The sequence below is a fragment of the Lolium rigidum genome, chromosome 6, assembly GCF_022539505.1.
Source record: "Lolium rigidum isolate FL_2022 chromosome 6, APGP_CSIRO_Lrig_0.1, whole genome shotgun sequence".
Lineage (NCBI taxonomy): Eukaryota > Viridiplantae > Streptophyta > Magnoliopsida > Poales > Poaceae > Lolium > Lolium rigidum.
In genome coordinates, this window is record NC_061513.1 from 300,377,058 (window position 1) to 300,448,564 (window position 71,507).

Consider the following 71,507-nt stretch of genomic DNA (forward strand, 5'->3'; position numbering starts at 1 on the left):
AGCGATAGCGCCCCACTCTAAGGAGGAGAAGAGGACCAAATCCGAGTGGAGGAGGAGGAGGAGCCGGGGCGTAGGTCCTCAGCGACAACGGCGGTGCAGCGGTCGAGAAGTCGGGCGCCGATGGTGCTGTCGTCTGGCGCCGAGCACGAAGGTCGGCTGAACCTCGGCGGCGGCGGGACGGGAGGCGCGCCATAGGGGGCAGGCGGACGCGGCATGCCCCATGGCATCGCCGCCTGCATCGGGGTCGATGCGACCCCCGGCGGGGGCTCCATCTCCCTGCTGGAGCCCGGTGCACCGGCCGCCATTGCGGCCGCCCTCGCCGTCGGAAACCCTAGTGGGGACGGGGCAAAAAACCCCGTCCCCGATGGATCCGCTGGTCGAATCCCGGCGGCTTGAAGAGCCAGGACGGCGGCCCTCCGGGTGGCGACGCCGGCGGGCCTCGTGCTCGCGAACGGCGATGGTCGATTCAACACCAGCACGCGCCCGGCATCGATCTGCGCCGCAGAGTCGCCGCCTCCGGCCTCGTACTCGCAGACGAGGCGCATGAGCGCGTCGCTGGACCTGGTGGCAATCAGCCGTACGGCTGGATCCGTCGGCGCTAGAGAGGATGGCGATGGAGGAGGCGGAGGAGGCAAGGAGGCCATGTCGGCGGTTGATAGGACAGGGTGATGCTCTTTGTGCCAGGAGTGAATGGGGAGAGATAAGGAACGAAGCGGTGAGTGGAAGTGGTGAGCGAGGACCAAGACAACCCGATGTCTCCCGTGCTTCTCCAGTACAAAATGGCACGACAACGGGCCTGGCCCCGGAGAAACTGCCGATTCGGGCGTTCCTCCAGGACCTGTCCCAGGGGTGCTTTGAGAACCGGTTGGGCCACAACGTGGACCACTTACAGGCAACCAAACGGGCCGTTTTTTCCTGGGCCGATGCGAGCCAAAGGGCTCACAGCCTACCAAACGCTCCCCTAGTTGATCCGGGCGCACGAAGTCGCGCTTGAGGGGTTAGGTCACGCGTGAGGCCAGGGCTGCGCCGCCGCCTCCCTCTCCACCTGACTCCTCCCTAGACCACCGTTCCTCCACCCTCCACCACCTTCTCCTCCCTTCCCACCCGATCTTTGTCTCGGGTCGTCTCGCGCGAGGCGACTTCGACGACGACCCAAACCCTAGAAAAAGGCAGCTGATCTTCCTCTTCCCTGCCACTGCCACCGTCGAGGTCGGCGGTGGCAGCCGCGCCCGGCTGCCAAAGGTAGGGGGCGGTGGTGGCGCGCCCATGGACTCCCCTTCGCACGAAGGCGGGGTCTTACAGGGGCGGCAACGGTGGACGGCAGTCTGGTGGTGGTGGCCTTCGGCTACATCACCTGGATCATGGCAGGGGACGTGGTGGTGTGGCGGAACTCGGCGGGGCAGAAGGGCGGCAGCGTGACCGGGTTGTGGTGGCAAGGTACATAGTCGTGAGGCAGCGGCAGTGAGGCTTGGCCAGGCTACCCTAGTGGGCAGCAGCCGACCGTCTCCGCGTCGTGGGCATGCGTAGCCGCTTTCCCGACGGCTGCTGGCCTCCACCGGCCGGGTTGGAGGAGGAATATGGACTGTGGTTCCCAGTCATGGAGCCAGTGTGGGGGGCGTCCATTCCAACTTTCATGGTGGTGGTCCTAGGGTTCTTCTTTCGCGAAGATGAAGACGTTCCAGATGCCGATCTTTCTTCATCTAGCTGGAGTGATGATTCCGGAAGGCTCCGATAGCGAATGGAATTAACAGTGCATCTTTTGCCTGGAGTTCACAGGTTCGGGTGGTATTCGGACGTGCGCACACATGCTTTTATTCCGACCGTTTGCTTCCGGAGGGAGCGGCGTGAAGCTTTGTTCTGTGTTGACATCAAGAGACTTTTGCCCCATGGTGAAGTCAGAAGCAGAGAATATCATGAAGGCGGGATTGGGGGATTAGCTAAAGAAGGTCCAAGTCTTTGCGATGTTGAGGAACTTGCTTGGTGTTCCGGGATTCGCAACAGTGGTATGAAAGTGGGGCGGCAACACAGGTGAAGTTCGGAGTCCTACCTTTCAGGGTGAAAATCCAAGGTCTGACCTTAAACTGGTTATCTGACAATGACCTTGTTGGAGGCATTGTTTTGAGAGTGGGGACTATCTTCAAGGTGAAAACCTAAGATCTTTGATCGGGCGACGACGGCGCTGGTCCACTATTCCCTTCTTGGAGGCATCGCTTTTGGAGTGTCTGTATTTCAGGTGTTGTCTTGGTGGTGGATGTATTGTTGTTGCTAGACCTGGGATAATGTGGCGGGACTTTTATTTCTTAGTTTTCTTTTCTCTTTTTTGGTTGTGTGCATCCATACTGCCATTAGGGTGTTGCGTTGTTGCAGAGGCTGGGTGTATTTGGTATTATTGATATTAATATATTCCCTTTATCGAAAAAGAAGACAATTTGTTTACAATTATAATTTTCAACAGTACTTAAAGGAGTTTTAAACGTAGGTATATAGTCAAAGTTTAATATGTGCTTAGAATATTTTATTAGACCCTTGAGAACCAAATATGTTTATTTATATCAACATGCTTTTGGTATAGTCAGAATTTTATTAGTTTACTGAACATTGTTATAATGAAAATACTTGATTGATATTGTGTTTTGAAGATAAAAAAAGGAGGTCAAACCTTCGCCTCTACATTAGTTAATGCACATCAAATTTGATGCACATAGACATTTTATTTCCCATGATAGCCATACATACAAAACATTGAAATGAGCACATTCAAGAGGGTAAACAACCTCAATACTAGGAATCACATACATGAATGATATATATCACTGACCACAAATCATATTCCTAGACGACTATCGTCCAATTAGGTTATGAATAGCCTAAGTTAGTGTCTCCAAGTGGTTGCACCAAAACAATTTATCTCTTTCAATTTGTTATAAAAATACATTCCAAGCTATTTTCAGTCGGCACTTAGCTCCGCAAGTTAACCAATGTATAATTTTATTGATTTATTGGTAAGCTCGATAACATATAGACTTTCCTTTTCCTTGCTATGGATTATACATAATGAAAGGAATAATCTACAATGGTTCTGATGATTAGATATTACATAACCTCTTACGCCCTACTATAATCCATGACGTGATATTATTTCCTAGGAAAGCCATGAAGAGAGAAACATGCATGAAATCATTGGGTTTGACTATTTTTTAGTCGGGTGATGTTATCAAATCTCAGTTGCAACTCACGTTCAACTCATGACTAGGATGAAGGACAAAGCAATCCAATGGTTTGGGCTTTTTTTCTTATCAGTTACAACCTTATGTGTAATTTCAAAAATCGCACTTGCAACTCATGCTAGCACAAACCATGATGCAATCTTATGATCGAAAACTGAAATTATATAGTAGTGTCTATGATATAGTTGATAACAAATACGTAGTATTACTAGTAATGAAATGAGTGATTGCAATTTTTGAAATTTCTGTGCACCTTAATTAGTCAACTTAGAAATAATTGTTTCTCGTGCATTATTCTCAGAGTACAAGTTAATGGTAATTCTGCACAAACCTACAGCCTTTCTTAAAGAGAGAAAAGTTGAAGTGTTTTGGCTCATAGGTCCACCTATTATGAAACATATATTTTATTGCATTTTAAATTTAAAAATAAAAAGTTCCCGGATGCACATCTGGACATTACATGTTCGCACACAAAGTTTTACAGAAAAAATGTTAATTTTGTGTCCTATGCAAAAAAAAAGACAAAAAAATCTTGTTTTAGGCTATTTGGGAGAAAATTGTCATTTTTGCACTGCCCACAAAAAATATTTTTTAGCAAAACTTTATATATGTACATAGAATCTATGGACACCCGGGTATTTGTTTCCAAAATATTTAAACATTTTGAAATATGTCCGTAGGACAAATGGTGCATCGCCGACCCCCTAATACGACCGATCTAGACAAAGAATCAGGCAGAACTATCTCCCGACCCCCTCCTCTCCCGACCCCTCCCCAACCCTAACCGCCGCCGCCGGTAGCGCCGCCGGGGCAAAGACCCTTGGGGCGTGGCGGCGGCGAGGGCTTCTCCTCGCCGACGAGGGGGACGGCGGACGGGCTCTCCCCTTCTCGACGCACGCGGCGGCGGCCGGCGCGGATGGTGATGGGCGGAGGAGGCTCTTGCGCTGCGGTCCTCCCCCTCCCCTCCTGTAGGCTTCCACCCACATCACACCGGCAGGGGCTGGTGGTGGGCGGCGACCAGGCCCTCGGTCTGCGCCCTGCCCCCCCCCCCCCCCCCCCGCCTCTCGTCGGTGCATGCAGGCGATCTCGGGCTTCTTCCGCGTCACGAGGGCACCCGGGGCAGCAGCCTTAGGTTCGACGGAGGTGGCTCTCTTCTACGCCGGAGAGGGTCGGCCTGCGGTTGGTGGTGGTGGATCTTTGACCTATCACCGCGATCCAGCGGCGAGATGGAGGGGCATGGAAGCCGGCGATGGTGTCGCCGGTGGAGGGTTGGTTTGGCCAGCCCGGGATGGTCGCCGACGTGGAGGTCCGACCTGTATAAAGGCGGCGGTGCTAGGGCCTCTCTTGCGTGAAGAGGAGGACCTAACGGAGGCCTGGACTCGTGATCTGGCCGGTGGGTTGAGTTCCGGAAGGCTCCACCGGCGAATGTAACAGTGCTTTGCCTGGAGTTTGCTGGATCGGAGGTATTCGGTCGTGCTTACCCATGCTTTTATTCCGACCAATTGGTTCTGGAGGGAGCGGCGCGAAGCTCTTTTTCTGTGTTGACATCAAGTGACTATGGATCCATGATGAAAGTCGGAAGAAGAGAATTTCATGAAGGCTGGAGGGGAGGACTAGCTAAGGGAGGTTCAAGTCTCCGCGGTGTTGAGAGACTTGCTTGGTGTTCCGTGCTTCACAGCAGCAGTATGAAAGTGGGGGCGACAACACAGGTGAAGTGCAGAGTCCTACCTTTCATGGTGAAAACCCAAGGTCTGGCCTTAACTGGTTGTGTCTCGCAATGGCCTTGGTGGAGGCATTGTTTTGAGAGCGGGGACTATCTTCAGGGTGAAAACCTAAGATCTTTGATCGGGCGACGATGGTGTTTGAGCACTGTTCCCTTCTTGGAGGCGTCGTTTTTTGGAGAGTCTCGTAATTCAGGTGTTGTCTCGGCGGTGGATGTATTGCTCGTTGTTAGGCCCGAGATACTGTAGCGGGACTTTTGTTTCTTAGTTTTCTTTTCCTTTTTTTGGCTGTGTGCATCCGTAGTGCCATTAAGGTGGTGCGTTGTTGCAGAGGCTGGGTGTAATTGGTATCTTATTGATATTAATATATTCCCTTTATCGAAAAAAAAATGGTGCATCGATCTACTCCTATGGGCAGAGAAAGGGCATAGTGCCATTGTCCAAACAAATATCATTGCACATAAAGCAGAAGTTGATTTTCGGGAAAAAAAAAACAATCTTTTGTTGGTACTGTTTCACACTTTCCGGCCAGTTTCGTTCACATTCTTAATTACAGCTTACCTCGCCCTCAAGGAAGTACTACTCTCCTTTTCCTCTCGATCTGCAAGTGCGATCTGAAGGTTTGTTTCCATGTGGTTGGATTGTTTCCCTTGTTAATCTTTGTGCCAAATGGGGGCGCGCGGCAGCTAAAGATCACAAAAAAAGACAGCGGATCAGAAGCTACGAGCTTAGGGTTTGCAGGGCTACACACAAGCTGCACGAGCACGACAAGCTATAGTTTACTCCATGTGTATGCAAGTGGCTGTGCATGGATGCGTGGATGCTTTGGCATAAACACCTAAACATTGCAAACTGCAAAGGTTTCCAGATCCTTTTCCTTTCAAAATATAAAGAGGAGTATGTACGTAGAAAGAACTAGATATAGAGAGAGAGGTTTACTTGGCGCAGGCAGCTGCTTTCAATTCAGAGGGCGTGCAGCATGCATCAGCAGCCTCACTGATTAAAGCTAGTGTGGGTGTGGTAGTAGGACTGGGAGCTAGCTCGAGCATTAGGATCAGGAGGCTGTGCAGGCAGGCATGCTTGGTTACTTTGACAACTCGAACGATATGATATGTACATGCATGTGTATATGTATGCATCGAGAAGCTCACACGCACCACCAGTCATTTGGTTGGCCTTGCTGCCTGGGTGTACATGCATGCAATGCATACAGGGTTTTGTGGGCTAGCTAGCCTAGCTATCCAGCAGCTGTAGCTCTTGAGCAATAGCCATATAGCTAGGTTATTAGGGGCAGATGTGCACGCCGTAGCCCAATCGATCCCTGGAGATAAACATAGAGCTGGAGAAGCTCATACATGAAAGAAGATAGTAATATTTTCATGTTTCAAATGATGATTTCAAACGATGATTCATGAAATTGTTATTTGTAATGAGGTTCTAAACTGATGTATTAGCACTTATATATGTCAACATATTCCTGTTTTCCATTATTATGTAGGATTCAGGAAGATATAATATCCTATGATTTTCATATTCACACAATTTAGAAAACATGCGCCCAAAGAGCGAGAGCCTTAACACTCTCGAGAGAAAAAGAGAGGGCCTTAAAACTTGTCATGGAGAAAGATGAGTGTATGACCGGTCGATGCATCTGTTACAACTATTGAGGTATATATAAAAGTGGATTCCCATATTTCAATCAGATTGAAATTTTGACTGAAATAGCTTCTGCATAAAAATTAATGTGTCCCTCCCTCCACTAGTCCTCCGTCGGGGATTATAAGGCCAGATAAACAATTCAGTTAATTTAAAATAAAATATTACATCCCACTCCAGTCCACCGTTAGACTTGAGATAACCACATGTAAAGGAGAATGTTGAACCATAAGTGCATTCCCCACGTTTCTCCATCAGTTAAGGTGCACACAACTCAATAACAAGGACTTGCTTTACTTGAGTTTAACAAAGTGTTCTATGTCCATACTTTAAGAGCAAGAACAATATGGTGATGTAAACACGCTATAAGAATTGACTCTACTATTAAACTTGTTGTAAGGCATTGCATCTTAGATATATTATGAAAAACAGTTTATATTACTTGTCAACTCCCGACATACAGGGCAGAAACTTGTATCTTTGACATTTAAATATTAAATTAAATAATTAATATAGGTACAAATAATATTCAAATTATTTAAGACTCTAGGAATACTAGATAGAATCAAATAATTGCCAATATTTAAATTTAAAACTATTTGGTACGCAAGTAAATTAAGATATTGAGATTGCTTAATTCTGGAACTAACATGGGAGACCAAAATTAAATTTAAAATTAGCTAACAAGCAAAAATCACATATGTCTTAAAGAAACTCAAACAAAATATAAACAGACTATCTAATAAATTTGTATGTAAATTACCACATAAAGAGATTTTTAGTATAATTTAACACAGCCTTTTCCAACTTACTAATTTAAACATCTTTTTAGAAGAAGAGGATATACTTTACTGAAAATAGTGACAATACTTTATGACCCAAAACATACTCAAAATATATTTTAGAATGTCTATATATTTTGCAGCCGGTTTTCTTGAACTGTAGTGACTAAAGAACTCATAAAAATACTCAAGGTAACCTGTAAATAAGTACACTCCACAATGTCCACAAGATAGCATGTAAGTGATAAATTTTCCCTTTGAAAGGTTGCATTAAATACACTACTTATGAATAAATTGATGAATCAAATTTACCCAGTGTCGCTATTTCGTATTATCCAAAGAATACTAAATTTGATTCATCAATTTATGCATAAATGGTGATGTTTATTTTTTATTAACAATGATGATCAAAGGTGGGCCTAAGATACATTCGTTTCTTTGTAAGATTATCCATTAAATTTTAGTTAATTATGTATATTTGTATTGGAGAAGTTGATGATAAGCTGGACAAAGACCCGGAAAATATTCATAAGGAGAACTTGAAAAGGCAGTGCATGTGTGCCAACTGTTGGCATATGGAAAGAAATGGGACAAAATGAAAGATGCTACAAGTAGTACCTGCATGGCAAGTCTTACCTTGTCTCCTTTTCTATCCTAGGCGCACCTCATAAAATTCATGTAAGAAAACAAATAAATCTAGTAGGGGGGCCAGTGGCATCCAAACACTTGTGTTCCATCAAAAGGAAACCCATGGTTTCGGTTAGAGAGACATGGCTCTGACCGTGGGTCCCGTGACATAGTCTGACAGATCGATGCAGTGACTCATTGGCTCTGTGGGAAGATACCTTCTGGTACATAGAGGGCCTTTGCGTGCTGTCAATCAGTCTATGGTGACAACGACCTATACATGCATGAAGAACCAGGAGACAAGAACTTGCCAATGCTACATAATCTACTCGACCAGCAGAGCTACCTTATTTTCTGAGACGTGGCATTTCAGTAACGGCACTATATTGTTTATTACTTTTCAAAATTGTACTCTCACCTAGAAATATTGTACTCCTAATCCAATCTTGTAGTACATGAATTAAATGTATCAGGCCAAGCAGTTTTTCTAATCAGGTCAAACGCGGGTTAGAGATTATCTGAATTATATATGTTGGTTTTGTTGTGCGTTCAAGTAGATAATGATTTTCGTTAATATGATTGATGCTGCAAATTTATTCGGAAAAAAAAATTCATCTGACCGTTTGTAGCTCGTGAAAAGTCAAACAAGCACGGGAGTTCACCTGATGGAGTGTTTGCCTCATTTTGTTCGAGCCTTTGACTCGAAGGAATTTCATAAAATTCTTGGAAGATATGATTCTAAGGATTTTAGGATTCTTGTAGGGTATGAATTCCAAGGATTAAACTCCTTAGGAATACTACTTTCCAAAGGAATCATATATACTTTGGAGGAAAATTTACATCCACACAAACATCTTTGTACAATCCGTTTATATTTTCATGTGGATTTGAACATTTTTTTAGACAAACTCATGAAGTTTTCCAAGCATGCGGAGTTGAATAGAACATACAACTATAATCTTTCTTTTTTCCACTTCCTCTGTTTTGCTAATGTTGCGAATCAAAAAGACCTTAGGTTTTGCAATTAATGTCAAAAGCAATTGTTGTTTAAGAAATAGTGCAGGTTGTTTTCCTAGCTATTGATCATATATTACTATCTCCGTTTCAAGAAATAAGGCGCACACGTATTTCAAGACGAACTTTAACCATAAAATTTGAGCAACAAAATCTTAATTATATTATATGTAATTAGTACCGTTGGATTCGTATTGAAAAACACTTTCTGGTGATGCTACTTTCATACAAATATATATTTGAACTAATTTTTGGTCAAACAAAAAACACGAAAAACGATGGCGCCTTATTCCTTGAAAGGAAGGTAGTATTAAAGCTAGGAGAACCCAGTGGCGGAGCCAGCACATCAACCATGTGTAGTCATTTTGAAGTTGTATAGTCAAATACATGTATTTATTTGAATTTTTGAATTATTTTTTCATATGTTTAGCTTGTAGTGCCAAACAATTATGTAGTCAAATGATAACTCACCTAAAGCGTGGCTCCCCTACTGGGAGAACCGTGGCGTAAGCTCTCGATAATGGTTTCTGGATTGAAGACATTAAGAAGCCATTATAAATTGAAAAAATAAACCGCTTCACTGCCTAGTATTTTCGTATCGCTCTCGCGAGCGACCGAGAGCCCTCACCGCCACCGCAACACCACAAGCCCGCCTCACCTCCTTCGCCGCCGCCGATGGGTGTCCCCAAGCATATTCTGGCCGATGCTGTTGGTGGCGAGGCCATCCTTTCCCCTTCACTCGGCGGGCGGCACGAGACACTTTCTCTAGCGAGGGCATGGTGCCCGGCAAGGGGTGTGGAGGCGGTGACCGGGATGGCGGTGCTCGAGGGCGTGGCCTTGCTGCGACGACGTGGAGGAGGCCTTGTTGGCTGTGTGCTCAGGGTCGTCTGGCGATGACCACAGGTGGTGCGTGTCGCCGGTTTCTTTGCTGGTCAGTGTCTCATGTCTTAGGTTTGGTAGGGGGTTGGAGTGGCAGGAATCCTCCAGTGGATTGGCGTCGTGGTGGCGACGGTGAGCCGCCAATGGTCGACATCTCCGATTGTGGGCCTCGGGGCTATTCGGAGTCTGCGGTTCTGCGAAGCTGTCTTCTGCTCTACGACCCACAGTCCGTCAGGGAGTGGACTAGCGGGGAGGAGGCTTGCCGGTGTTGCAAAAAAAGGCGGCTTGCCTAAGATCCCTCTCATGCTAGGATGATGAACTGTTTATCGCTTGTCCTCATTGATCTGGCTGGAGTGTCGAGTTTCGGAAGGCTCCTCCAACGGACTCCAATGGACGACATGTCGGAGTTTGCCGGATCGGATGGTATCTGGTCGTGCGCAACCAGGTTTCTTCTGACCATTTGGTTTTAGAGGGAGCGAGGCGAAGCTCTGCAGTTTGTTGCCATCGTAGGACATGTCTTTAATTCCATGGTAAAGTCACACACAGAGAATGGCGTCGAAGCTGAGTTTTGAGTACTGATAATGGTGGTTTAAGTCCTGGTGGAGATGAGGATTCGGCTTGGTGATTGTGACTTGGAGGAGCAGCATCGACAATTGGGATCGACGTCACTCAAAAAATTCATTGTCTAAATTTGTAGGGTAAAAACCCAAGATCTGGTCTTAATTGGTTGTGCTTCGCAATGGACTTATTGAAGGCATTGTTTTCTAAGCGCGGACTTTCTCCTGGGTTAAAACATATGATCTATGATCAGGTCGGTGACGGTTCTTGTGCACTATCCCCTCTTGGAGGCGTCACTTTTGGAAAATATGAATTTTCTGTGATGTCTTGGTCGTGTTTGGTTGATGCATGTAAAATGCATACATGAACTTTGTACTTTATTGTGTTTAAATCACTATTATTTTGCAATTTCATTATATTTATTGGTACTAACCTACTAATAGTTGCAAAAGTGCACAAGTTTTTGTTTTGCACTTTATTGTGTACGAAATACACAGGAAACGCTCATTATGGTGAAATTTAGAGCTTCCTGAAATCTATCCCTACAGAACAGTTTTCAAAGATTTCCAGGAAAACCCGCAAAGACGGCCTCCAATAAGTCAAAACACAAACTTCTTGGAAATTTTCTGCCAACCGTTCTAGACATAAAATTCGTCCCAAACGGACTCCGGAAGCCCGTTGTGCAGCCCAATTACTGCGGAGTTCAGAAGTAGTTTCGAGAATACAAAAGTTGGTGACGTGATTGACTGAAACTCTTTCCATACTAGAGGGATTCGTCAAAGCTACGACTTGACGACTCATAAAGGATAAAGGGGAGTCCTAGGATGGTTTACAGGTGCCCAATAGCCCTTAGATCAAAAGGGCATCCATCACATGGTCTAGATTGCATCTCCACCTCTATATATTGAGGGAAAACCCTATTTTTGGAGGCCCCCGTCCATTGTGACGAAAATACTCCCTCTTGGCGGTCGCTAAGGAGTGGTAGGAGCTCCTCCACACTAGTACCAAATTCAAGGAAGAATACGGGGCAAGGGGCCGCTGCCTCCAAGGGCAGTCGTCGCCCATACGGAGCCGCTGGCGCCTCCAAGCCGCCACCTAAGCCTTCTCCTCGTTGTGGCCGCCTCTTCCCCTTGGGGAGGCACATCTCCATCACCATCTGCAGACCCTCTCCATCATCCCCTGCTGTAATCTATTGTCAAACATGATGTATGATGCAATCTCTTATTTTTTCCATGATCTATTGTGTCATATGTCTATGTTTAAGTAGTGACTTGTTTATGGCAATTGTGAAATACTTTATTGATGGCTGCATAAAAGTATATGTTATCTTCTACGATGATCTTATATACTGGTATATGAGTGCACACATATGTTGGGGGGTGCATAAGGTTGTCACCGTTGCATGATAGGAGGAGGGATAACCAGAAATTGACATAAATTGTGTCCCAAGTCTTAAATACGCATGTTATTAATTCATGGTTAATTAACGGGGGATATAACTATAGGGATCATGAAACTTACAACGGTCGTTGAACTTGATGTCTTAATAACTCCCTAGTGTAGTTGGTAACTTGGAATCAATCACTAGGGGTGTACGTAATTGTTTATGTATATGGTTGCACCAATTTATGCCTCGTCTCTAAAATAGACCACAAAAAAACTATCCATGTGCTTCATGTATTGTGACAACTAAACAAATGAAATAACAATTTGCCTAAAAAAATTCTCCCTTGAGTTACTTGCTTTTACCTTTATAGTGTTTACTTTACTTGCAATAGTTTACTTTCTTTATTTACTGTTAGCAATTTACAGTTTTCTAGTTAGTAGTAAAAACAACCTTAAACACTCTAGCACATTGTTTTTAGCACATTGCACGAAGGCCATATAAGTGGGTTATAGGGTCTTAGAGAATACAGATTTTACCTTCAGCTCCTCATGGGTTCAACACTTAAATACTTATCGAATTATACTACGGTGGTTCTCTGCATTTGGGGATTATAATCGGTCCACTAATGCAAAGAACTGATCACTATAGCGGGATTTTTTTCCTTTCTATAATTGTTCTTTCTTTTTTGATTTTGCGCATATGTATTGCCATTAGTACATTGCGTTGTTGCAGCGATTCGGTGTAATTGACATCTTCATGATATTAATATATTCACTTTAACGAAAAAAATGGAACGTTTATGCAATCACTTTCAATTTGGGAAGAGTGCAACTCTATCCATCTTAACCCACAGGAAGAAGACAAGTGGCCGTGGCTGTTAACATTCTTTGGAGCTTGGTTCTGTGAGAGTATTGCCACCAGGTTACCCCTACCGCCGATATACCCCCTATAAGAATGGTGGCAACATGTGAATACTCTCACGGGCAAAAAGATGAAAAGACTAAACACACTAGTCATGTGAATAGCATGCTCGATTTGGAGAGAGAGAAATGACAGGGCTTTTGACAAGGAGTTCAAGCAGATAAACATTCTTATGGAAAATATGAAGTCGGAAGGGAAACGATGGGAAATGGCGGGTGCTGGTCGATTCACCCTCAAAGGAGCTGTAATACCTGTGATCACACGTGTTATTCCCTTCTCCTTTTACAGGCACCAGTGGTGTTGGTCCTTGCTTTCATTTTTTTCCTTCTTTCCACTTTCAGTTTTCATTTTCCTCAATTCAGGGGTCGAGGTAGCTTTTCTTTTCTTCCCTCTTGTTTTTGGCTTGGAGACAATTTGTCTCTAAGACTTGAGCCGTTCAGCGGCTTTCTTTCTCCTCAAATAAAACACATGCCGACAGGGTGTTGTTGTTGCCGACGCTGACGGCGATGGGCGCCCATCCTTTCAAAGCCGGAAGGTTGGTGAGGGCACGTACGACCGATCTCCTCGAACGGTGGGGTACAACATGGTGGGCCATGGGCATCTCGCGGAACAGAGGACAGAGAGGAGGGTGTGGTCAATGACGGGAGCACTGGCTGGCGGTGGTGCGGCATCCTTTGGTGGCGGCTGGGCGGGCCGATCTCGGCCCAGTGGTGTCTGCCCGGATACCTATGGTGTTGCGTGGTGTCTGCCGGCCATGCAACTCGTCGTTCCCTCTTTGGCTTTCTGAGTTCGTCTTCTCCGCCGTCGGCCAGTGGCGTGGAGCTGCTGGCGTGGCTTTGAATAAAGGTAACGTTTCTTGGATTCCTCTCTATGTGTGATGAAGAACTACATGTCACGAGTCGTCATTGATCTTGGGAGGACTACCGAGTTTCGGAAGACTCCACCGATGAATTCCAAATGGACGACATGCGTGAAGTTTGCCGGTGTGGATGGTGTTTCGGTCGCGTGCAACCGAGTTTAAGAGGGAGCGTTGTGAAGCTATGCGGTCTGTTGCCATCATGGGACATGCCTTAGTTCCATGGTGAAGTAAGACACATAGATTGGCATGGAAGCGAGGACTGACAATGGAAGTTTGAGTCCTAGGGTGTAGGGATTCTGGCTTGGTGATTTGTGACTTGAAGCAGCGGAACTGGCAAATGGGGGCGACAACACACGAGGAATTCAGTGTCTAAACCTGCAGGGTGAAAACCCAAAATCTGGCCTTAATTGGTTATGTCTAACAATGACCATGTTGAAGTAATTGTTTTGTGAGTGCAGGCTTTCTCCGAAGTGAAAACTATGATCTTTTATTAGCTGATGATGGCATTTGTGTATTTTTTTTCCTTCTTAGAGGCGTCGCTTTTGAAGTTGATTGATTTTTGGTGTTGTTTTGGTGCTGTTTGGTCCGCTGTTACAAGGTGCATTTGTATTGCCATTAGGTCACTACGTGCAATTACTATCTTCGTGATATTAATATATTTTTATTTATAAAAAAACATAACACGTGCAGTAGTCTTGCATGGTTCGAATTTTTTGTAGTATATACACCATTCAATACCGTTTTTAGGCCTCCACATGGTACTATAAAAGAAAAAAAAAGACCATTCTTCCAACAGAAAAGCAAAATACTCCAGTATGTATGAAAGACCAAACGGAAGTACACTACAAGTACGTTGACATTGGTGATCGATCTGGTGTTCTTGTTCTTGGAAATTGTACGTGGGGGGAGCGCCAACATTGACGACCCCTGAAACTCTCCCAAAGTCAACCCGAGTTAGCTGTAGGCATGACCGCACTCCCAGCTTTAGCTAGCTAGGCCGCCGTCCTGTGCAGCTGCACTGCACTGCACCGCATGACAGATATCTCGGTCGACCAATTGACTTTGCTGGGCGGGCGGGCGGCGCTGGCAGCCGGCAAGCAACCCAGTGACCGTACTACCCAGTGAGCTTGTTGGGAGGCGGCGTCGCATTTATCGCAGCGAGCAGATGCTTTCCAGTTCGGGCAGCCTATAGGCTTGGGCTCTCTCGTGACTGACTGTGCAGTCCAGGGAAACCGTGGCCTGAAAACATGGCGACCTTCAGGAGAAAGGATTGCACCGGAATGCACTGACATGCATGGCAACAAAGGCAAACACCGTGAAATGTAATTATGTGGACCGTGAGTCCATGAGAAATAAGGCTTTCGAATCTCTGAGTTTTCAATGATTTTCCCTGGAAATTCAGCTCTACATAGGACCATTTTGTGTCTTCCACAAAAGAAATGATTACATTTTCCGTTTACGTTGATATATCTGACTTGGATTTTCTTTCACCACTACTATCATAACGCATAGATTTCCACTCACTTTCAATCACAGCCACTGTTATGCAGTCGGAGAATTGTTGAGTTTCTCCTAGTATATATCACATACCACAAAAGTTTTGGAAAACGCACAGAGAACCGCGCAAGTTAAAATTGTGTTTTCCTCCGAAGTCACCCACCACCGATCCAATTCCAGCGGTTTCTGAAGATGGTTTTGGTGTAGTGGCAACGGGATGGTTAAAAAAATTCAAAGGTGTGTTCTGCTCTTCCCGTTCTTCCCTAAACGACTACATGGCGTGCTTCATTTCGACTCTAGTCATCACACACCACCGTTTTTTACCCTATTGGATCGAGCCGCTGACGTCTTCGCCCGCGCCACATCATGCCACTCCACCGCAAGGAGAAGCAACGTGGGGCGAGGGATGAGAGAGAAGGCTACGAGAGGGGTGGGATGTCTCAGTTATCCCTTTTTTTCGAGATTCGAAATTTCAAAACGAAATATCCTAAAAATCGTAAATCACAGAACCGTATTCGCTTTTGAGATCCTCGCGTCCAGATTCAAAAATAGATCCTATCTTGATAGGTTTCGTAAAGTGTACTTCCAAAACCGACGCAAATGTACTTTGGGTGTACGTGAGTATAGTTGTACTTTGGGTTTCTAGTGTGTGTTGTACTTTGGTTTTCACTATGGGCCTTCACAATGAAGCTGTTCAGCGGCCCAACTACTGGTCAAGGTTGCCAGAGGCCTAGAGCTATTAGACGGGCTGGTTCGGCCGGGCCCTCCTAAAACATTCATCGTGCAACCGACCCACATACTATCATAACAGGCTTGGCCCAACCGCCCCGACGACGCACTCGCTCGCACGCTACGTTACGTCCGGTGTTAATAGGAAAGCCCAGACCTGAAGCAACAGCAGAGAGCCCTCGCCGTCGTCCGCCGGAGCAGAGCAGAGCAGAGCAGAGAAGAAGGGAAAGAGCTAGGGAGCGTTGGAGATGGCGGCACCGCGCCCGCAGCAGCTGCTGCTGCTGCTCCTCGTCTCGCTCATCGCCGCCCGCCGCGCCGCTGCGTGGGGCAAGGAGGGCCACATCATGACCTGCAAGATCGCCGAGGTGAGCTCCGCCCGCCCACTCCAGATTTCGCCTGCGGGAATGCCGGTGCTGTATTGAAAGGATTCTGAACTGCGCGGTTGCTCGGCGTGCTCGCAGAGGTACCTGTCGGAGGACGCGGCGGCGGCGGTGCGGGAGCTGCTGCCGGCGTCGGCGGGCGGGGAGCTGTCGACCATGTGCCCGTGGGCGGACGAGGTGCGCTTCCGCTACCACTGGGCCAGCCCGCTCCACTACGCCAACACGCCCGGCCTCTGCAGCTTCAACTCCACCCGTCGGTTCCTCCTCCCTCCATGGCTCCCTCCTCCTTTCTTTCTACAGTAGCACATTGAACCATGGTTTTTTTTCTCGCCTAAACCGAACAGAGCTCAGTTACGCGGCATTAATAGTAGAACCATGCATGTGTCATTGGAGTATTATGGCAATTTTGCTTTTTGTCAACAATTGGCCAGAATTGGTCTGTTCTGGTACCTTTTTCTTTGCCAACCGAGTATCAGTAGTAGACGTTGCTTGTAGGGGAGGACTTGGAGGTTGGAAGTAAAGCTAAAACAACTCTCCGACTCTACTCTGATGAGTTTGGTTCCTTGCTTCACGCATCGCCCACACAATGACGCCATCCATTCCCATCGATATGATAATGGGCTATGTTTTTTTTCTCTTACACACGCCAAAATGCGTGTCCTTGTGTATTAGAAGAAAACCACAGAGAAAGCGGGTGGTACACTAGCGTAGCCAAGCTACAAACATTAAAGACAGAAAAGGTGAAAAACAAAAGGCTAAAAACCAAAGCAAAGCAAGAGAGAAGAAGAAGAAGCTAGAAAGAACTATACAAGGCTAATGTTTGTAAGCCTGGGAGGGACCTGACTGCGGCGCCATCAGGTGGCCTGGAGTGCAGAGGTAGGCGACGAAGTGCTTTTGCTCCAGCAAGCATTGTATGGTAATGGGCTATGTGTCCCCACGATATCACGTTTTCGTGTTAACAGTTCGATCATAAATGGGCATGCTATATTCGTGAATGAAACAAAACGATGGACATGATAATAATGTGTTATGATTTCTACCGTGCTAGATAGCTCATGGCTGGAGTTGCCTATTACATTTCAGGGGACTGCCATGACTCCAACGGCGTGCAAGGGATGTGTGTCATCGGAGCCATCAACAACTACACGGACCAGCTCCTCACCTACAAAGACTCCACAAAGAGTTCATGTAAGTTGCCATGCCATGAGCTAGCTTCATTAGGCAAAACAGTTCTCAACATTGATTGGTCCCCATTTACACCAATCCAGATAACCTGACCGAGAGCCTGATGTTCCTGGCGCACTTCGTCGGCGACGTGCACCAGCCGCTGCACGTGGCCTTCGAGGAAGATGAGGGTGGGAACACCATCAACGTCCACTGGTACAAGGCTAAGGCCAACCTGCACCATGTATGTGCTCTTCTGTTCCATAGGGCATTACCTGTCTAAAACTTCAGGCTTGTGTTCAGAATTGACATTTTGTAAATGTTATGCTTTGCTTTGCTAGGTGTGGGATGTGAGCATCATCGACACGGTGATGAAGAACCTATACAACAAGGACCTGGACACCATGGTGGAAGCCCTCCACACAAACATGACAGTAAGTAATACTAGTAGGCTTAGCTATTCCTCTACTTGTTTCTTCATCCAGTTCTAAGTATGCTAGCTTTTCCTGTTTCTGATGTTGTGAATTGCAGAATGGATGGTCTGACGATATAAGTCAATGGAAAAACTGCACGAACACGCAGACAACCTGCGCAAATGAGTAGGATTCATATCCAAACTGTCCAATTTTTTTACTTCATCTTCCTGTGCAACTGATTGATCGCAAAATTTTACATGATAATCTCTCATGCAGCTATGCAGTTGAGAGCGTAGGATTGGCATGCAAGTACGCCTACAAGGATGTAGAGGAGGACATTACTCTAGGAGGTAATTAATTAAGTTTTTATATTCACAGTAAAACTATGCATGAAAACTATGAATTTAGCCCTAGAATCCAGTACTGATGGTAGGCAATTCTGAATACACTCTGGAATGATGCAGATGAGTATTACTTCTCCCGGTACCCGGTTGTGGAGAAGAGATTAGCACAGGGCGGCATCAGACTGGCGCTGATACTCAACCGGATATTTGATAAGAAGAAAGTAGATGCTATACCGTTATATGCACAGTGAGGCTATAATTGCCACACATGAAAAACAATTGTTGTATATGTACGTATGACCTCTCTATTTGTTTGAACAATAACGTGCAGTTCAAAGCAATGCTTATTTTGTAATTATATCTTGTTCATTATTGACATCTGATTTAGAGTTAAATGTTTGTTAGAGATCATATTCATATATGAATTATTTTACGAGCATCTGTTCTAGCCTTCTTGGGATCCCTCATGATAAGTAAATTTTCTTACTCAAGCCACTCCAATGGAATGGCTAAATATACCAATCTGAATCAATCATTTACACAATGCTAACATGCAAAGTACATTTACAGTGTGGGAAATGCATCTCACGTAACAAAAAAATCGTCAAAACCTATCAACATGATTGAGTGAACAGTTCTATTTAAAAAAATTAATCTCGATAAAAAAAATACATGTGCCACAACTCACCCATCTTGGGAAGTTACACACTAGTCCTGCCAAATGGGAAAGACACACTTCCACATGGAAATTGCACGCATAGAGTCATAGCAACTTAGTAATCACACGTGCACTAAAACGCGAAGTACACGTGCACTAGCGGGTAGTACACCTCACATAAAAACACTTTGATCCATGGAATTTAGTTTTGAAGATCTTGACATGAATAGCGCAATGGTGAAAGTAATTTTTTATAAGTCGGACAAGCAGTTCTAAATATACTTTGTTTTAAATTTTGAATCCCGGAAAAAGAGATGTACAACATTCCACCCCCTCCCCCACCCACAAGAACTCTCTACTTATACACTTGTCAGATCATATCCAACAAAATGACTCCAAATCCTAATCTCAAACTCCCAAAAATCACTCCAAAGGGTGCTCCAACAGAAAGAAATAATATACATCATTCCCTAAAATATTCCTATTTTGTCGGCGCATTCGTGTATCACCTCTCCGCAGTAGTCGGTCCACACGAGTCTGGTCTGTAGTAGCTCTGGCAGAATTTGGGGTTTCAAATTGAAGTGTCGGATCATAATTGCCTCTAGATAGCCCCACTCGGTGCGATCATACAACTTCATCATGCCTAGCTTTAGAGCACAATAGTTGTTCCTTTTCGATATGTTTCTCTACATGAAGTGCCGATATGATGTTGTCAGTAATCAGTCTCCTGGAAACAAAGACATATTGCTCCTCAAAAATAATGTAGAATCAAGTTAAGCCGCTTAGCCATCACCTTTGAAGCAGTTTTATAGAACACAACGCAACAAACTTATAGGCAAGGTAACCCCTTATCACCGTTTCTGTTTCTCTTTGTTGCTGATGGTCTTTCTGCCTTGTTGCAATCAGAGATCAGTTCTGGTGGTATCTCTCCGATCAAGATATGTAGGAGGGCTCCGGGCATTTCCCACTTACTTTTCGCCGATGACACACTTCTGTTTTTCAAGGCAGAATGTGGCCAAGCGGAGAGGGTAAAACATGTTATTGACACATTTGCGGAGGCAACGGGCCAATTGATCAATGAGTCTAAATGTTCAATTTTATTTAGTCCTTTATGCAGCGAGGAGGTGAAGAGGAGTATAAACAATACCCTCAATGTTCAGAAGGAAAGCTTCGAAGACAAATACCTTGGGCTTCCTACGCCAGAAGGTAGGATGAATAAGGGCAAATTTGATAGTCTCCAAGCGGAATTATCCAAGAGAATCATGCAATGGAATGACCTGTCCCAGGGTGGCAAGGAGATTATGATCAAAGCTGTGGCTCAGGCGCTGCCGACATATATTATGGGTGTTTTCAAGCTTCCCATGTCTGTTTGTGATGACCTTTCTAAGCTCATCCGAAATTTCTGGTGGGGTGCGGAGAGGGGAAAAAGAAAGACACATTGGGTGAGTTGGGACATTCTGTGCCGATCCAAACCTCATGGTGGCATGGGGTTCAGAGACATGCGACTCTTCAATCTAGCTTTGCTAGCGAGACAAGCATGTAGACTAGTCAGCATCCCAAACAGCCTTTGCGCTAGGGTTCTCCGTGCTAAGTATTACCCACAGGGCAATTTAATTGATACAGTATTCTCTGGCAACCCTTCTCCGACTTGGAGCGCCATTGTGTATGGCCTTGAGTTGCTTAAACAGGGTCTAATTTGGAGAATTGGTGATGGGAGATCGGTGCGCATTTGGCGAGATAACTGGATACCAAGGGAAACGGTGCTAAAACCGTTTGGTCCTAAAGGGAGATCACGACTGATCTGAGTATCGAGCCTCCTTGATGAGAATAAACACTGGGATGAGGCGCTGGTTCGGAGAACATTTCCCCAAATAGACTCTGAGATTATTTTACGAATTAAAACATCAATGAAGAAGACCAGTGACTATATTGCATGGCAACACGAGAAGAGTGGTTGATTCTCTGTCCGCAGTGCATGCATACAGGTGGGGCCTCCGACTGTCGCTGAAGGACCATCCACCTGTAGCGGGAAGTAATGCACCGCTGGAGGACAAGATGATCTGGAAGAAGATATGGAAATGCAATATCCCAGAGAAAGTAAGGATTTTTGCTTGGAAGGCTCTCTCTAATGCTTTGGCTACAGAGTTGAACAAGAAGAGGAGACACTTTCCTGTCACGGGTGTATGCCAGGTCTGCGGCAATGGCCAGGAGGATTCTTACCATGCCCTGATTGGGTGCCCGCATGCAGCTACTTTGTGTTCGGCCATGGGCCAAGTGAAAGTGCATGGAGCCCCCATGTGTGGTTTTGGTAATTAATGACAATCCCTATGGATTAATGTGTGCATTGAGTTATATTTGTAGGTGTTGTCCATAGGCAATTCTTGAACCATATGTTGGCTTCAAGGTTGCAATAAGAAGAATTTGATGAAGGATATCAAGTGTCAAGTATGTCTTGAAGATGAAGATGAAGTGAGCCATCAAGTTGCTTCAAGACATCAACATGTTTGTATTAGGTTGCAATAAGAAGAAATTGATGAAGGATATCAAGTGTCAAGTATGTCTTGAAGATGAAGATGAAGTGAGACCTCAAGTTACTTCAAGACATCAACATGATGAAGAATGAAGAAATGAAGTAAATAGTAAACTAAAACAAGAATGGCAAGAAATGGCATAGCCAGCCAATCCTAGTTAACCAGTTTGTATTCAAACAAGTAAGCACCCATAGAACTTATTTATAATTAGTATTATGCCAATATGTTATCGCCATACTGACAAGAACTTTCGACATTTCAATCTTTAAGGAAAGAAGTGTAGAACGTGTGCCACACAGCCAGGTTGTACCAGTGTGCCATGTTGGGGTGTTCGTGGGACTAAATATGAACCAATTATTTGTAGAACGTGTGCCACGCAACCAAACAAATATTTGTATTGCTCTTCTTCTTTCTTAGCCCTTCCGAAACAAAAAAAAAACTAACTGATCCTCAAAATTTGACATGATATATCGTATCGAATCTCTTGTGCAGCTATGCAGTTGAGAGCGTAGGATTGGTGTGCAAGTACGCCTACAAGGAGGCAGCGAATGGCATTGTTCTAGGAGGTAATTCACAAGTGCCAATATTCGCAGTAACACTATGAAAAATGTGCAGTGCAATATGCATTTAGCATATAGAGTCCCCCTACTAACGGTTTGGCTATTCTGCACTCTGGAATACAGATGAATATTACAACCTATGAACCAATTCATTTGAACAGCATGGGGGGAAATATCAAATAACTACCTGAAAGGGCACGACCCAGCGCTCGAGGAACCACGCGAAGAGGCCGAGCGGGATCAGGAAGGGGAGCAAGGGCTGCTCCACCATGACCTGGTTGAAGAACTCAAGCGCGTCCTTGGCGTGCAGCTTCTTCATCCTCCTCCCGCCGCCGATCGCTTCCTCCACGAAGTGTACACCTGGGCATCAGGAATAGGTAAAGGAATGGAAGTACATCTTGTACCTTCTATAATCCATTCAACCAGCTTCGTCGAGGAAAGATCGATCTCGCGGACGACCCGTCTAGGGCGGCAGGGGCACCGATGCAGCAGGTGAGCCTCCTCTCCTCTCCTCGCCGACGCCAAAGTCCAAAGTCACAAGTCACGCGATAGCCGACGCGCGGCAAGGTGACCATGGACTTGTATAAATAGAGGTTGTTCAGAGGGACAACTGTAGGGCGGGAAGTTTTCGATCCTCGCAGCTAGTTTGGTTCCTCGTTCTGATGTGCTTGTTGGGGAGTTGATGGACGGTGGTGATGCTAAGTGCCACGGATCGCTGAGGCGGATCACCAATTTCCTTGCATGCAGAGTAATTGTCCGTTCAGAGCGAGGGGATTGAGGTCTCGTCAACAAGGTGGACAACCAACCATTTACTCCGCCTCTGAAACTTCCTCCTCGTTACTTTAACCAACCATTTACTCCAGCTCTGAAACTTCCTCCCTCGTTACTTTAACCAACCATTTACTCCATCCCCTAAACTTCCTCCCTGATTACTTTCCTTATATGTTATTGACTGTACAGAAGCAAATCTGATGCATGTTTGTTTTGGAGATCTGCTGGGTATTGTTGTTGAGCAGTGAATTTCCTATTATTTGATACCGAAATAATCTTGATGGATCCTTGCTGGTACTGTTAAGCTTCATGCACTAGCCAACGCAACCAAAAGTTCGAACATATGAACGCGGCGGACATAGGGGTGGGTAAATATTGCGAGAACCAGGACTCGAACTCGAGACCCTGGACTCTGATACCATATTAAATTTCATGCACTAACCAACGCAACCAAAAGTCCGAACTGATGAAAAGTGCTAGGCAATCCACATATATATCTCAACAGGTACCAAAATAATCTTGGTGGAACTCAACTGGGAAATCAATATTGGTTCCCCTTCCTCAAACTAGTTTTGTTCCAAGAGATGTAAAAAGAGTAGACACAATAAGGATGTCTTGTGTCTGTGAGCAAGAGGAGAAAGACAGGTCGATGGGGTCTAATCAACGCCATGTGGTAAAATGAGTTCGGGCATCGGTGTATGAACACCATCTACTAGTACCTTCGCACAAGATGTTTGCTCCAGATTGATTGCAAATTTCCCATCGCCTACAGCCCCAGCTGAATATAGTCTGTCTGCATACGTACCTAGAGGTGGCATCAGTTGTTGCTGCTGAAGCACAACTATCGTTCAGGTTTAGGCTAGATAGACTATCTATGTTGTTTTTCTTCTAGCAGCAGATTCCAAAGAAAAACCATGGAAAATTTTGAGAAATATCACTAGTCAACAGATACATTGTTAAGCTAAGGAGTAAAAAAGTTGAAATTCTGGCATGTACATTGCCATTTTCGGACATTTAGATCACGGCAAAATTATTGAGCAATACTGTTAAAACTAGAAGACAAGAGGCAATGAACAAATAGTCTGAATTGTGTTCTTTAATAATTGTAACCAAGCCTTATATAGAAGGGGAACGGTCGCCTTCAAAGGAGGCAACGGTTCAAAAGCATCGCTTCAGGAGCTACGGACTAAAGAAGCAGGGATTATCCCTTAATTAACTGCTAGAATCAATTATTTTACAAATACACATGCATAAAGTCTGAACTCAGACATTACAACGCCAAAAGCTAACAAGAGCGCTTGAATTGTATTTGCATCACAAGTATCAATCAGTCTGCATATCGAACCAACCAGAGCACTTGATATGCATCATGCAAATACGACCAGGTTCTCAACTTGCAGCCATAACGAAAACATCACCAGCAGAATAGAATCAATGACATTTCCTCTGTCCAAAACCAAAGTCACAGCAAGACACCGCCACCCGCCACCACCTCCTACAGCGGTAGGAGGCTGCGGCCAGCACATGTGGAGCCAGCAACAAGGTCCTTGAGGCCACATGACATCTTCTGGCTGAAACGCCAGTATGTCCTCTCCTCGCTCAGTGCCACCGCCTAGCCCTCCACCTGGCTGTGTATCTTCTGATGGTTGGCTCCTGGAATGCACACAGCATATATAAGCAAAAAAATTATCAATTTATTTACAAGGCAATACTAGTAGACTCAAGGCAACCAAAGCGAGTGTATTTATAACAGATCATATAGAGACAGAGGGGAATACAATGCATGCATAATAGATTCACTAACTCTAACTAGATATGCTGTAGAGATAGAAATGCACGCAATACATGTAGGAAAAATTCGATGTTGCTTGATACACAACAACAACCACTGGTTAATGAGCCAATTATACCTTGATACATTCACCATCTGAGAGAGGCCTCAAGTGGATGTCAGTGTTTAAAATCTGCCCAACAAAATCGATGACAGGGAGCCGCTCGAAAAAAATATGCCATTGACATGAAAATAATTAAAAATGAGTGCATATGCACAAGTGCACAATTATTTAAACACAAAACTGAGCATTTAGGAATATGTGTAGATAATGATTGATACACTACCCAAGAGCATGAATTTGAGCAAAGAAAAAGAAAAGTAGCAGGTTTGATACACTACTCAACATGCAGCCATAACAAAAACGTCACCAGCAGAACAAAATCAATGGCACTTCCTCTGTCCAAAAACAAAGTCACAGCAAGACACCACCACCCGCCACCACCACCTCCGACAGTGGAAGGAGGCTGCAGCCAGCACAGACGGACCCAGCGACAAGGTCAGTGAGGCTGCAGGCCATCTTTCGGCTGAAACGCCAGGCCCTCCACCTGGTTATATATCTTCCGATGGTTGGTTCCTGAAATGCACATAGCATATATAAGCAACATAAATATCAATTTATTTCCAAGGAAATACTAGTAGACTCAAGGCAACCAAAGCAAGTGTATTTATAACAAATCATATATATAGAGAGAGGGGAACACGTGCATTTATAATAGATACACTAACTCTAGCTAGATATCCTGTAGAGATAACGATGAATTGTAAAGTAAGTAGGGAAAACTCGCTGTAGCCTGATACACAACAACAGCCACTGGTTAATGAGCCAAGTATACCTTGATACATTCACCATCTGAGAGGGGCCTCGAGTGTGTGTCAGTGTTTAAAACCTGCCCAACAAAATCGATGACAGGGAGCCGCTCGAAAAAATGTCTTTGACATGAAAATAATTAAAATGAGTGCTATGCATGAGTGCACAATTATTTGAACACAAAACAGAGCATTTAGGCATATGTGTAGATAATGATTGATACACTACCCAACAGCATGAATTTGAGCAAAGACAAGTAGCAGGTCAGGTAATACTAGTACTAGTAGCAAATTCTAAACCTCAACAACAGCATAACGAGATACCCACACCCACAGATGCAATTAGTGCACTAAGATCAGGACATCATCTAGCAACTAAATGGAACACCTCCTAATCCTAAATATCAGGAACCAGAGCAATACTCATCAGCCAAAACCTAGATTGCCAAGTACCATATCAACATCTTAATCCCCGGAGCACAGAACAGGCACCTACAGGAGATAACCGGCGAAACCGAAGCTCACCCAAAACACGTAGACGTAGAGGAAGACCATTGCTCGCTGATGTCACACATCAGCGAGTGGTTAAGACACAGGTTAACTTCCAGCAAAAAAAAATATTGCAGACAAAATATATAAGCAACTAGAATCCTAATTTGCTTACAGGGATAGTATATATGTATGTGTTACTCTCCCATTGAAATTATATTAGGCCTGACGTACTACATGAAATGACACCCATAAATAAAAGATACATCTTGTACCAAACAGAGATTGGTTGCACACCAAAAAATTCACAGGCAACAAGTTAGTTGCACAGAAATGCATATACTGGTATTTAGAGCATTATTAATGGAGTAGAAATCAACTCATGGCACCACACATGCATGTTATATGTCGGATCAGGGACAACCAACAATAACGAAAGCATCAACAAAATTTCAGTCTCCGATTCTCAACTAATTCAAGCAAACAAAACAACTTCTTAACACATGACCTCGACCATCTCATCTATCACACAGGAGCAGCAAAAGAATAATTCATGAACCACCCAAGGCAATGCAAAACTCATGTATTGTGTGCTCATTTACATCTTTTCCTGTAAGTAGAGAATCATATGAAGATTAGACAATCACAAGTTACCTAGCAACAAGTACCTAACCACATTCCTGTCAGTAATAGCAGCTTTGACACAACAATGCATCCATCCGTTGTGAAATTGGAGGATCACAGTAATATTTCAAGTGCAAAAATACTGCCGCATCTCGAAGCTTTTCCAAGTAAAAAAAGTTGTTATTATGAAACTAATCTCAATAGGCGTTCCCTGTTACCCTCAAACATGCTAGCACCAGTTAAACTGCACGGTGAATAGAGCTGAAAGCATTAAACTCTTGCTTCTTACATTAAGGAAAATAAACAGGGTATATCGATGACACAAGATGGTACACATCAGGACTGAGCCCTGATACTACCTATGCAAACCATATCCCTAGAATGCCATGGCATGATGGACATATCTCAGAGCAGAGAAGAGGAGCTCACCTGAGACTGATTGTAGCCCTGATTGCACCAGGACACCATCCATGCCACTGCCAGTGTATGACCGTGCAAACAACAAGTGGTGGGCTACAATGGTGCATCATTGTCCTGCAAAACACACACACATGTGAGATATAGAGTGGAGTGTTCATCCACAAACACAAATGAGAAAATGAAAAAGTCTTTGGTTTCCATATCTCGGACTTGTATATCACCTCGTACTTGCACGCGATGTCAAGGCTAGAGCAGAGGAAGACATGAATGATGTTGTCATAGAAGACCACACTTCCATGTGATGGCCATCTGCAATAAGAAACAACAAATCAGAAAGGCGGGTAATGTAGAGAAAGGAAAAATAAGACTTATTAGAACAAACCAACCGATTGTTAAAAGAGCTAGTGCGTTTACAAACAGATCAGCAATCATGAAGGTTGTAAATCCAATAAGGCAAGCAATTGCTGCATTGATGCCAAGTGCAATACATAAACAAAAGATTGTAGGACCAAAAAGAGGTACACATTGGGAAAACATTATGCTTTTAATTCAAAAAGCTGGAGATCCCCAACTTAACATAAGGAGGCATAAACAAAAATCTTAGAAGACTCCCAGCAGCCCAAACACAAAAGAAAAAAATTAGACACCATAAGAATCAGCTCCCAGAGCAAATTTCTAATGCAAAAGAGCAAATGGTAGCAAAGATAGAGAAAGACTGGAGCTCTATTTTTGTCCATCACAAATGCACAAAACGGTCTGGCTGAAGAACCAACATTCAAAAGGCCTAAGCATTAGCACTTCAAGAAAATGGTAAATCTTTGCTAAATTCAACTTTATAAGCAAAGGTAATGATAACATATATCTATGCGACCAGGCGCCCGAAACCATGCGCCATCTGCTCATAGATTGCCCATTTGCAAAGCAAATCTGGCATGACACATTGGCCTGGCTACGCCTATCCTGTCGCATACCGCATGACTCCGACGATTCCATCTTCACCTGGCTGGCGGCTGCGAAACTGGCAACGCCCAAGACTCTACGCAAGGGCCTCGGGTCAACAGCACTACTGTTACCCTGGATGCTATGGAAGCACAGAAACGGCTGCGTGTTTGAGGGAACCCACCCCTCTATCACCAACCTGATGGCCAACATCAAGGAAGAAGCGTCCCTACGGGCTCAAGCCGGTGCCTTAGGCCTGCGTGCTGCCCTGCCAACGACTTGGGATGTCCATTAGTTTTCTATTTTAGACTCCCTGTAACCCACCTCCTAGGAGGCTTGTAAAATCCCTATCTTTTCAATGAAATGAGACGCAAAGGACCACCAAAACTGAAAAAAAATGGTAAGACCAAAACTGAAAAAGAGAAAAATGGAACACCAAAAGATCCAAGTATTATGATGAAGGAATTGCAAAGATACCAAGATAGGGCTATTTTCACCTTATTTGAATTAAAGTGTGATGTGGGGGTGTTAGTTTGGAAAAACAGAGAAAGAGGATATAGAAATACTTAACCAGTTGCTGTTTGTGAGTACTAGTAGGATGAAATCAACTACTAGCCAAGTAGCAGTTATCTACCATGTCATTGTTCAATGCTGAATTATCTTTGGATTATAAGCATAATGTTTCCAAAGTGTACTACATTATCAAAACCGTATGCTTTAAATCCAAAATGATGTTGATCCCCAACTTAACATCAGGAAGCATAAAAGAAAGTTTAAAGGACTCCCAGCAGATCAACAACAAAAGAAACTAACTAAAAACAATAAGAAACAGTTCATATAGCAAATCTCCACTGAAGAAGAGCAAAAGAAACAAGAATAGAAAGACTGAAGTTCTATTTTGTCCATCACAAATGCCAAAAAACAATCCAGCCACATTCTATAGTATTTGAAAATAGTTCAGCTCTACTAAATGCAACTCCAGAGGAAACATAAATAACTAAAACTAAACCTAAACCATCATCTTATTGCAGCCACATTCTATTGAATCAAAAAAAGAGCATAAAGCTCCAGATTTCGTTCAGCTATGTGGCTCCATGCGCGAATCCTCTTAGAGGCGACAATAGCCACGTAAAGTTCATCATAGTATAGTATGACTTACATCAGCTGTGTGGGTATATTTCATTCAGCAAATCCTCTTGCATGGGATCGGCATCGTTACTATCCAACAGTGTTGGATGTATATCTTCTTGCACCAACTCCGTCGATGAAGTTTTCGGTCCCTAAGACTTCATGTGTGGCTCCATCTGCAACAAACAATGAGCAATGATATGATTAGCATGTTTCAAATGCAGCTTACGAACCAGACAAGTGCACCTCTAACCTCAACACCTAAGATTTGCGTATGTGTAAGCAAATACTCCCTCCGTTCTAAAAATAATTGACTCAACTTTTTGTAGATACGGAGGTACATATAACTAAAATGCATCTAGTTTCATCTGTATCTAGACAAAATTGAGTCACTTATTTATGGACAGAGGGAGTAATAATATGCTTGGTTCACCTCTGGTATGACTTCTTCCACTAGCTCTTTATCCAGTTGTGTAGGATCTTCTCATCTAGCAACCCTCTCCCTCAATGGTCGTTGCCCAAGAACAAAAATCATCAGGGATGCACTGATGAGTGTTGCGAACCAATGTCATGGAAGGGTGAGGTGAGAGCAAAGGAGCAGCAAATAGAGTTGGACCATGGATTCATCATAGTCTGCATTTTCAACCCACGCGTGAGCTGTCGTGTAAATTCAATTGCATATGTTAGCACACAAGTGCCCAAATGAATTCCCCATCCTTGCGTTGCAATTCTAATAGGGAACTGAGTTGATTACACAGAGCTAAATAATCACGATTTTATGTTATGGTGAACTATGCTAGCAGTACTCGTCAGCCAAAGCCCAAATTACCAGGTATCATACCAACATCTCAATAAAAGAAGTGCTTGATTCACCTCTGGTATGACACCTTCCACTGGTGGTTTATGCAACTGTGTACGATCTTCTCCTCTGGCAACCCTCTCCTTCAGTTTGGAAATGCATCTCTGAGACAAGGAAGGGCAGTGTTAGTGAAGAATACATAGGTACTGGGAAAACAAATTCGATAGACATAACACAAGCAACAAATAAAAATACAATATACACAACTCGCTGTCAAGACATCCTAGACTGTAAAAATCAATTGAAACTTGTGAAATCAAACTAGGACATGGATCATTTCTGCACATACTACCCCAAAACATCCTCTTGTAGCATGCTTACATGAGTAATTCAAGATGGCATCTATTTTTCAGTCTTTTACGAATACTCTTGTTTCACTTCTGCAAACACAAGAGCTCACATATCAAGTTCGCTCTCCAGACCAAAATAGGTACCAAAATAGAACGGACCAATCAACTGATGCTAACATGTATAAGTGCATAAGCATCAGCATTTAACAAGGCAAACAGAGCGCACCCGCATGGCCTAAGCATTAGCATTTGAAGAAAAAGGTAATCTTAACTATCACCAACTCTACTAAATGCAACTCCAGGAGCAAATCTAATAGCAACATAAATACACTAAAACTGAACCAAAGAGCAATGGAACGTCAAAAGACGCAAGTATTATGAGGAAGGAGCTTGCTCGTGGCAAGATAGAGCTATTGTCACCTCTTCTGCATTTTTAGAAGTGTGTGGTGTGGGAGTGTTAGCTTTTAAAGACATAGAAAGAGGTCAAAGGAATACTTAACCAATTGCTCCTTGTGAGTAGGACGAAATCACAGGCAATAGAGCAAAAGTTGTTCAAAAAAAAAGTAGTACCAAATTTAGGAACATGAGTATAAGCTCTAACACCCTTTTTCATTTTAGACATTAGCGGCAAATACAAACAGGGAGCATATACACAATATCACCAACAGCACAATCCAATACCAGAAAAGCTCCACATATAATTAAATGTTCAGTGACTTGATGGATAGACACAGGACATCGACTCAGGGAATCACCTAAAAATGTAGTCGCAACCAAGATAGCACAAATTTCGGGCGGTTGCGGCGTAGTGGACTTGCCGTCGCGGCTTGTACAACTCCAATGCCTCTTGCATGCCAGTGTCCTTGTACAGCTCCAAATTACAGCCAAGCTTCCAATGTCCTTGTACAGCTCCAATGCATCTTGCTGTGTCACTTCCTGCATAAAGAGGGTACATTACAAATTACTTGTGTTTGTGAAATAATCAAAAGAAAAATGATCAGTACAGAAGAAAGGCATCAAACTAGCATATGAAGAACAAATTGCAGCAGTTTTCTTCACCGAATTTGTTTAAAAAGAGGAAAAGAATCTGACTGATCGATGTCCTAGTATATTAAGTGGAGGCACATACTGACAATTCATAGGATGATTATCCAGCTAAATGCATTTCTTTTAAAACTACAAGATAGTATTGAGCTAGGACTAGCTAACTGTGGACACCATGAGTTAATGTTTATAGGAGGCCTAAACTAAAACATATTTGGGTGTACATCTACCTCACATGGACATGGGTAGCTAAAAATCTGAACTTTTCACCTAAAGCTCTGTACTGAGCTGCTTGTTAGCAACACATCGGAATAAAATTGTAAATACAAATGCCATCTCTGGGCAGATACACATCGCGCCAAACAAGGAACCAGAGCATCAGGTTCAAGAGACAACCAATCAGGTTCAAGAGACAACCAATCTTGGTTCAACAATTATAGTGCAAGTGATAAAATAAAATCAATTATCATTAAAAAGAGGACTTCATATCCATGTAACTGAAATAGATGGTCTATCACTACCAGTGCGTAAGAACTAACATTACTTCTTTGCTAAGATACTTCATTTCTAAATTCTGGATGCACGGATAGATCTTTTTGTTGGCACTCTGCAAATAGATGGTTCATAAAACCTGATGCACAGAACCAGCCAACTCGATCCCTATGTTGCACATAGATGCAAATCACACAAACCTGATGCATGCAAAAACAAAATTATCATAAAAACTCAGAACCAACAATTTATATATATATGTACGCAGATTTAAGTTGAGACTTGAGAGCATCAGGTTTTGTAATGGACAAAAATTTCCAAAAGCTTATCTTCCATGTTTTGTGGCTGCAAATTCCCTAAACATTTATAGATCTTCAGTAAATAGATCGTCAGGTTTTCTAATACACCCAAACAAATCCCACGCACTTGTATCCTATTCTAGCATGTTCACCAAAGCAGAACAAATTCCCTAAGCATTTGTAGCAAACAAGTCAGTCAAGAAAATAAATAGCCATCAACGGAAATTGATCTCAGTTCTTGATTCATCACATACATGCAGTATTTCGAATTTGGTTTATCATTCTTCAGTGAAGAGAAAATGGGCAACATTAGCACCTTCACAGCTCATACTAGCTAATCTTGCACATCAAGAGCCCATGTTTAGATTAAAACAAAAACGTATCTGGAGTACCTAGCACACACGAAAATAGACACCTAAAATGGGCACTTTCCATGTAAAGATAGATCTCTACTGATCTGCTGCTTGTTAGCACGCACCATACTGCAAATTCTGAGTAGGAATACCAGCTTTTGGCAGATCCACATCCCGGTATTTGTGAAAATTCAGTTGCCAAAAGGGCTATTTTTAGGACCTTCGGTAAATTGACCAAGGAGCAGCACTATCTATAGCTAGCTACAACGACCAGAAAACATACTAGCTAGCTTGTACGAGGAGATGCACTTCAAACAGATCAAGGAGAAGAAGATTTATACCTCGCAATGGCCGAACCAAGTCGTCGAACACAGGTCGTCGGCGCTGGGATGAAAGCGTCGTTGTACGTTGGCACCGACCCGAGCATCTCCTCCCTCTCGATCTCTCCATCTCCCACCACAACCCGGCTGATGTGATGGCAGGAGAGGGTGAAGGTGGAGGCCGGCCTGGATAGGGAAGGACGACGAGGAGGGCCTGCCGGAGCCGCAGCAACCCGCGGCGCCCAGACGCGCTCTCCGGTGGTCATCCAGCCCCCGATCGAGGAAGCCGAAGACTGTGGGCCGCGGCCTGCTGGCCGGCCGCATCTGCTCCGCGCCGTGTAGTCGGTCGCCGTGCGGCCTCAGCCCCACTCGCCGATGCGCCGCCGCCACCTCCATGGACATCAAAGGCTGCGCTTTTCTCCTCCTGCTCCTCTGTAACGCCCGCTAGGGTTTGCGGTGGGGGCAGCGGATCCATGGTGCTAGGCCCTGGATTCGGCGGAGGAGGACGAGAGGGTGTTGTGTGGTGGTCTGCACCGCCGAAAGTGGTCGGAGCAGGCCGGGATCTGGAGGCAACGGAGGCGGAATGGGGAACGGCGGCGGCGCTGGGAGAGGATAGGGTTGCGAGGTGTGGGGTTCTGGTCCAAATCTAATTTTAGTTTGGGCCCAAATCTTCCCGCGCGGCCACAGCCAAATACGTATTGGCTCATAAATCGAATTTTCTTGGTGGGTTCCGAAATTTGGTTTCGCACTCAATTTACTCGCGTACAAGTACAGCCATATGTACGGACGTAGAGTACTGTACCAAGCAATTGATGCATTATAAAGCTATACAAGGTGTGTTTTATAAAAAAAAAGTATTTTGGCTTCAAGCTGAATTTCTTGCTCATGTATAACTGAGAATACATCTACATGACATATTCTAGTACGCCCATGCATGCACCCGTGTCAAAATATATGCACGCTCTCTTGCACATTCCGTCGAATAAATTTCGTCAAGGCGCGCGAGAATGACATGGATTCTAGCGTAGGTGGGATCACTCGAGTGAAGCCTCAGTGGGCCAATGGTGGCAATAGACACCATGACTCATGCATCATGGATGTTGCCCCCAATAGGCTATGCGGAGTCGGACCCATACTGAGACACGACACCTAGCTAGAGAAACCTCGAGCCGAAATGCTCGAGTCTAGCTAGGTGCATGATTCGTTGAAGGTGGGAAGAGCACGGGATGAACCGACACCAAACACAAGGACGTGAAGACATTGAGTATTTCCGGTGAAGCCGAAAGACATCACATGACCAAGACCATGCGGCAGTGAGGTGTAATCACCATGTTCGAGAACAAGCGACCCATGTAAGCTATATTATGCACACCATTGCATTTTTCATGTCGTTGGAGATATATATTTTTTTTTGGAGCAACCGGCAGGAGCTCTGCCTATTCATTAAGAAGAGGGAAATTTGACCAGTTTATAAGGGAAACTGGCCGAAAACCGATACAAACGCAACACCCGTGTCCAGTTTATAAGGAAAACTAGACAAGAAAAACCATACGGCACGGTTTTCGGGGAGAAACCGGCGAAAACCACACACTCGGCCACTCGACCTATAGCAACTAGGTCCGGAGCGCCGCCGAATGACACCAGGCACGACGGCAGCGGCGAGCGCCGCGACTTCCCGATCCACGTCCCTGGAAAGGAAGTCACAGCCGAAAGAGACGGCTAGGCCTTTCAAGCTTCGAGGGGTGAGGCAGGCCGCAAAAGCAAGCCAGCGGCACTCGCGCACCGACGGATACCCGAAAACGTCGACCCAAGAAGTAGTCAAGGCATTGACGTGATGGCTCCCAAACATTCCGAAAAAATGACGCCTCCAAGGAGGTCACGGCATCCAAATACGCCGCCTTCACCCTGGAATGGTGGGCGGAGGGGTGACGGGACTCCACAACAACGCCTCCAAGGAGGAAAAACGACGCCCTCGAGCGCCGCCGTTGCCGGCACCGACCAAGTCAGGCAGGACTTTCGTCCGGAGACCCGCACCACCTCCACTGTCCCAAGGACAGCCCAAAGCACCGGACGAGCATAGAATACCGACCAGACGGACGCCGTCCACGCCACGGAAGCTTGCCCTGCCACCCACGCAGCCAGAAGCAAACCATCAACACGACCACGATTCTGGAGCCGCCGCTCCGGCCTCCACGCACAGCAGGCCAACACCTCATGCCAACCTTGCCGCCGGTTTGTCAAACAAACTCCCTCGAGGCCCGAAGAGTGCCATGGGATGACACGGATTCTAGTGTAGATGTGAACACGTGGAGTGAACCGTTAATGTTAATGGGTCGTTGAAGACGGAGGGCAGCCTATGGAGTCGAGACCACGCTACCTACATTCATGTGTCTCCCGCCGAAAGAAGATGTTCAGTCAAATGCAAAACAAGAACATGGCTAGAGAAACCTCCGCCTCGGAGGCGGCCGCGATCTGCGCGATCACGGCCTCCTCCTCCTCCTGTCGTCGTGGACGTAGTCACCGGGGGAGAAGATAGGCGCCGGTGCCGCCTCCTCCGAGCTGTTGTTGTACACCGGCGGGAGAGGGGGCTAGAGGACGAGCCCTCGCCGCCGTTTGCATAGCGCGCGAGCTTCCCCGGGGCGTGAGCCTCCAGTTCGTCCATCTCCGGAAGTTGCGCTTGCGCGCGTCCTCAGACCGGTTCCATTTCCGGCACTCCGCCTCCGAGCGGAAAATGGGTGGCTGCGGTGGCGAGTCTCCGCCGCCTAACTGACCGCCCCCCTTGCGGAGCTTCTGTGGCTAGCCATGGCGGATGCGGTGGCGAGAATGCGGCGGAGGGGGTGGATGGATTTATCATCCGAAGAGGTGGCGAAAGACAACGGAGAAGAGTAGGGGTTGGAAACCGAACTCTCCTCGACGCGCGTCGCGTTTACCCCCCCCCGAATTGAGTTTACGGACCATCCTGCGAGTTCAAGCTCTCGTCTGGGTCACTTTCGGCCTCAATGGCCCGAACCCATAAAATCACCGGAAAAATTTAGTTCCGACAGAATTTTTGGTCTCCGTTAGAGATGCTCTAACAAGGAGGGAAAGTAAGGGGGGGCTCGCTAAGTTGAAGTGGCCGTGTACGTGTAAAACACCCAGATGAATGGATGGATGGATGTTTGAATTATTAATTCGGCCACGTGCACATGCACGAGTTTGAGCTTCAAAAATGACGAGGCGCTATGTCTCCGGTCAGAAGCACGCATGTTTGGCGAAATTGAACACCAATCGGTCGGTCGATGCCTTCGCCGGCACGCACGTAGAGTACCGCGTGTGTGTACACGGTACACGGGCACGACTCGTGCATGTGTCTGATCCAATCGACGTACGGCTCAAGTCCATGCATCTCGCGATTTACGACTAGCTCAAGTGATTGATCACCTCGGGCGTGGAAAAAGAAAGAGTAAAGTCTGAAATAAACCTTGAATTTGTAGAGAGCCTTGGAATCGAACCCCGTACTTTTAATCCCGTAAATCAGCACCCTAAACTCATAATTCCCGGTCTATTTGTGCCTTTCGGTAGTTTCCAAACAGGGATCCTATGATGTGGCCTGAGTTTTCATCTCTGTCCCATTGACATCAGGGGCCCACATGTGAAATGCATCGTCTCCATGAACTCTCTTTCTCTCTCGGTCGGTCCGCTCAGCGGGGTTCCCTCCCCTTCTCCTCCGACTCCCCTCCCTCCTCGGCGTTCTCTTCACCGCGTGCGTGCCTGCAGCTCGCCGGCGCAGCCTGAAGCGCGGCGCGCGACTGGGAGTTATAGTGCGTGGTCTGAAGCTTGTCGCAGGACCGGGATCACGATGGCGCGACCTTCAGCACGTCCCGCGACCGGGAGCTTGACGGTGTAGCCTGCAGCACGTCGCGGGACAGGGAGCTCGACGGCGCGGCTTGCAGCACCTCGCAAGATCGGGAGCTCGACGGTGCGGCCTGCAGCACCTCGCAAGACCGGGAGCTCGACGGCGCAGCCTGCAGCATGTCGTGGGACAGGGAGCTCGGCGCAGCCTGCAACACCTCGCAAGACCGGGAGCTCGACGGCGCGGGACCGGAATCTCACCGGCGCAGCCTAAAGCACACGGCGCCCGAGTGGGAGTTCTATGGCGCGGCATGCAGAACATCACGGGACCGGGAGCACGTTGTGCTCCCTGGAGATCGATTGTGTGGCCTGAAGCATGGCGCGCGCCCTGCAGCTCGCTCCGTTCTCCAACTCGCGTTGATTGGTTCGCTGCCTTCGGTGTGACTTCTGAACCGCGCGCTCGCCACCAGGGCAGGTTCACCTTGGGCTGAAACACCACACAGATCATGCCTGCATTGCCGCGGAGACCGCGAGCTAGATGCCGCGGAGACGGCGAGCTAGACGACGGCACCACGGTGCAGCAGATGTGCCCTGGGCCAATGTAAATCGACAACACGCTCGCGTCTATGGCGGAGGCAGATGCCATGGCCTAGCTTCCTTTGATGGCCTAGCTTACACCGGCAAGGGTGTGCCACAATGATGGGCTCGAGGGTGCATGCTTTGGGATTGTTGGAATGCTCGACTATGGCATACAAGGACGAGGGAGAGTAAAGGATGGACTCTCCGGTGGGTCTCAGATCAGCTGAGAGCGATCCCCGTGTTGACTTCTGCGACGTCAGCAAATCCTGAGTCGAAACCAGCTTCATGTAAATATAGACCGGGAATAGTAAGTTTAGGGTGCTAATTTCCGGGAATAGGAGTATAGGGTCTCATTCCAACATCCTCTACGAATACAGGGTTTATTTCAGACTTCACTCAAAAAGAAAACAAGGAACGAGAATGTGCTAGCAAAGCGCGATCGAGTGGTCCTTGCTTAGGTGGCACAAGTCGTTTAATTTGGGTGAGGGAGAGACACACAGTACTACGTACTACATGCATCCATCGCGAATTTGCTTTGTATGTAACCGTCCGATCGAGGGGTGATTGGTGGAGCTTGTGAGCTCAGATTTTGGTTGGTTAGTGTTGCGAGATTTCTGGTTGGTTCGACCACTTGGTATGGTTCTGATTGTGACTTGAGAGGCGCGATGTTTGCGCGTTTATCTTCAATCGGGTACATACGATTTGATGTGTGATGCGGATGCCCGAAAAAAGAGTAGAAGCTTCATAAAATTTGATAAACATGAGTTGATTATCTAGGCTAATTGACATCGTACATGCATAGCACGGGCGGGCCGGGTTTGAAGCAAAGAGAATCGATGTAGCTAGCTTAATTATGATGAAAATAGTAGTAGTACTAGTGAGGACCGATGGATGGAGCTACTAGCAGTATTTGTTGGATGATACACCAAATAAATACAGTACGTACGTACGTACTTGTAGGTGCAGGTGTTGGCAAGGAAGGCGACGCGACGCGGTGTGGCCTGCATGCAACATTGATTCGATTCGATCAGTGGGCCGGTGATTAAATTAAGTTTGGGCGTGCGTTGGAATTAGTCGGAGGAATTAACTGCTGTGCGCGCGCGCGGCTGCTGACTTGCGTGATTCTGGTGCGCGTGCGCGTGAAATCCGTACGCAGCTGATGGATACGGCGGGCACGTCTCTCGGCGGGCAATTAATTGCTCCGACTCTCCCGGTTCGTGCGCGGGGCGATGCCAACTGGAGATGGCGCCGCGCCGAAGCGTCGACCCCACCACATACATCCCCGCGCCGAAGCGGCAGCTTCGTTCTTTTGTATAGGTGGATTCGGGATTGGCCCAAGCCCAACCGACCCCGACCACGCACTCGCTCGCACTCGCACGTTTTTTTAATAGGAAAGCCCAGGCCTGAAGCAAACCATCCCGAGACGAGACAAACAGAGAGCCCTCGCCGTCGTCCGCCGGAGCAGAGCAGAAGGGAAAGAGCTATGGAGCGTTGGAGATGGCGGCACCGCGCCCGCAGCAGCTTCTGCTGCTGCTCCTCGTCTCGCTCCTCGCCGCCCGCCGCGCCGAAGCGTGGGGCAAGGAGGGCCACATCATGACCTGCAAGATCGCTGAGGTGAGCTCCGCGGTTCCGCACACTCCAGATTTCGCCCGCGGGAATGCCGGTGCTGAATTGAAAGGATTCTGAATTGCGCGGTTGCTTGGCGTGGCGCGCAGAAGTACCTGTCGGAGGACGCGGCGGCGGCGGTGCGGGAGCTGCTGCCGGCGTCGGCGGGCGGGGAGCTGTCGACCATGTGCCCGTGGGCGGACGAGGTGCGGTTCCGCTACCACTGGGCCAGCCCGCTCCACTACGCCAACACGCCCGGCCTCTGCAGCTTCAACTCCACCCGTCGGTTCCTCCTCCTCCTTCTTTCTTTCTACAGTAGCACATTCAACCATGGTTTTTTTTCTCTCTCTCGCTTAAACTGAACAGAGTTCAGTTACGCGCCATTAATATCGAAAAAATGCACTTACAGTACTACTTTTTTTGGCTCCAGTTAAAGCCATGCATGTGTCTTTGGAGATGAGGCAATTTTGCTTCTTTTCAACAATTGGCCAGAATTATCTACACTTTCGATCACATCTAAATATGTCCAAATTGCACTTTTGCTAGCTGAGAACTAGCAAAACCCAAAAACAATTGTACTACTCCTAGCTGAAATGCGAGCCTCATATTTTCCCTTTCATCTGTAGCGGTTAGGAGGAGTTTGACATCCAAAATTAGGTATCTATAATGGTACTTACTTTTCCCTAAGAGATGTTGTAGACGTTGGTCTGTTCTGGTAGTACCTTTTTCTTTTCCATCCAAGTATCAGTAGCAGACGTTGCTTGTAGGGGAGGACTTGGAGGTTGGAGTAAGGCTAAAACAACTCTCCGACTCTACTCTGATGAGTTTGGTTCCTTGCTTCACGCATTGCGCACATGACATGATGATGCCATCCATTCCCATCGACATGATAATGTGCTATGTGCCCCCACAATATCGCGTTTTCGTGTTAACGGTTCGATCATAAATGGGCATGCTATATTCGTCAATGAAACAAAACTATCGGCATGATAATGTGTTTCTACCGTGCTAGAGAGCTCATGGCTTGAGTTACCTGTTACATTTCAGGGGACTGCCATGACTCCAAAGGCGTGCAAGGGATGTGTGTCATCGGAGCCATCAACAACTACACAGACCAGCTCCTCACCTACAAAGACTCCACAAAGAGTTCATGTAAGTTGCCATGCCATGAGCTAGCTTCATAACATGCAAAACAGTTATCAACATTGATTGGTCCCCATTTACACCAATTCAGATAACCTGACCGAGAGCCTGATGTTCCTGGCGCACTTCGTCGGCGACGTGCACCAGCCGCTGCACGTGGCTTTCGAGGAAGACGAGGGTGGGAACACCATCAACGTCCACTGGTACAAGGCTAAGGCCAACCTGCACCATGTATGTGCTCTTCTGTTCCATAGGGCATTACCTGTCTAAAACTTCAGGCTTGTGTTCCGAATTGAAGTTTTGTAAATGTTATGCTTTGCTAGGTGTGGGATGTGAGCATCATCGACACGGTGATGAAGAACCTATACAACAAGGACCTGGACACCATGGTGGAAGCCCTCCACACGAACATGACAGTAAGTAATACTAGTAGGCTTAGCTATTCCGATAAGCTATTCCTCTACTTGTTTCTTCATCCAGTTCGAAGTATGCTAGCTTTCCCGTTTGTGATGCTGTGAATTGCAGAATGGATGGTCTGACGATATAAGTCAATGGAAAAATTGCACAAACACAAAGACAACCTGCGCAAATGAGTAGGATTCATATCCAAACTGTCCAATTTTTTTACTTCATGTTCCTGTGCAACTGATTGATCGCAAAATTTGGCATGATTATCTCTCATGCAGCTATGCAGTTGAGAGCGTAGGATTGGCATGCAAGTACGCCTACAAGGATGTAGAGGAAGACATTACTCTAGGAGGTAACTAATTAAGTTTTTATACTCACAGTAAAAACTATATGCATGAAAGGTGCAATACTATGAATTTAGCCTAGAGTCCAGTACCGATGGCAGGCAATTCTAAATGCACTCTGGAATAATGCAGATGAGTATTACTTCTCCCGGTACCCGGTTGTGGAGAAGAGATTAGCACAGGGCGGCATCAGACTGGCGATGATACTCAACCGGATATTTGATAAGAAGAAACTAGATGCTATACCGTTATATGCACAGTGAGGCTATAATTGCCACACATCAAATACAATTATTGTATCTGTATAACCTCTCTATTTGCTTCAACAATACGGCAATCCAGACGAGCAGTTCAAAGCAATGCTTATTTTGTAATTATATCTTGTTCAATTAGTGACATCTGATTTAGAGTTAAATGTTTGTTAGAGATCATATTCATATATGAATTGATTTATGAGCATCTGTTCTAGCCTTCTAGGGATCCCTCATGATAAGTAAATTTTCTTACTCAAGCCATTCCAATGGAATGATTAAATATAACCAATCTAAAACAATCATTTACACAACGCTAACATGCAAAGTACATGTACGGTGTGGGAAATGCACCTCAGGTAACAAAAAAAATCGTTGAAACCTATCAGCATGATGGGGTGAACATTTCTATATTTATGAAGTTTGATCTCGACAAAAACAAAATGCACGTGCCACAACTCACCCATCTTGGGAAGTTGCACACTAGTCCTGCCAAATGGGAAGGACACACTTCCACGTGGAAATTGCACTCATAGAGTCATAGCAACTTAGTAATCACAAGTGTACTAAAACGCAAAGTACACCTACACTAGTGTGTAGAACACCTTACATAAAAACACTTTGGTCGAAACTTGTCAATATCGGGAGTATGTCAGTTTATCGTTAGAACCTGATGTACTTCATTCTAGTCTCCACACATCGGGAGTTTTCGAGGTTTAATCAATGTATGCCGACAAGTCACGCGATAGCCGACGCGCGGCAAAGTGGCCATGGACTTGTATAAATAGAGGTTGTCTGGAGGGACAACCCGCTGGGCAAGAAGTTTTCCGTTTTCGATCCTCGCTGCTAGTTTGGTTCCTTGATGTGATGTTCTTGTTGGGAAGTTGATGGACGGTGGTGATGTTGAGTGCCACGGATCGCTGAGGCGGATCACCAATTTTCCTTGCATGCAGGAGTAATTGTCCATTCAGAGCGAGGGGATCGAGGTCTCCTTGGAAAGGTGGGCAACCAACCATTTACTCCACCTCTGAAACTTCCTCCCGCATTACTTTAACCAACCATTTACTCCATCCCCTAAACTTCCTCCCTGATTAAGCAAATCTGGTGCGCGTTTGTTTTGGAGATCTGGATCCTGGCTGGTACCAAAATAATCTTGATTGATGGACCAACTCAACGGGGAAATCAATATTGGTTCCCCTTCATCTATCAAGTTTTTTTTCCAAGAGATGTAAAAAGAGTAGACATAATAAGGATGTGTTGTGGTTGTGTGGGCGAGAGGAGGAAGACGAGTCAATGGGGGCTAATCAACGGCATGTGGGCAAATGAGTTCAGGTATCAGAGTAGTACCTAGCTACTTAATATTCTCCAGCTCTATCGGTTTTGCAGGGAATAAATAGCTTGTACCTTGCACGCGGTGTTTGCTCCAGATCAGTTGCAAATTTTCCATAGCCTAACATCCCCAGCTGAACATAGTCTGTCAGCATACATACCAGGAGGTGGCATCACTTGCTGCTGCTAAAGCTCAACTATCGTTTAGGTTTAGGCTAGATAGACTATCTAGGTTGTTTTTCTCCTAGCAGCAAATTCCTAAGAAAACCCATGGAAAATTTTGAGAAATGACACTAGTCAACAAATACATTGTTAAGCTAGTAGGAATAAAAAAGTTGAAATTCTGGCATGAACATAAGCATTTTCCGATGTTTATATCACAACATAATTATTGAACGGTACTGTAAAAACTAGAATTGTAAAGACAAGAGACGAACAAATAGTCCGATGTGTGTTCTTTATTAATTGTTACCAAGCCTTATATACAAGGCGAACGGTCCCCTTCAAAGGAGGCAACGGTTCAGAAGACTCGCTTCAGGATCAATCAACTAAAGGAGCAGGGATTATCCCCTAATTAACTGCTACGATTAATTATTTTTACAATCGCTTCAGGATCAATCAATCAACTCAGACATCACAATGCCAAAAGCTAACAAGAGCGTCTGAATTTTATTTGCAGCACACGTATGACTCAGCCAACATATCGAACCAAACAGAGCACCCGATATGCATCACGTACAACACAAATACGACCAGGTTCTCAACATGCAGCCATAACAAAAACGTCACCAGCTGAACAAAATAAATGGCACTTCCTCTGTCCAAAAACAAAGTCACAGCAAGACACCACCACCCACCACCACCACCTCCGACAGTGGAAAGAGGCTGCAGCCAGCACAGACGGACCCAGCGACAAGGTCAGTGAGGCTGCATGCCATCTTTCGGCTGAAACGCCAGGCCCTCCACCTGGTTATATATCTTCCGATGGTTGGTTCCTGAAATGCACATAGCATATATAAGCAACACAAATATCAATTTATTTCCAAGGAAATACTAGTAGACTCAAGGAAACCAAAGCAAGTGTATTTATAACAAATAATATATAGAGAGAGGGGAACACGTGCATTTATAATAGATACACTAACTCTAGCTAGATGTCCTGTAGAGATAACGATGAATGCAACACAAGTAGGGAAAACTCGCTGTAGCCTGATACACAACAACAGCCACTGGTTAATGAGCCAAGTATACTTTGATACATTCACCATCTGGGAGGGGCCTCAAGTGTGCTGCCCAACAAAATCGATGACAGGGAGCCGCTCAAAAAAATATGTCTTTGACATAAAAATAATTAAAAATGAGTGCTATGCATGAGTGCACAATTATTTAAACACAAAACAGAGCATTTAGGCATATGTGTAGATAATAATTGATAAACTACCCAAGAGCATGAATTTGAGCAAAGACAAGTAGCAGGTCAGGTAATACTACTACTAGTAGCAAATTCTAAACCTCAACAACAGTATAACAAGATACCCACAGATGCAATTAGTGCACTAAGATCAGGACATCATCTAGCAACTAAATGGAACACCTCCTAATCCTAAATATCAGGAACCAGAGCAATAATCATCAGCCAAAACCTAGATTGCCAAGTATCATATCAACATCTTAATCCCTGGAGCACAGAACATGCACCTAGAGGAGATAACCGGCGAAGCAGAAGCTCACCCAAAACACGTAGACGTAGAGGAAGACCATTGCTCGCTGATGTCACACATCAGCGAGTGGTTAAGACACAGGTTAACTTCCAGCAAAAAAAATATTGCAGACAAAATATATAAGCAACTAGAATCCTAATTTGCTTACAGGGAAAGTATATATGTATGTGTTACTCTCCCACTGAAATTATATTAGGCCTGCTGTACTACATGAAATGACACCCATAAATAAAAGATACATCTTGCACAGGCAACAAGTTAGTTGCACAGAAATGCATATACTGGTATTTAGAGCATTATTAATGGAGTAGAAATCAACTCATGGCACCACACATACATGTTATATGTCAGATCAGGGACAACCAACAATAACGAAAGCATAAACAAAATTTCAGTCTCGGATTCTCAACTAATTCAAGCAAACAAAACGACTTCTTAACACATGACCTCGACCATCTCATCTATCACACAGGAGCAGCAAAAGAATAATTCATGAACCTTACCTCAACACCATCATCCACCCAAGGCAATGCAAAGCTCATGTATTGCATATATAACACATGGAACAGAAACCAGTGGCAAATAAGAAATTGTGTGCTCATTTATATCTTTTCCTGTAAGTAGAGAATCATTGGAAGATTAGACAATCACAAGTTACCTAGCAACAAGTACCTAACCACATTCCTGTCAGTAATAGCAGCTTGTGACATGCAGATTTATAGCTCAGTAATAGCGATCCCTTGTCACCACAGCTCTTTGTCCTTGCCGTCGACGTACTGGGCAGGCTGTTCAAGCGAGCCGTCGAGCTGGGAATCATGCAGCAACTACACCCGAGGAAGATGATTCCCCCTATATCCCTCTACGCCGATGATGTCGTGCTTTTCTGCCACCCCCTTGACAGTGACATTGAAGCCGTGAGGGAAATTCTTGGTCTGTTTGGTCACGTGTCGGGCCTCAACGTCAACTTTGCAAAGAGTTCGGCAAGCCTTATATGGTGCAGCCACGACGATGCCGCGCCACTGCTTGCGCAGCTCGCCTGTCAGATCGTGGAGTTGCCAATCACATACCTTGGCATCCCGCTCAAGCTCAGAAGACCGACGGCTGCGCAACTACAGCCAATCGTCGACAGCATTGCCAGTCGCCTACCGACCTGGAAAGCTGGGCTCATGAGCAAGCCTGGATGCCTCGCGATGGTCAAGTCCGTCCTCAGCGCCATCCCCATTCACCAGCTACTCGCCTACGCCCCGCCGAAGAAAACCCTGAAGCTGATCGAAAAGATCAAACGCGGCTTCCTCTGGGCTGGGCGCGCCGCTGCCAATGGTGGGCACTGCCACGTCAACTGGAGGCGCGTCTGCCGTCCTATCTCCTACGGGGGCCTCGGCGTGCAAGACATTGAGCGCGCTGGGCTCGCCTTGCGGCTGCGTTGGTTATGGCTCTCCCGCGTGCTACGGAGTGGCCTTGACCTCCAATTCTCGACGGTCGAGCACGCACTATTCTTCGCCTCCACCATCATGTGCATCGGGAATGGGCAGCACGCGTTATTCTGGGAGGATCGATGGATCGCCGGCAAGGCAGTCAAGGAGCTCGCACCATGCCTGTACGCGTGCATCCCCAAGCGGCGTCGCAAAACCAGAACGGTCGCTGAAGGCTTGGCCGGGAACAGCTGGGCTACGGACATCCAGGGGCTGCTCGGCATCCACGAGATTGGGCAATACTTGGTGCTCTGGCGCATGATCCAAGGCACCACACTCAGCACCCTGCCCGACCAGCTACTTTGGAAGTGGACGGCCTCCGGCACCTACACGGCCAACTCATGCTACCTTGCAACCTTGCACGGATCTACGCCTTGTTGCTCCTGGAAGCTTATTTGGAAGTCATGGGCGCCGCCTAAGGTCAAGTTCCTCCACTGGCTTGCAAACCTTGACAGATGCTGGACCGCGGAGCGCCTAGCACGACATGGTCTCCCTCACCACCCCAGATGCCTCCTTTGCGATCAGGCGCCCGAATCCATGCGACACCTCATGCTCGAGTGCCCCTTCTCCCGGCAGGTCTGGCACGAGGTGCTTGCTTGGCTCCGGATGACTGCCAGGGCACCACATCATGAGCCCATGCTCATGGATTGGTGGCTCCGTGCTCGGCAAGAAACGCCAATGCCGCTGCGCAAAGGCTTGGCGTCGGCGGCCTTACTCATCCCGTGGATGATCTGGAAACATCGGAACGCTAGATTTGTTATATACATATATTGTAGTCAAGACGAAAGCAGATAACAGTTTTAAGTTAACTGCTGCAGTCACACAAAAAAATTACACAAAATCCAGTAAGCTTCACAAAAAAATGTTCCCTCTGAAACAATACAAGACACCATGTCTTTGCTCTAATAACCAGTGCTTATAAATTCAATGCATGCAAAAGCTTTATTTCCTATGTCAATGACTCAGAATTTCAAATGGCTTTACAAAACACATTTTTCATCTTGATGCTAATAGTAAGCCTCTTGGTGTCATTAAACAAAGTTGGAAATATTCTACATTCAAGTTAGATATAATGGTTAGAAAGAGCATAACCAATGGAGAGAGCAGAAGACATACATCTCCCTTGATGTGGATGCTGTTTATAACAACGCGAGCAGTGCCCATTAGTGGCTTTGCTAATTTCGCCATAAACATTACACTCATCTCCTTGCTGTCCCAGTCAAAACCCAAGGTCATGACTTGCTGCACATTCCAAAAAAAAAAGGTATAAGTTGTGCACCCAATAAATGTACTGTAAATAAATACAGCTTCCTGGTACCCATCCTACAAATTAGAACATAACATCTTTCAAAATAACTAAGGCTACTTCATGAATGAACGACATAGTATCTTCATTCTCACCTCGTATGTGCATACAATATTACATAATCATAATAAGAATCACTATATAGTTACTCTTTATGTTTGGCTTTGGACATAAGATGGGTTTTAAGCCTCTCACTTACGAATCACTGAAGACATCATTAATGCTACTGATGGATCTAAAGATAAACCTTTTCACTAAATTAGTTTTCAGTCTGTCAGTGGTAAGTTTGAGTAATTAAATATACACTGGCATGATATGATTTTTGGATTCGACAAAGATCCATGAGCAAATAAACTAAAATAGGTCTGCACTGCAGACAAAACTGCATTATATGGACAACTGACCTGTTCACCTGAAGTCATCCAGCGCATGCCCTGTTCTCCCAAGGTAGGTGGACACGAGCCTAGTGAGAATTCCTGTAATTCTATTTTATCCTGGGGATGTAAGACCAATGTTTTAGCACAGCAATTATCTCCATTAAAAGGTTTCAGTACTGCAATCAGAAAAACAACAAAAGAAGATAAACGAATTAAAGAGAACTTACTATTAATTTTGGTCTTCGACTCTTTAAACGTCTCTGTAAAATTATGGAGCTCAGGTCAGCTACTTATATAAACAATAATGGATGTCACAGAGACAAGAATGCATTGACTCACCTGTCCTGATATATTGTGTCCTTTGCCAAGGGCCGACACATCTGTCTCTAGGCTGGTTTTCTTCCCTGAGTCCGCAACTCTCCGCACAATCTTCACATGGATCTCTCCGCTCCGCACTCCTTGCAGTGGTACCCACTTATCGGCAGGTTCGTTCGGAGAGAGCATGCTGTATTCGACCGTGCAGTTGCCTATGCTGGCGGTCGGAAGGACCGCATTATGGTCTTTGACGTGCAGGATCAGGGGTTCTCCGGTCTCCGCAAACTCGAATGTCTGGTTCCACTGCGGAGACAGTGTCTTGTAGATGACCTGCATCGAAGGAATTGTTCAGTTTCATCTGGTTGCTGGGGATAGAGTTTTTTTTCTACAAGGAACTGGGGGATTCAGTTTCATCAGCAAAATAATGGAACTTCTTGATTGACGAAAAATACAAGCATGATTTATCACCGAACCTTGGTTCGCTTCTTGTTATTCCCATAATGCACCCTGACATAAGGATCACTAGTTCCTCTCAGATCAGCAGCAACAAGATCCCTGGCTTCAATTATTACTAGCTCAATCCACCCAGCTTCAACTTTACTGCTTGATCTCTGAAAAAACGAAGCACAGTTGAGGTTCAACATGCACAAACCAGTTGACAAAACAATCCGCTAAGAAAACCATACTTATGAGGCTACCTGACAATAAAATAATCAAGGATACACAACTTAGTAGTTGAATGGCTTCATGTTTACTACTCCCTCCGATCCATAATGTGTCGGGGATTTAGTACAAAGTTTACTGAACATAATTTAAATTCCTACTAGGGTCCTTAGATGGTACTACTCTTTCATCACAATACAAAAAATGAATGATTACGAATGTATACCTTCAGATTGTCGTTCTGATCATTTTGTATTCGCTCTATTTCAAGCCTGATCTCTCCTGAATCTACTTTTTCAAGTGGTACCCAAACATCTCGGCTAGCACCATCTAGAAGTCCCTCCAGATTTACTCTTGCACTACCAATGCTGTCATCACTAAATGTATCTAAATTATAGCATTTGATCTTCAGATATTCACCACCAGCAATCTCATCAAACTCAAACTTGTCATTCCAAACTGGTTGGGCTGTACGCCTACAAGGACGCAGTGAATGGCACTGTTCTAGGAGGTAATTTATAAGTGTCAATATTCACAGTATCATGCAGCTATGAAAATCTACAGTGCAATATGCAATTTACCCAAAATTTCAGTCTCAGATTCTCAACTAACTCAAGCAAACAAAACAACTTCTTAACACATGACCTCGACCATCTCATCTATCACACAGGAGCAGCAAAAGAATAATTCATGTACCTTACCTGAACACCATCATCCACCCAAGGCAATGCAAAGCTCATGTATTGCATATATAACACATGGAACAGAAACCAGTGGCAAATAAGCAATTGTGTGCTCATGGAACAGAAACCTGGTTGAAGAACTCCAGCACGTCCTTGGCGTGCAGCTTCTTCATCCTCTTCTCGCCGCCGAGCGCTTCCTCCACGAGGCTTACACCTGGGCATCGTCGAGGAAAGATCGACCTCGCGGACGAGCCGTCTAGGGCGGTAGGGGCACCGATGCAGCAGGTGAGCCTCCTCTCCTCTCCTCTCCTCGCCGACGCCAAAGTCCGAAGTCACAAGTCACGCGATAGCCGACGCGCGGCAGGGTGACCATGGACTTGTATAAATAGAGGTTCTCTGGAGGGACAACCGCTGGGCGGGAAGTTTTCCATTTTCGATCCTCGCTGCTAGTTTGGTTCCTCGTTGTGATGTGCCTGTTGGGGAGTTGATGGACGGTGCTGATGCTAAGTGCCACGGATCGCTAAGCCGGATCACCAATTTCCTTGCATGCAGAAGTAATTGTCCATTCAGAGCGAGGGGATATAGGTCTCCTTGGAAAGGTGGGCAACAAACCATTTACTCAGCCTCTGAAACTTCCTCCCTGGTTACTTTAACCAACCATTTACTCCACCTCTGAAACTTCCTCCCTCGTTACTTTAACCGACGATTTACTCCATCCCCTAAACTTCCTCCCTGATTACTTTCCTTATAGGTTATTGACTGTCCAGAAGCAAATCTGGTGCGTGTTTGTTTTGGAGATCTGCTGGATAACCAACCATTTACTCCATCCCCTAAACTTCCTCCATGTTTAGCACTGTACTTCCTATTATTTCATACCGAAAAAATCTTGATGGATCTTTGTTGGTACCAAAATAATCTTGGTGGAACTCAACTGGGAAATCAATATTGGTTCCCCTTCATCTAACAAGTTTCGTTCCAAGAGATGTAAAAAAGGGTAGACAAAATAAGGATGTGCTGTGTCTATTAGCGAGAGGAGGAACACGGATCGATGGGGGCTAATCAACCCCATGTGGGAAAATGAGTTCGGCGCATCAGGCATCCGTGTATGAACACCATCTACTCCCTCTACTAGTACTTAGCTATCTACTCAGTATTCTCCAGCTCTATTCGTATTTGCACGAGATGTTTGCTCCAGATTGGTTGCAAATTTCCCATCACCTACAGCCTGGAGGTGGCATCAGTTGTTGATGTTGAAGCTCAACTATCGTTCACGTTTAGGCTAGATAGACTATCTAGGTTGTTTTTCTTCTAGCAGCAAATTCCTAAGAAAAAACATGGAAAATTTTGAGAAATAACTAGTTAAGCAATAAAAAAGTTGAATTTCTAGCATGAACTTTGGCATTTTCGGACACTTAGATCACAGCAAAATTGAAGAGCAATATTGTTAAAACTAGAATTGTAAAGACAAGACGCAATGAACAAAATAGTCTGAAGTGTGTTCTTTCTTAATTGTAACCAAGCCTTATGTAGAAGAGGAACAGTCGCCTTCAAAGGCACCGGTTCAGAAGCATCACTTCAGGAGCAACCAACTAAAGAAGCAGGGTTTATTCCCTAATTAACTGCTAGAATCAATTATTTTAAGAATACACAAGCATAAAGTCTGAACTCAGACATCACAACGCCAAAAGCTAACAAGAGCGCTTGAATTGTATTTGCATCACAAGTATGAATCAGCCCACATATGGAACCAACGAGAGCACTTGATATGCATCATGCAAATACAACCAGGTTCTCAACTTGCAGCCATAACAAAAACGTCAACATGAACAGAATCAATGATATTTCCTCTGTCCAAAACCGAAGTCACAGCAAGACACCGCCACCTGCAAACAACTCCGACAGTGGAAGGAGGCTGCGGCCAGCACATGTGGACCCAGCAACAAGGTCAGTGAGGCCGCAGACCATCTTCCGGCTGAAACGCCAGTATGTCCTCTCCTTGCTCAGTGCCACCGCCTAGCCCTCCACCTGGCTGTGTATCTTCTGATGGTTGGTTCCTGGAATGCCACATAGCATATATAAGCATCACAAATATCAATTTATTTACAAGGCAATACTAGTAGACTCAAGGCAACCAAAGTGAGTGTATTTATAACAGATCATATAGAGACAGAGGGGAATACAATGCATGCATAATAGATTCACTAACTCTAGCTAGATATGCTGTAGAGATAGAAATGCATGCTGGTTAATGAGCCAAGTATACCTTGATACATTCACCATCTGAGAGAGGCCTCGAGTGGATGTCAGTGTTTAAAACCTGCCGAACAAAATCGATTACAGGGAGCCGCTTGAAAAAAATATGTCGTTGACATGAAAATAATTAAAAATGAATGCATATGCACAAGTACACAATTATTTATACACAAAACTGGGCATTTAGGCATATGTGTAGATAATGATTGATACACTACCCAAGAGCATGAATTTGAGCAAAGACAAGTAGCAGGTCAGGTAATACTACTACTAGTAGCAAATTCTAAACCTCAGCAGCAGCATAACGAGATAACCACAGATGCACATCAGCCAAAACTAAATGGAACACCTCCTAATCCTAAATATCAGGAACCAGAGCAATACTCATCAGCCAAAACCAAGATTTCCAAGTATCATATCAACATCTTAATCCCCGGAGCACAGAACATGCATCTAGAGGAGATAAACGGCAAAGCAGAAGCTCACCCAAAACACGTAGACGTAGAGGAAGACCCTTGCTCACTGATGTCACACATCAGCAAGTAGTTAAGACACAGGTTAACTTCCAGCAAAAAAACAATATTGCACACAAAATATATAAGCAACTAGAATCCTAATTTGCTTACAGGGAAAGTATATATGTATGTGTTACTCTCCCATTGAAATTATATTAGGCCTGCTGTACTACATGAAATAACACCCAGAAATAATAGATACATCTTGTACCAAACAGAGATTGGTTGCACACCAAAAAATTCACAGGCAACAAGTTAGTTGCACAGAAATACATATACTGGTATTTAGACCATTATTAATGGAGTAGAAATCAACTCATGGCACCACACATACATGTTATATGTCGGATCAGGGACAACAACAATAACGAAAGCATCAACAAAATTTCAGTCTCGGATTCTCAACTAACTCAGGCAAACAAAACAACTTCTTAACACATAATCTCGACCATCTCATCTATCACACAGGGGCTGCAAAAGAATAATTCATGAACCTTACCTGAATAGGCGTTCGCTGTTACTCTCAATAGGCGTTCGCTGTTACTCTCAAGCATGCTAGCACCAGTTAAACGGCACGGTGAATAGAGCTGAAAACATTAATCTCTTGCTTCTTCTTACATGAAGGAAAATAAACAGGGTATATCAATGACACAAGATGGCACACATGAGAAATGAGCCCTGACACTACGGGTGTGTTTGGTTGGTGCCCACCCCAGCCCTACCAAATATTTGGCAAGAGTTGGCTGCCAATTTTTTGGGCAAGAATCTGTGAGTGAGAGAGGTGAGTGAGAGTGAGAGAGGTGGACATGCATTGGCAGCCAACATTTTGGCTATAAACCAAACAATGACCACAACTTGATAGGCAACCATTTTTTTGGCAGGGCTACTTAGGGAACCAAACCAAACACACCCTACCTACGCAAACCATATTCCTAGAATGCCATGGCATGATAGACATATCTCAGAGCAGAGACGAGCATCTCACCTGAGACTGATTGTAGCACTGATTGCACTAGGACACCATCCATGCCACTGTCAGTGTATGACCGTGCAAACAACAAGTGGTGGGTTACAATGGTGCATCATTGTCCTACAAAACACACACACACATGTGAGATATATAGTGGAGAGTTCATCCACAAACACAAATGAGCAAATGAAAAAGTCTTTGGTTTCCATACCTACTTGTATATCACCTCGTACTTGCACGCGATGTCAACGCTAGAGCAGAGGAAGACATGAATGATGTTGTCATAGAAGACCACACTTCCATGTGATGGCCAGCTGCAAATAAGAAACAACAAATTAGAAAGGCAGGCAATGTAGAGAAAGGGAAAAAAAGGAGACTTATTATAACATACCACCCGGTTGCTATAAGAGCTAGTGCGTTTACAAACAGATCAGCAATCATGAAGGTTGTAAATCCAATAAAGCAAGCAATTGCTGCATTGATGCCAAGTGCAATACATAAACAAAAGATTATAGGACCAACAAAGAGGTACACATTGGGAAAACATTATGCTTTTAATTCAAAAAGCTGGAGATCCCCAACTTAACATTAGGAGGCATAAACCAAAATCTTACAGGACTCCTAGTCCCAGCAGCCCAAACACAAAAGAAAACATTAGACACCATAAGAATCAGCTCCCAGAGCAAACTAATGCAAAAGAGCAAATGGTAGCAAAGATAGAGAAAGACTGGAGCTCTATTTTTGTCCATCACAAATGCACGAAACGGTCCGGCTGAAGAACAAACATTCAAAAGGCCTAAGCATTAGCACTTCAAGAAAATGGTAAATCTTTAACCATTATCAACTCTACTAAATTCAACTTTATAAGCAAAGGTAATGGTAACATATATACACAAAAACTGAAAAAAGAGAATAATGGAACACCAAAAGATCCAAGTATTATGATGAAGGAATTGCAAAGATACCAAGACAAGGCTTTTTTCACCTTATTTGAATTAAAGTGTGATGTGGGGGTGTTAGTTTGGAAAAAAAGAGAAAGAGGATATAGAAATACTTAACCAGTTGTTGTTTGCGAGAACTAGCCAAGTAGCAGTTATCTACCATGTCATTGTTCAATGGTGAATTATCTTTGGATTATAAGCATAATGTTTCCAAAGTGTACTACATTATCAAAACTGTATGCTTTTAATCCAAAATGCTTTTGATCCCCAACTTAACATCAGGAAGCATAAACGAGAGCTTAAAGGACTCCCAGCAGACCAACAACAAAAGAAACTAACTAAAAACAATAAGAAACAGTTCATATAGCAAATCTCCACTGAAGAAGAGCAAAAGGAAACAAGAATAGAAAGACTGAAGTTCTATTTTTTGTCCATCGCAAATGCCAAAAACAATCCAGCTGAAAGAACACACTCATGGCATAAGAATCAACACTTCATATTAGAAAATGGTTCAGCTCTACTAAATGCAACTCCACAGGAAACATAAATACAGAAAAACTAAACCTAAACCATCATCTTATTGCAACCAAATTCTATTGAATCAAAAAAAGCATAAAGCTCCAGATTTCGTTCAGCTATGTGGCTCCATGTGCGAGTCCTCTTAGAGGCGACAATAGCCACATAAAGTTCATCATAGTATAGTATGACTTACATCAGCTGTGTGGGTATATTTCATTCAGCAAATCCTCGTGCATGGGATCGGCATCGTTACTATCCACCATTGTTGGATGTATATCTTCTTGCACCAACTCCATCGATGAAGTTTCGGTCCCTAAGACTTCCTGTGTGGCTCCATCTGCAACAAACAACGAGCAATGATATGATTTGCATGTTTCAAATGCAGCTTACGGAACCAGACAAGCCTCAACACCTAAGATTTGCATATGTGTAAGCAAATACTCCCTCCGTTCTAAAAATAATTGACTCAACTTTTTGTAGATACGGAGGTACCTATAACTAAAATGCATCTAGTTTCATCTGTATTTAGACAAAATTGAGTCACTTATTTATGGACAGAGGGAGTAATAACATGCTTGGTTCACCTCTGGTATGACTTCTTCCACTAGCTCTTTATGCAGTTGTGTAGGATCTTCTCATCAAGCAACCCTCTCCCTCAATGGTCATCGCCCAAGAACAAAAATCGTCGGGGATGCACTGAAGATGTAGTGTTGCGAACCAGCGTCATGCAAGGGCGAGGTGAGAGCAAAGGAGCAGCCGATAGAGTTGGACATAACGAGATAACCACAGATGCACATCAGCCAAAACTAAATGGAACACCTCCTAATCCTAAATATCAGGAACCAGAGCAATACTCATCAGCCAAAACCTAGATTGCCAAGTATCATATCAACATCTTAATCCCCGGAGCACAGAACAGGCACCTACAGGAGATAACCGGCGAAACCAAAGCTCACACAAAACACGTAGACGTAGAAGAAGACCATTGCTCGCTGATGTCACACATCAGCGAGTGGTTAAGACACAGGTTAACTTCCAGCAAAAAAAAATTTGCAGACAAAATATATAAGCAACTAGAATCCTAATTTGCTTACAGGGATAGTATATATGTATGTGTTACTCTCCCATTGAAATTATATTAGGCCTGATGTACTACATGAAATGACACCCATAAATAAAAGATACATCTTGTACCAAACAGAGATTGGTTGCACACCAAAAAATTCACAGGCTACAAGTCAGTTGCACGGAAATGCATATACTGGTATTTAGAGCATTATTAATGGAGTAGAAATCAACTCATGGCACCACACATGCATGTTATATGTCGTATCAGGGACAACCAACAATAACGAAAGCATCAACAGAATTTCAGTCTCCGATTCTCAACTAATTCAAGCAAACAAAACAACTTCTTAACACATGACCTCGACCATCTCATCTATCACACATGAGCAGCAAAAGAATAATTCATGAACCACACAAGGCAATGCAAAACTCATGTATTGTGTGCTCATTTACATCTTTTCCTGTAAGTAGAGAATCATATGAAGATTAGACAATCACAAGTTACCTAGCAACAAGTACCTAACCACATTCCTGTCAGTAATAGCAGCTTTTACACAACAATGCATCCATCCGTTGTGAAATTGGAGGATTACAGTAATATTTCAAGTGCAAAAATACTGCCGCATCTCGAAGCTTTTCCAAGTAAAAAAAGTTGTTATTATGAAACTAATCTCAATAGGCGTTCCCTGTTACCCTCAAACATGCTAGCACCAGTTAAACGGCACGGTGAATAGAGTTGAAAGCATTAAACGGCACCAGTTCTTCTTACATGAAGGAAAATAAACAGGGTATATCGATGACACAAGATGGTACACATCAGGACTGAGCCCTGACACTACCTATGCAAACCATATCCCTAGAATGCCATGGCATGATGGACATATCTCAGAGCAGAGAAGAGGAGCTCACCTGAGACTGATTGTAGCCCTGATTGCACCAGGACACCATCTATGCCACTGCCAGTGTATGACCGTGCAAACAACAAGTGGTGGGCTACAATGGTGCATCATTGTCCTGCAAAACACACACACATGTGAGATATAGAGTGGAGTGTTCATCCACAAACACAAATGAGCAAATGAAACAGTCTTTGGTTTCCATATCTCGGACTTGTATATCACCTCGTACTTGCACGCGATGTCAAGGCTAGAGCAGAGGAAGACATGAATGATGTTGTCATAGAAGACCACACTTCCATGTGATGGCCAGCTGCAATAAGAAACAACAAATCAGAAAGGCGGGTAATGTAGAGAAAGGAAAAATAAGACTTATTAGAACAAACCAACCGATTGTTAAAAGAGCTAGTGCGTTTACAAACAGATCAGCAATCATGAAGGTTGTAAATCCAATAAGAAAAGCAATTGCTGCATTGATGCCAAGTGCAATACATAAACAAAAGATTATACGACCAAAAAGAGGTACACATTGGGAAAACATTATGCTTTTAATTCAAAAAGCTGGAGATCCCCAACTTAACATAAGGAGGCATAAACAAAAATCTTAGAAGACTCCCAGCAGCCCAAACACAAAAGAAAAAATTAGACACCATAAGAATCAGCTCCCAGAGCAAATTTCTAATGCAAAAGAGCAAATGGTAGCAAAGATAGAGAAAGACTGGAGCTCTATTTTTGTCCATCACAAATGCACAAAACGGTCTGGCTGAAGAACCAACATTCAAAAGGCCTAAGCATTAGCACTTCAAGAAAATGGTAAATCTTTGCTAAATTCAACTTTATAAGCAAAGGTAATGATAACATATATCTATGCGACCAGGCGCCCGAAACCATGCGCCATCTGCTCATAGATTGCCCATTTGCAAAGCAAATCTGGCATGACACATTGGCCTGGCTACGCCTATCCTGTCGCATACCGCATGACTCCGACGATTCCATCTTCACCTGGCTGCCGGCCGCGAAACTGGCAACGCCCAAGACTCTGCGCAAGGGCCTCGGGTCAACAGCACTACTGTTACCCTGGATGCTATGGAAGCACAGAAACGGCTGCGTGTTTGAGGGAACCCACCCGTCTATCACCAACCTGATGGCCAACATCAAGGAAGAAGCATCCCTACGGGCTCAAGCCGGTGCCTTAGGCCTGCGTGCTGCCCTGCCAACGACTTGGGATGTCCATTAGTTTTCTATTTTAGACTCCCTGTAACGCACCTCCTAGGAGGCTTGTAAAAAGCCCTATCTTTTCAATGAAATGAGACGCAAATGACCACCAAAACTGAAAAAAAATGGTAAGACCAAACCTGAAAAAGAGAAAAATGGAACACTAAAAGATCCAAGTATTATGATGAAGGAATTGCAAAGATACCAAGATAGGGCTATTTTCACCTTATTTGAATTAAAGTGTGATGTGGGGGTGTTAGTTCGGAAAAACAGAGAAAGAGGATATAGAAATACTTAACCAGTTGCTGTTTGTGAGTACTAGTAGGATGAAATCAACTACTAGCCAAGTAGCAGTTATCTACCATGTCATTGTTCAATGCTGAATTATCTTTGGATTATAAGCATAATGTTTCCAAAGTGTACTACATTATCAAAACCGTATGCTTTAAATCCAAAATGATGTTGATCCCCAACTTAACATCAGGAAGCATAAAAGAAATTTTAAAGGACTCCCAGCAGATCAACAACAAAAGAAACTAACTAAAAACAATAAGAAACAGTTCATATAGCAAATCTCCACTGAAGAAGAGCAAAAGGAAACAAGAATAGAAAGACTGAAGTTCTATTTTTTGTCCATCACAAATGCCAAAAACAATCCAGCTGAAAGAACACACTCATGGCATAAGAATCAACACTTCATATTTGAAAATAGTTCAGCTCTACTAAATGCAACTCCAGAGGAAACATAAATAACTAAAACTAAACCTAAACCATCATCTTATTGCAGCCACATTCTATTGAATCAAAAAAAGAGCATAAAGCTCCAGATTTCCTTCAGCTATGTGGCTCCATGTGCGAATCCTCTTAGAGGCGACAATAGCCACATAAATTTCATCATAGTATAGTATGACTTACATCAGCTGTGTGGGTATATTCCATTCAGCAAATCCTCTTGCATGGGATCGGCATCGTTACTATCCAACAGTGTTGGATGTACATCTTCTTGCACCAAACTCCGTCGATGAAGTTTCGGTCCCTAAGACTTCATGTGTGGCTCCATCTGCAACCATCAATGAGCAATGATATGATTAGCATGTTTCAAATGCAGCTTATGGAACCAGACAAGTGCACATCTAACCTCAACACCTAAGATTTGCATATGTGTAAGCAAATACTCCCTCCGTTCTAAAAAATAATTGACTCAACTTTTTGTAGATACGGAGGTACCTATAACTAAAATGCATCTAGTTTCATCTGTATCTAGAAAAAATTGAGTCACTTATTTATGTACAGAGGGAGTAATAACATGCTTGGTTCACCTCTGGTATGACTTCTTCCACTAGCTCTTTATGCAGTTGTGTAGGATCTTCTCATCTAGCAACCCTCTCCCTCAATGGTCGTTGCCCAAGAACAAAAATCATCAGGGATGCACTGATGATGTAGTGTTGCGAACCAATGTCATGCAAGGGTGAGGTGAGAGCAAAGGAGCAGCAAATAGAGTTGGACCATGGATTCATCATAGTCTGCATTTTCAACCCACGCATGACCTGTCATGTAAATTCAATTGCATATGTTAGCACACAAGTGCCCAAATGAATTCCCCATCCCTGCGTTGCAATTCTAATAGGGAACTGAGTTGATTACACAGAGCTAAATAATCACGATTTTATGTTATGGTGAACTATGCTAGCAGTACTCGTCAGCCAAAGCCCAAATTACCAAGTATCATACCAGCATCTCAATAAAAGAAGTGCTTGATTCACCTCTGGTATGACACCTTCCACTGGTGGTTTATGCAACTGTGTACGATCTCCTCCTCTGGCAACCCTCTCCTTCAGTTTGGAAATGCATCTCCGAGACAAGGAAGGGCAGTGTTGGTGAAGAATACATAGGTACTGGGAAAACAAATTCGGTAGACATAACGCAAGCAACAAATAAAAATACAATATACACAACTTGTTGTCAAGACATCCTAGACTGTAAAAATCAATTGAAACTTGCGAAATCAAACTAGGACATGGATCATTTCTGCACATACTACCCCAAAACATCCTCTTGTAGCATGCTTACATGAGTAATTCAACATGGCATCTATTTTTCAGTCTTTTACGGATACTCTTTTTTCACTTCTGCAAACACAAGAGCTCACATATCAAGTTCGCTCTCCAGACCAAAATAGGTACCAAAATAGAACGGACCAATCCACTGATGCTAACATGTATAAGTGCATAAGCATCAGCATTTAACAAGGCAAACAGAGCGCACCCGCATGGCCTAAGCATTAGCATTTGAAGAAAAAGTTAATCTTAACTATTATCAACTCTACTAAATGCAACTCCAGACGCAAATCTAATACCAACATAAATACACTAAAACTGAACAAAAGAGCAATGGAATGTCAAAAGACGCAAGTATTATGAGGAAGGAGCTTGCTCGTGGCAAGATAGAGTTATTTTCACCTATTCTGCATTTTTAGAAGTGTGTGGTGTGGGAGTGTTAGCTTTTAAAGACAGAGAAAGAGGTCGAAGGAATACTTAACCAACTGCTCCTGAGTAGGACGAAATCACAGGCAATAAAGCAAAAGTTGTTCAAAAAGAAAGTAGTACTACCTCCGATTCATATTAATTGACTTCAATATGGATGTATCTAGATCTAAAATGTGTCTAGATACATTCATATTAGAGTCAATTAATATGAACCAGAGGGAGTACCAAATTTAGGAACATGAGTATAAGCCCTAACACCCTTTTTCATTTTAGACATTAGCGGCAAATACAAACAGGGAGCATATAAACAACATCACCAGCAGCACAATCCAATACCAGAAAAGCTCCACATATAATTAAATGTTCAGTGACTTGATGGATAGACACAAGACATCGACTCAGGGAATCACCTAAAATATGTAGTCGCAACCGAGATAGCACAAATTTCGGGCGGTTGCAGCGTAGTGGACTTGTCGTCGCGGCTTGTACAACTCCAATGCCTCTTGCATGCCAGTGTCCTTGTACAGCTCCAAATTACAGCCAAGCTTCCAATGTCCTTGCACAGCTCCAATGCATCTTGCCGTGTCACTTCCTGCATAAAGAGGGTACATTACAAATTACTTGTGTTTGTGAAATAATCAAAAGAAATATAAATGATCAGTACAGAAGAAAGGCATCAAACTAGCATATGAAGAACAAATTGCAGCAGTTTTCTTCACCGAATTTGTTTAAAAAGAGCAAAAGAATCTCACTGATCGATGCCCTTGTATATTAAGTGGAGGCACATACTGACAATTCGTAGGATGATTATCCAGCTAAATGCATTTCTTTTACAACAACAAGATAGTACTGAGCTAGGACACTGTATGTGGACACCACGAGTTAATGTTTAGGGGCGGCCTAAACTAAAACATATTTGGGTGTACATCTACCTCACATGGACATGGGTAGCTAAAAATCAGAACTTTTCACCTAAAGCTCTGTACTGAGCTGCTTGTTGTTAGCACACATCGGAATGAAAATTGTAAATAGCCATCTCTGGGCAGATACACATCACACCAAACAAGGAACCAGAGCAGCAGGTTTCAAAACAACAAGAGACTACTAGACAACCAATCTTGGTTCAACAATTATAGTGCAAGTGATAAAATAAAATCAATTATCATTAAAAAGACGACTTCATATCCATGTAACTGAAATAAATGGACTATCACTACCAGTGCGTAAGAACTAACATTTAGGTCAGTTAACTTCTTTGCTAAGATACTTCATTTCTAAATTCTGGATGCACAGATAGATCTTTTTGTTGGCACATAGATGGTTCATAAAACCTGATGCATACAACCAGCCAACTCGATCCCTATGATTCACATAGATGCAAATCACAGAAACCTGATGCATGCAAAAACAAAATTATCATAAAAATTCAGAAGCAACAATTTATATATAATTATATATATGTACCCAGATTTAAGTTGAGACTTGAGAGGATCAGGTTTTGTAATGCACACAATTTTCCAAAAGCTTTTCTTCCATGTTTTGTGGCTGCAAACTAGATCGTCAGGTTTTCTAATACACCCAAACAAATCCCACGCACTTGTATACTATTCTAGCATGTTCACCAAAGTAGAACAAAATACCTAAACATTTGTAGCAAACAAGTCAGTCGAGAAAAGAAATAGCCATCAACGGAAATTGATCTCAGTTCTTGATTCAGCACATACATGCAGTATTTCGAATTTGGTTTATCAGTCTTCAGTGAAGAGAAAATGGGCAACATTAGCACCTTCACAGCTCATACTAGCTAATCTTGCACATCAAGAGTCCATGTTTAGATTACTAAAACAAAAACGTATCTGGATGTATCTAGCACACACGAAAATAGACACCTAAAATCTGAACTTTTCATGGACAGATCTCTACTGATCTGCTACTTGTTATCACACACCATACTGCAAATTCTGAACAGGAATGCCAGCTCTTGGCAGATCCACATCCCGGTATTTGTGAAAATTAAGTTGCCAAAAGGGCTCATCCCAGGTGAAGTATTTTATCCCGTAACCTGAGATGTCTCATGCACATGGGACTATTTCTAGGACATTCGGTAAATTGACCGAGGAGCAGCACTATCTATAGCTAGGTACATCGACCAGAAAACATACTAGCTAGCTTGTACTAGGAGATGCACTTCAAACAGATCAAGGAGAAGAAGATTTATACCTCGCAATGGCCGAACCAAGTCGTCGAACACAGGTCGTCGGCGCTGGGATGAAAGTGTCGTTGTACGCTGGCACCGTCTGCCGGCGACCCGAGCATCTCCTCCCTCTCGATCTCTCCATCTCCCACCACAACCCGGTTGATGTCATCGCAGGAGAGGGTGAAGGTGGAAGCCGGCTTGGATAGAGAACGACGACGAGGAGGTCCTGCCGGAGCTGCAGCAACCCGCGGCGCCCATACGCGCTCTCCGGTGGTCCCCGAGGACGCCGGAGCTGTGGGCCGCGGCCTGCTGGCCGGCCACATTTGCTCCGCGTCGTGTAGTCGGTCGCCGTGCGGCCTCAGCCCCACCCGCTGATGCGCCGCCGCCACCTCCATGGACATCAAAGGCTGCGCCTTTCTCCTCCTGCTCCTCTGTAACGCCCGCTAGGGTTTGTGGTGAGAGCAGCGGATCCATGGTGCTAGGCCCTGGATTCGGCGGAGGAGGACGAGAGGGTGTTGTGCGGTGGTCGGAGCAGGCCGGGATCTGGAGGCGGAATGGGGAACGGGAGGAGAAGAGGCGGCGGCGCTGGGACATGGGAGAGGATAGGGTCGCGAGGTGTGGGGTTCTGGTCCAAATCTAATTCTAGTTTGAGCCCAAATCTTCCCGCGCGGCCACAACCAAATATTGGCTCAGAAATCGAATTTTCCTAGCGGGCTAGAGGGGTGGGTTCCGAATTTTGGTTTCGCACTAAATTTGGGTTCTGCCATGATGTCATTCGTTCCCGTGTTTTTACGACTCCAAAAATATGAAAACTTTTGATCCAAAGTGTTGATTTTATGTGACTTTCCTCTTTGAGAACGATAGAATATGTCATAGTGATGATACAACTGAAAAGACTCCATGCAAGAGATGATGGTTTACGACCATTTCTATAGCGATTCTAGGTGAAACCCTTATTTCGTGGGCTCTCTTCCCCCCTCTTAGATTTCCATCGAGAGTGATGATTCCATGTGAATTTATGATTTATCTATGGTAAATGAAAATCATAGGAACATGAACAAGCCAAAAAGATCCAACTTCCTACAAAAGCCGGCTTGGTATCCTCGAAGTGGGAGTTTCACATTAGAGCATCTTCAGTCGCGTCCCTCAAACCATCCCCCATGGCGATTTGGGGCGCGCCGGACAAAAAAGCGTTCCCAGCCGCGTCCCCCAAAGCCGCTTTTTGTCCGACGCGCCCCGATACGGTGTCTGGTGCCTCGAGCCCGTCCCCGCCCCACAGGGGACGTACCGGGGACGTCGGACGCACCGAAAAGCGAGGCGGGGAGTGGCGGGGCAGATCCATCAGCGGCACATTGAATTTTAACCTACGTTCAGACCCATCAGTTCCCGCAGAGGCGCAGCGAAGTGTCACATCGCGCCTAGCTCCGCGTGCCGGCGTTAATGAGCGCCACCGCTCCCTCGCCTCCCTCCGGCCTATAAAATAGGGCCGCCTCTCATCGTCCCTCTCACACACAAACCCTAGCGCCTCTCTCCCCAACCCTAGCCGCCACCATCTCAAGAGTCAACGCCATGGTTGGTAGAGGCGGAGGCCGAGCTCACGGTCGTGGTCGTGGTCGTGGCCGCGGGCGCGGCAGAGCTGCACGGTCGCCGTCGTCGTCCTCATCGTCCGACAGGCAGGACGAGGAGGGGCCCGTGCTGTTCGAGTTCATCGTCGTCCTCAAGGGTGACCCACACGGCATCCAGAGGCTGCCGGTCAACTTCGCCGACTTCGTCGCCGACGACGACCGCCCGGGCTCGCTGCATTTGCGGGAGGATGGCTGCCACTGCTGCCGGTGGATCGTCGACGTGATCTACGACACGCGTGGCAAGATGTACCTCCACATCGGCTGGGAGAAGTTCGCGTGCTACCACTGCCTCGAAGTCGGCTTCGTTCTCGTGTTCTCCTACTTCGGCGACAGGGACATGAGCGTCAAGGTGTTCGACGAGACGCGTTGTCGCCGGAACTGCCACGGCGAAAGCGCCGAGGAGGAGGACGACTGAAGAGTGTTGTTTGTTCGCAGCGAAAAAATGCACGAAGGTTTCCGGATGTTCTTCCTCGGAAGAACCAACATGTTATAAAAGCGACAAGCAAATAACGAAGAAGGAAACAAGAACACACGCAGGGGACACAAGATTTAACGTGGAAAACCCCTTCCAACACAGAAGGGGAAAAAAACCACGGGCGCCAGCCAGCAAAACTTCACTATATCGGGAGGTGTTTACAAACGCCGTGGATTATCTTATAATCTGATAAACCCTAGCCGGCGGCTTACAAGATGTATATATAGGCGGTGCCAACGATCCGTACCATACGCTTCGGCCCAAGCCTCCGGCGACGGGCCTCGCTCCGCTCGTCAGAAGTTAGCCTCCCTTTATTATATGAATTTGGATCACAATATAACACAACAGGGGCACCCTCACCAGCTGGATTTTCAGTTTGGATGACTGGGTGTGCCCTCGAGTGTTCTTTCTTGGCAGCGAACACACGAAACCTTCGATGTCCGGCCTAGTTAGGTTTAGTTTTTTTGCAATCTTTTATATGTTTGTCAACCATGGTTCAAACTATGTATTAGTTTCTGGAAAACCATGTTCCAAACTATATCTTCATGTAAACCACGTTCCAAATTATGTATTAGTTTGTGGAATATTTCTTCTTTTTATTGAAATAAAATGAAATACATAAAAAAAGAGTATTTTAATGTTTGGGGCGGCGTTTGGGGGACGCGGCTGGAGAGCGACGTCCCCCAAACACGGCACAAACGAAACACATCCCCCAAACACTCAATCCAGCGCCGTTTGGGGATGGTTTAGGAGGACGCGACTGGAGATGCTCTTATAGGTTTAAAAAAATAGAGAAGGGCGCTCGGTAAGTTGAAGTGAACGTGTACGTGTAAAACACCCAGATGGATGGATGGATGTTTGAATTATTAACTCGACCACGTGCACACGCACGAGTTTGAGCTTAAAAAATGATGAGCCGTTGTGTCTCCGGACACCAGCACACATGTAGAGTAGTTTGGCGAAATTAAACACGTACCAATCGGTCGGTCGATGCCTCCGCCGGCAGCACACCTACGTATGTGTGTACAGGGGCACGACTCATGCATGTATCCAATCGACGTACGGCTCAAGTCCATGCATCTCGCGATTTACGACTAGCTCAAGTGATTGATCACCTCAGGCGTGACCCCGGTCGTGCTCCGCCTCGGGCATGAAAAAATAACAAGGAACGAAAATGAGCTAGCAAAGCGCGATCGAATGGTCCTTGCTTAGCTGGCACAAGTCGTTTAATTTGGGTGAGAGAGAGACACACATCAGTACATGCATCTATCGCGAATTCGTTGGAGCAGAGTATCGATCGATGGATACAAACGTTCGACCGATCAGCTCTACTCGGCCTGTTTTGTCCTGGCTTCTCATGCATGCATGTTTACGGATGGAATTAATCACCAGTTGTACGCTGTAAGTCCAATCATGCATGTTCAGTAAGCTCTACAGGTCCACGTTGATTCGGTTTTCGACTGAGACTAGGTTCTATATATAAATAGGGTGCTACGATCCATACCTAGATCGAATCAGATTACGTCGAACCAGCCCTAGAAAGCTCGCTCGCCATCGGCGAGAGCATTTATTGGGATCCAAGATCAGCGACAACTCAACTCAATCCTAGACATTGATCCATTATGTCCAAAGACGATGACAACGTCTAGTGGCGGAGCTTGCCAAGGATGGCTCAGGGGGCAAACACACAAAAAAATTCTAATCTAACCTCTCCCAGATTTTTTTCCTTCGAGATGTGCCTTCTGCCCGACGGAGCGCCAACTCAGGGACATGTACCCAACGGCGGCTCCAGGAAATTGCTGGTGGGTATTCCCACCAGCCAAAAAAATGTTCTCAAATCAAACAAAAACACAAGCAAACGCCTATAATTTTCACAAAGCCTAGAAAAGCACAAACAAAAGCCTATATAGGCTATATTTTCAGTTGGACAGTAATTTCAGTAGAACTATAACAATTATTCCAGTACAATACATAATACTAAAGTGCTTAAATCCATACAAATCGAAGTAGAACAACAAATTTCAATGGAAAGAGGAAGTACCTCTTACAATATAACTTTGCGGGCACCCTTTTGGAAGAGATTGATGACATCCTCATCCTTCACTTGATTGAATAATTCTCTCTCAACAAATGTAACCATGCAATTGTTTAAGTAATCATCACCCATCTTGTTTCTTAGCTTATTCTTCACATAATTCATGGAGGAGAATACCCTTTCAACACTGGCAGTAGCTACTGGCAAAATCAGTACCAACTTGAGAAGCTTGTAAACAATAAAGTACGGTGCATGCATATTTGTCTCCACAAGCATAACTGAAAGCTCAACTATATTCTTCAAGTTTTGAAACCTTTCATCTCTGCGCACATGAGTAATATACATGTCTAGTTGCCATGGAATTCTTGCCAATTCATCAATTGTGAAATCAGTAGCATAAAACAGTGAAGCAAGCTTGACCAACTTATTTTGATCATAAGCGGCAAATGAGCGAACGGGAGAGAATGCTGCCATGCAATTAAGTAGTTCTGTGTTTACCTCATCAAATCTGCCATTTAGTTCTGAAATTTGCCTATCAATCACACTCACAAACATATCAACATGGAAGCGATGGTAATTATCTGCACCATTAAAGAGATCACCTCTTCTAGGTCGACCAACAGGATAGTAACGAGCCTTCATATCAACAACTTTGATGTTGTGCTTTGTACAGAAAGATGTTACCTTAATGAGGAAATCGTCCCATCCGGGATCAGACCTCAAGCCCGCCAAGTGATACTTCGTATTGTCAAGTAGTTGAATAGCATGAACAATATCTTGGTCTTTTGTTTGCAAAGCTCTACTCAAGTCATCTCGTGTATCCAAATATTTCTTGCAACAAGTGTGCCATGAAAACAAACTCAAATGACAAAATTGATGTCTCCACTGATAGAGCAGCTTGAGCCTCCGCACCATGGTACTCTTTTCCAATCTTCTTTAGGACTCTCTTTATTGCAGCATATAGAGAGAGGACACGGTTCACTCGTCCCGAAGTGAGAGCCCCAACGTGTATCACATGGCCTTCCCAAACCCATTTCCTGATTTTGCCCGAGTCCTCGTTTGTACTTCTTCCAAATCCAATGCATCAATCAGTTCCTCGGCTTGAGCAATCCGAAGCATCCTCATCTTTTTGCAAGACATGCCAAGAGCGAGTTAACAAGTGTGCAAGCTGCTGAAAGAACCAAGTACAATCTCCACTCTCCTTAGCAACAGCTACAAGAGTTAACTGTAGTTGATGGGAAAAGCAATGCACATAATAGGCTGAAGGAGACTCATCCATAATTAGTTTTTTCAGACCATTGGCATTACCTTTCATGTTGCTAGCTCCGTCATATCCTTGCCCACGGGCCATGGCAAATGTCAAGTTGTACTCCATAAGCATTTCCTGAATTGCAGCTTTAAGTGTCAAAGAGGTAGTGTCCTCAACATGAGCAAGACCAAGTAATCTTACAAGCTGCCCTTCCTTTCTTATCAACATAGCGCAAGCAAACAACCAACTCGCTCATTCCGATACACATCACTAGATTCATCTGCAAGTATTGCAAACCGACCACCATCAAGTTCTTCAATGAGTAGTTTAGTAGTCTCCGCGCACAACATTTGATCAGCTCATGTTGTATGTCATGGTGAGTCATCCTGCAATTCCGTGGAGCATTGTTGAGAACCACCTTGTTAACCTCTTCAAAATTTCCTGCAAGCCAATTTAAGAGCTCAAGGAAATTTCCTTTATTTAGTGAATCTTCACTTTCATCGTGTCCTCTAAATGCCAAGCCTTGATGCAATAGAAACCTCAAACACTTGAGTGTCCATGTCAAACGCTGCAAATACAAAGCCTTGTATTGTGAGTTGCTTGAACAAAGAGATGCTCGGATTGATGCTCTTGGTGTACAGAACATATCAAATTTCTCCGAGCTTCGAGCATGAGCACTACCAACACCACCTTCATGTCTCACCAATCTACTTTTCATGTTCCAGTTCCTAAAACCATCCTTCACAAATGAATCTCCACCGGGACATTTTGTTTTATCTTTGAACAAATAGCAAACAAAGCAGAAGGCGGCTTCCTTTTCCACACTATACTCAATCCATGGAAATTCTGCAAACCAACCATGGCAAAAGCGGCGATCTTTTCCACTCTTTACTGTGACAAAAAACTTGTGATTCTTTGGTTGGCATGGCCCCATCTCAATGTATCTCCTTCTTACTCTATCTTGATCATTGACAGCATATCTTGATATGGGAATCCGCTTGCCAGGGTCATGTTTGAGGGCCTGCAAATCTGCATGTGTTGCTTCATCATCTTCATCAGTTGACAAATCATCGTCCACAATTGGGGCTGCGTTTCCGACGCTATTGGCCGGTTCACGTTCTTCATCCGCTGTTTGCACTAGCGCCAACCGAAGATTGTTCTCGAACCTCATCATGAGAAGCACTTGATTCAACAACAATCTGATTTGGTGTGGATGTTTCATCTATCTTCTTTGCTTTTGAAGCTTTATTCCACATTGCATATATGCTGCTTCCAGCAAGCCCAGCACCATTCTTTTTCTTCATCTACATAACAACCAAAACAATGGAAAATTTGAGATATGAACAAATGGCCTACTCTGATTTTCAATCTACTAATTTTAGTGCTAGTTTAGTAATCTACAGCTCTTCTAAATGCCTAAAATATCAATTTGGTGCAAGCAATTTCGAATTTAGTAGACAACTATAAACATGTAAATCCTAAATCCAAATGGGGAACAGGGGAAGAGGCAGAGAGGAGACTTGCCTGCGAGCTGCGAGGGCGCGAGGGCGAGGTGTGGCCTTGCCGGCGTGGCCGCAGGCCGCAGGTCGCCGGAGAGGCGGTCGCCGGAGAGGCGGTCGCCGTCGGTCGCCGCCCTGCCCAGCCGCCGGTCGCTACTCGCTAGGGTTGCTCTGCCGCTCCGTGCCTCTGTCTCTGTCTCGTGCGGTGCGGTACTGGGTAACGATACGAGGGAGAGCCTGGGACCTGGGTCGATCGATCGCTGCCTCGCTGGGAGTTGCCGAGCGTGGAGTCTATGGGCTTCCAGCCTTGGCTGCTTGGGCCTAGTAAAAAAATTTTTGGGCCAAATTATAATGGTATTCCTGGGCATACAGGGGCATACCCCTGGCGCCGCCAGTGCATGTACCTCCATCGAAAGATCAACAACATGGCAATCCCCGGCGACAGCATCAGCTTCACCCACGACGCCGACGTCTACTCTGCCGTTCCGAAGAAGCTGGTGGAGGCATTCGGCCAAGCTCCCGGCACAGGCAAAGGCGACATCCACAAGTTTCATGCCGTTGTGGTACTCCTTCTCCCCCATGCGCTACGTCGGTGACCGCATGACGAACACGCGCGGCGAGCTGGGGAGAAAGCGATGATTAAAGAGTGGCTTACAAGTGGCCCTCGTGGTTTGATTGGATAGAATCTTGTAGCGTAGCATTTTTGGTTTAGTATGTAACCGTCCGATCGAGGGGTGATTGGTGGAGCTTGTGAGCTCATATTTTGGTTTGTTAGTGTTGCGAGTTTTCTGGTTGGTTCGACCACTTGGTATGGTTCTGATTGTGACCTGAGAGGCGCGATGTCTGCGCCTTGGTAGGTAGGTTTATCTTCAATCGGGTACATACGATTTGATGTGCGATGCGGATGCCCGGAAAAAGAGTAGAAGCTTCATAAATTTTGATAAACATGAGTTGATTATCTAGGCTAATTGACATCGTACATGCATAGCACGGGCGGGCCGGGTTTGAAGCAAATTAAGAGAATCGATGTAGCTAGCTTAATTATGATGAAAATAGTAGTGAGGACCGGCCGATGGATGGAGCTACTAGCAGTATTTGTTGGATGATACACCAAATAAATACAGTACGTACGTACGTACTTGTAGGTGCAGGTGTTGGCAAGGAAGGCGACGCGACGCGGTGTGGCCTGCATGCAACATTGATTCGATTCGATCAGTGGGCCGGTGATTAAATTAAGTTTGGGCGTGCGTTGGAATTAGTCGGAGGAATTAACTGCTGTGCGCGCGCGCGGCTGCTGACTTGCGTGATTCTGGTGCGCGTGCGCGTGAAATCCGTACGCAGCTGATGGATACGGCGGGCACGTCTCTCGGCGGGCAATTAATTGCTCCGACTCTCCCGGTTCGTGCGCGGGGCGATGCCAACTGGAGATGGCGCCGCGCCGAAGCGTCGACCCCACCACATACATCCCCGCGCCGAAGCGGCAGCTTCGTTCTTTTGTATAGGTGGATTCGGGATTGGCCCAAGCCCAACCGACCCCGACCACGCACTCGCTCGCACTCGCACGTTTTTTTTAATAGGAAAGCCCAGGCCTGAAGCAAACCATCCCGAGACGAGACAAACAGAGAGCCCTCGCCGTCGTCCGCCGGAGCAGAGCAGAAGGGAAAGAGCTATGGAGCGTTGGAGATGGCGGCACCGCGCCCGCAGCAGCTTCTGCTGCTGCTCCTCGTCTCGCTCCTCGCCGCCCGCCGCGCCGAAGCGTGGGGCAAGGAGGGCCACATCATGACCTGCAAGATCGCTGAGGTGAGCTCCGCGGTTCCGCACACTCCAGATTTCGCCCGCGGGAATGCCGGTGCTGAATTGAAAGGATTCTGAATTGCGCGGTTGCTTGGCGTGGCGCGCAGAAGTACCTGTCGGAGGACGCGGCGGCGGCGGTGCGGGAGCTGCTGCCGGCGTCGGCGGGCGGGGAGCTGTCGACCATGTGCCCGTGGGCGGACGAGGTGCGGTTCCGCTACCACTGGGCCAGCCCGCTCCACTACGCCAACACGCCCGGCCTCTGCAGCTTCAACTCCACCCGTCGGTTCCTCCTCCCTCGCCCTCCTCCTTCTTTCTTTCTACAGTAGCACATTGAACCATGCTTTTTTTTTCTCTCGCATAAACTAAACAGAGTTCAATTACGCGCCATTAATATCGAAAAAATGCACTTACAGTACTTTTTTTTTCTCCAGTTAAAGCCATGCATGTGTCATTGGATTATGATGACAATTGGCCAGAATCATCTAAACTTTCGATAACATCTAAATATGTCCAAATTGCACTTTTACTACTCCTAGCTGGAATGCGAGCCTACACTTGTCAGTCTCACAAGTATGCATATCTTCCCTTCCATCTGTAGTAGTTAGGAGGAATTTGGCATCCAAAATAAGGTATCTATGATGGTACTTCCTTTTCCCTACGAGATGTTGTAGACGTTGGTCTGTTCTGGTAGTACCTTTTTCTTTTCCATCCAAGTATCAGTAGCAGACGTTGCTTGTAGGGGAGGTCTTGGAGGTTGGAGTAAAGCTAAAACAATTCTCCGACTCTACTCTGATGAGTTTGGTTCCTTGCTTCACGCATTGCCCACATGACACGATGATGCCACCCGTTCCCATCGACATGATAATGTGCTATGTGTCCCCATGATATCGCCTTTTCGTGTTAGTAGTTCGATCATAAATGGGCATGCTATATTCGTCAATGAAACAAAACTATCGGCATGATAATGTGTTTCTACCGTGCTAGAGAGCTCATGGCTTGAGTTACCTGTTACATTTCAGGGGACTGCCATGACTCCAAAGGCGTGCAAGGGATGTGTGTCATCGGAGCCATCAACAACTACACAGACCAGCTCCTCACCTACAAAGACTCCACAAAGAGTTCATGTAAGTTACCATCACATGAGCTTCATCCAGTCATTGTCAG

The 71,507-nt window shown here is 45.0% G+C and overlaps 4 protein-coding genes and 4 long non-coding RNA genes across 8 annotated transcripts in view; 3 read left to right on the forward strand and 5 right to left on the reverse strand.

The window, feature by feature from the left end:
- Positions 1–16,341: 16,341 nt before the first annotated feature.
- Positions 16,342–18,602, forward strand: LOC124659556 (endonuclease 2-like). The gene is made up of 7 exons (XM_047197414.1): positions 16,342–16,490; positions 17,321–17,425; positions 17,506–17,645; positions 17,743–17,835; positions 17,933–18,000; positions 18,094–18,167; positions 18,282–18,602. The coding sequence occupies exons 1-7, from the start codon at positions 16,394–16,396 to the stop codon at positions 18,410–18,412; spliced, it is 708 nt and encodes a 235-aa protein (XP_047053370.1). The 5' UTR covers positions 16,342–16,393; the 3' UTR covers positions 18,413–18,602.
- Positions 18,603–26,396: 7,794 nt separating this feature from the next.
- On the reverse strand, positions 26,397–27,154 carry LOC124659559. The gene is made up of 3 exons (XR_006989620.1): positions 27,077–27,154; positions 26,865–26,969; positions 26,397–26,421 (listed from the first exon to the last, which is right to left on the reverse strand). It is a non-coding gene; the product is annotated as an uncharacterized LOC124659559 (long non-coding RNA).
- Positions 27,155–38,486: 11,332 nt separating this feature from the next.
- LOC124659555 (endonuclease 2-like) lies at positions 38,487–40,950 on the forward strand. The gene is made up of 8 exons (XM_047197413.1): positions 38,487–38,603; positions 38,705–38,876; positions 39,642–39,746; positions 39,829–39,968; positions 40,061–40,153; positions 40,263–40,330; positions 40,424–40,497; positions 40,622–40,950. The coding sequence occupies exons 1-8, from the start codon at positions 38,487–38,489 to the stop codon at positions 40,750–40,752; spliced, it is 900 nt and encodes a 299-aa protein (XP_047053369.1). The 3' UTR covers positions 40,753–40,950.
- Positions 40,951–46,384: 5,434 nt separating this feature from the next.
- LOC124659557 lies at positions 46,385–47,228 on the reverse strand. The gene is made up of 3 exons (XR_006989618.1): positions 47,173–47,228; positions 46,973–47,062; positions 46,385–46,504 (listed from the first exon to the last, which is right to left on the reverse strand). It is a non-coding gene; the product is annotated as an uncharacterized LOC124659557 (long non-coding RNA).
- LOC124664459 (multiple C2 and transmembrane domain-containing protein 1-like) lies at positions 47,228–48,779 on the reverse strand. Its single transcript, XM_047201975.1, has 5 exons — positions 48,735–48,779; positions 48,620–48,624; positions 48,150–48,399; positions 47,734–47,871; positions 47,228–47,590 (listed from the first exon to the last, which is right to left on the reverse strand). Exons 1-5 carry the CDS (start codon positions 48,777–48,779, stop codon positions 47,228–47,230), a joined length of 801 nt encoding a protein of 266 aa, XP_047057931.1.
- A 3,787-nt stretch (positions 48,780–52,566) lies between these two features.
- On the reverse strand, positions 52,567–54,450 carry LOC124659560. Its single transcript, XR_006989621.1, has 3 exons — positions 54,389–54,450; positions 53,998–54,141; positions 52,567–52,658 (listed from the first exon to the last, which is right to left on the reverse strand). It is a non-coding gene; the product is annotated as an uncharacterized LOC124659560 (long non-coding RNA).
- Positions 54,451–55,823: 1,373 nt separating this feature from the next.
- Positions 55,824–58,036, reverse strand: LOC124659558. The gene is made up of 3 exons (XR_006989619.1): positions 57,899–58,036; positions 55,994–56,081; positions 55,824–55,886 (listed from the first exon to the last, which is right to left on the reverse strand). It is a non-coding gene; the product is annotated as an uncharacterized LOC124659558 (long non-coding RNA).
- A 12,196-nt stretch (positions 58,037–70,232) lies between these two features.
- Positions 70,233–71,507, forward strand: part of LOC124659553 (endonuclease 2-like) — a 2,382-nt gene continuing 1,107 nt past the window's right edge. Inside the window, exons 1-3 of the mRNA XM_047197412.1 lie at positions 70,233–70,349; positions 70,451–70,622; positions 71,363–71,467. Coding sequence (XP_047053368.1) covers positions 70,233–70,349; positions 70,451–70,622; positions 71,363–71,467 — 394 coding nt within the window. The remainder of the gene's footprint in view (positions 70,350–70,450; positions 70,623–71,362; positions 71,468–71,507) is intronic.

Coding starts and splice junctions, on each gene's coding strand:
- LOC124659556 (XM_047197414.1), top strand. CDS start 16,394: ATGTGCCCGTGGGCGGACGAGGTGCGCTTCCGCTACCACTGGGCCAGC. Junction 16,491..17,320: donor CTGCAGCTTCAACTCCACCC/GTCGGTTCCTCC, acceptor ATTACATTTCAG/GGGACTGCCATGACTCCAAC. Junction 17,426..17,505: donor AGACTCCACAAAGAGTTCAT/GTAAGTTGCCAT, acceptor ACACCAATCCAG/ATAACCTGACCGAGAGCCTG.
- LOC124659555 (XM_047197413.1), top strand. CDS start 38,487: ATGGCGGCACCGCGCCCGCAGCAGCTTCTGCTGCTGCTCCTCGTCTCG. Junction 40,331..40,423: donor AAGACAACCTGCGCAAATGA/GTAGGATTCATA, acceptor TCTCTCATGCAG/CTATGCAGTTGAGAGCGTAG. Junction 40,498..40,621: donor GGAAGACATTACTCTAGGAG/GTAACTAATTAA, acceptor GGAATAATGCAG/ATGAGTATTACTTCTCCCGG.
- LOC124664459 (XM_047201975.1), bottom strand. CDS start 48,779: ATGAAGAAGCTGCACGCCAAGGACGTGCTGGAGTTCTTCAACCAG. Junction 47,872..48,149: donor ATCAGAACGACAATCTGAAG/GTATACATTCGT, acceptor TCGTTTTTTCAG/AGATCAAGCAGTAAAGTTGA. Junction 47,591..47,733: donor ATAACAAGAAGCGAACCAAG/GTTCGGTGATAA, acceptor CCTTCGATGCAG/GTCATCTACAAGACACTGTC.